A 72,089-nucleotide genomic window follows, 5' to 3' on the forward strand; every position below is an offset into this window, starting at 1 on the left:
GAATATCCAATGAAGCATTTAGATGGTCTAGCAGTTAATCCAGTCTTTCGCTGACGAGTAAACAGTTCAGATAGTACCTTCATATGTTGTTCCCAGGTATCTGTGAAAACCATGATGTCATCGATAAAGTTATCAACATTATGCATACCATGCAAAAGCTTTCTCATTAATCTGTTGAACTTTGCCGGCGCATTCACTAATTCAAACGGCATAGTTGTGAACTGGAATAATCCACTTGGTGTTGTGAATGCTGTAAGTTGTTTACCCTCTTTCTCCATTGGTACTTCCCAGTATCCCTTACTAAGGTCGATCTTGGACACAAATTTCTTCCCTGACATTTTTGCAAAGATACTTTCTGAGTTTGGCATTGGTTCTGAATCAATACTATAACGTTATTTAGCCTTATTAAGTCCACACAGAACCTGTTTGATCCATCCGTCTTCTGTACTATTACTACAGGTGCGCAATAAGGTGATGATGATGGTTCTTTGACTTTAAGCTGAAGCATCTTCTCGACTTCTTGTCTTCTCTGTATGGAATGGAAGAGGATATTGCTTCACCCGAACTGGTTCTTTTGTTGTTAGATCATTTTGTGTTCTACCAAATTTGTAGTGCCAGGTATATCAGTTAAAACATCCTGGAATGATTCACATAGATTATGTACTGTCAACTGTTGATCTGGCTTAATTCTGTCTGAGAAGTTGATACACTTGTGAGTTTCTGTTTATACTGAAAGAGGTAATGGAATTGACATTTCGTTGTTATTCATGTTTTCCTCATCCAACTCAATGAAACAGAGCAAAGTGATAAAACTCCACGGTGTTCGTTATCTCTGTCAATGTACTTCTTAAACAGGTTTACGTGTAGGGTTTTAATCTTTCCTTCAACGTCAACTTTGTAGTCCACCTCTCCCAACTTCTCTGCAATCTTATAGGATCCCTTCCACTGCATAAGGAGTTTATTTGCCTTGGTTGATAAAAGTATCAATACTTTGTCTCCAAACTGTTCATGAACTATCTTACAAGTATCTTTCAATCTGTCTCTAAGGTCAATCACATACTCGTAGGTTGATTTCACATCTTCATCTGGGATATCTTTTGTCCACAATTCTTTCAGTATTTCCATTGGTCCTCGTACTTTGTGTCCATATAAAAGTTCAAAAGGTGAAAAACCCAAACTCTCTTGTGGTACCTCTCTGTATGCGAATAACAAATCATTCAAATATTTATCCCAATCTTTGGGTCTTTCGTACACATCCTCTTTAGCATCTGCTTTAGAGTGCCATTGAATTTCTCCACAAGCCCCCAAATCAGACTAAAACTTTAGTACGAGTAGCGTTTTGAAAGTATTTCACAGAAATTTCTATTTTTTACGACCATGGCAACACTCTTCATCAAAATCAAAAACTCGTAAACAGAATCTTTTAATGCTTAAATATTGAAATCAGACCAAAACGGTAGGTGGAGTAGTGTTTTGAAAGCATTTCACAGAAATTTCTATTTTAAGTAACCATGGCAATACCGTTCATTGAAATCAAAAACCAAGAATTATGTTTCTTAGTGTAGTTTACTTGCGTGAATGAAATATGAAGATAACGAACAGTATTCAGTCTCGAAAGTCCAATTAAACGTTACTAATTTGGTGTAGAGCAAACACGACCTCAAAATTTTGAGGTGCGATCAGATGCCATGGAGGAGTGAGCATCCCCTGCCGCCCGGTCACACCCGCCGTGTGCTCCTTGTCATAATCGGAAAAAAATCCGTAGACTGTTAGTGTATAAGTAATGGCCTAACAATTAGTATGAAAAACATCAGTCAGTATTTGACTTAATGATAGGTTGTATGTGCTGACAGGGTTATTGTTTCGACCATAAAACTTGCGAAATGATGACTTCAAACGAGACTGTTGATATCCTTTTTTCATCAAATTGTTTGTCAATAGTTTTCCTCGTTTTAGAAATTGTTCATATGTAGAGCATGCTCTTGCGTATCGAATCAACTGAGAGACATAAACCCCATATGCAGCTGCAGGTGATAAGGGTATATTGATACATAAGTAAGGGAAGTTGAAGATTGAAAAGTTGAAGTCATCAGGTTTATCATAAAGCTTTGATGTTAAGTTACCATTAACGTCTTTTTCCTTTTACAAAAATAGGTTTGCTAATAAGGGGGCGCAATTGGTACCCACGGAAATTCTAACAGATTGTTGGGAGACCTGATCTCCAAAAACTACATAGATATTGTCAATCAGAAACTTAAGCCTCTTTTTAATATCAACTTAGAGTACTTGTGTGTACAATCAGAATGCTTTTTAACAAAATAATATTGCAAATGACGAATGACAAGGTAAGTATATTTACGAGTTGCATTTTTATTGAAAAGGCAGCTGTCTATGATGTCAAAAAGTCTGGACTTCAATTTATCGTGGGAAATGGTAGCATAAAGTGTTGAAAAGTCGTACGTTTTGATGTTATTGATTTTAGTAAAATTTTGTGATTTCAAATTTTCTTAGAGTTCTTTGGAGTTTTTAAGTATCCATATCTGATTTACACCACTTCTCGAATATACTGTTATACGGTACTCCTGAAGTTTCTCCTTCATTACAGTAAATATTTTAGTGAGGAGTAAAGAAAGAGGCTTGGTGGAGCATTTACTGGAACCTGCTATGTATCTTTGTTTGTAAGGATTTTTATGAAGTTTAGGAATCCAGTAAAGGTATGGTAATTCAAATTCATTTTGATTGTTGGGAATGTTAAAAATATAACTTGCGTGCCAAGTTATATTGAAATCCCAAACTGTAGGAAAAGAAGCATTTTCAAAAAAATGTTTACAGACAGACGGACACCTTCTAGTCTTTGACTAGTATAACTATACTGAAACGCAAAAGAAACGCAGCATCTTATTTTAGGGGTGAATATTAAATATAGAATATAATTTTGTATCTCAAAAGTAAGGACACCTTCAACTTTGTAAATATCGGTAATTTAACGGTTGAACGATTTTCATACGATTACCGGAAGTTAAGTTTATGTCCGCTTACCAGAAACCAAAAAATTGCATGTTTAACAAAACATTTGGCAATACTATGGGGTTTTAAGGATTTGTATGTGTTCATCATAAGTGATGCAGCAATGTTTCGAAAAATAAATTCTCCTTTCTTTTCCGTAAGCGATGCCAAGGATTCCTAAGATGACTTAAGTACGTATTTCCATTGCTCTAGCTGGAAAATCTCAAAATAAAGGTGATGGAGAGTGCAGATGCAAATATGCACCACAGCACGCCTCAATAGGCTCTTACGTATCACTAGCATAAATGGCAGTCCTTGGATCGGAAGTCCAAGGGTTACTACACTGCGCTTGGCTAGAGAAAATTCGACCTCATCATCTGAAAAAGAGGCATTTAAAAATGGCAAAGAATATTTCTTTCGCTCAGATCTCGAGACTGATGAACCTATTGCATCGTAGAAATCAAGCTGCAACTGTTGCACATGGCAGTCTTGCACGCTGTAATTGAATGGCCCGGGTGGGTGTGTTTTAACATTCATGTGTTACTTTATAAAGTTAAAAAGATAATCATTTAACATTTTTATCAAATCTCTGATGTTTTAAAATCGAGTTTTACCTTACTAAATTCATTTTTGAAAATCATTAGATAAAAAATTCAAATATTTGTAGATTACTGCTTGTTGCGTTTCTTTTGCGTTTCAGTATAAATAACGGCAAACTACCTTGTGCTTTTTGAAAAATTGTAACTGGAGCATACATAGTGTCAAGTGGGACACGTTTACGTTTTAGTAAGACTCAAAAGAACGCTGAGAGAAATGAAGAGGGAGAGTAATTTTGACTAACTCTGATGACGGGTTGTTTTAGACGTTATAATGTTGTTAAGAGTGCTTTGTTGTGTCAAAACATGTTGATTTTAAAATTAAGTAGCATGTGATCTATTTAATGAAATGAAATGAAACATCACATATCGACAAAATAATTTATTACATCTGAAAATGTGTTCATCTTAAATCTTGTAAAAAGGATATGATGAAGAGCGGCATTTCCTACGTAGAGATAAGATACTCTTTATTTCCTCCAAATTAATGAAGAGTCTGTATAACAAATAATTAACTCATGTAGTAACAAAACACAAAAAAGAAACATATTTTTATATATGTACATTTTTCTAGTAAAAACTTAAAGGTTTCGAAAATCAATTGCAAATAGACCTTTGTTTTTATACACTGTTTTTGCAACGATTACCAAGTTTTAATTTAGTAAAAGTTGTTTTCAAAACTTGTGCCATGAACACAACCCATTAGAGATAAAAAGTGAAATTGAGCATCCTGATCTTTAAACAAAACATACTCATTGACCTCAAGTACATCTAAAATGTTCTCAAACACGTTTTCTCTGTCATCTAGCAATTTAAAACAACTTGAGATCAGGTGCATATTATAATTAGTTATTACCTTATTACATAATTGACAAGATTTACAAACAATTTTCATCGATGAAACCTGTATCAAAAATTAGTTTACAGTCATTTTGACAGATCCTCTCTAACAATCTGCCACACTTTATTTGGCTTCTACTTAGTATCATGTATTTTACTGAAAAACGACATATTAGGACCTCCAGACATTGTTTTTTCTCTGCTGTTCATATTGTTTTGATTACTATTTTTGAAAACTCCTTTATACTGAATACTATACTACAATTGTTTTCAAACACATCTAAAAGCTGATATTTTTTGGCAGTTTGTGGCATGTTATTGGTTGCAAAATCTTCTACCGGGTTGAGTAAACATTGTAAGGACCTTGGAGAATTGCTCATTAGAGCAGTATTATCTGTTAATAGAATACCTCGTATGTGTAGATCACCCAATACAAAACCATTATTATTTTTGCATATTTCATATTATAAGTCGTTAATATACACAAGAAACTCAGCACTCTTCCTTGTCCTACACCTTGAGATATTTTGAACAAATTGGAGTTTACACCACAAAATGATACAAAACACTTGCTGTCGTTATACCAGTACTTAACAAATTTGCCAAAATCTCGAGACAATATCAAGATGTTACAACTTAAATAAGAAACCATTGTGCCAAATTCTGTCAAAGGCTTTTTCATTATCTAAAAATGCACAGAAAACTAGAGAACCTCTATCTACATAGTAGCTAATAGCTTCTTTTAAAACATGACATGCTGGAATGGCACCGTAATCATTTCTAAACCCAAATTGTAGATTTACCACTGTTAACTAAACTTTCTTCAATTTTTGACAGATTTCTGACTACAGATGTCAATAGGATACCCCTGTAATTAGTAGGGCTACACTTATCTTTGTTTTTACCTTTATAGATATAATTATACCCCCCGCTCCGAAGGAGAAGGAGGTATACTGTTTTACCCTTGTGTATCTGTCTGTGTGTCTGTCCGTCCGTCTAGCTGTCTGTGTGTCTGTCCGTAACAAATTTTGGTCACAGTTTTCTCAGCTACTACTCATCGCAGATGCTTGAAATTTTAGCACACTCTTTGTTTAGGCATGCCATATGTTTGGATTCATTTTTGTACGAATCCGATGTCAACTTCCTGTTTATCCGTGCGTCTGTCCGTACCATACATAACAAATTTTGGTCGCAGTTTTCTCAGCAACTACTCATCACAGATGCTTGAAATTTTAGCACACCCTTTGTTTAAGCATGCCATATGTTGGGATTCATTTTTGTATCCAATGTCCACTTCCTCATTATCACTGTGTCTCTCTATAACTGAACTTGTATATTCACATCAGAGCGGGGGTATTAGTGAGCATTGGCTCACAGACTTCTTGTTCTTCCTACTTGGAACATTTCAGGAACGTGTTTTTCTCTAATGATAGCATTAAAAAAGTAAACCCAGTTGTTCAGCTACAATATGACCACTGTATATAAGGTGTTAATTTGTGAGAAGATCTGGTCCAGAAGCTTTTCCTTTGGTGAGTTCAATTTGGTGTTTGATCTCCTCAACGGTTATAACGTCTCCATCTGTGAATATCTCATTGCGGCTCTTTAAATCGTTATCGATATTCTGTACAATTTTATCTATATAATGTTTGAAATCTTCATCGAATTTATTTGGATGGTACTCTTCATTGGCAAGGTCAGAATGGTATTCTTGTCGTAAATTGCATAGGTCAGTGAGGTTCTCAGCGATGTTCTCTTTATATTTTAATTGGGAAGGAAAAGCTGTAGCTGATTCTTTTTTTTTTTACTTTTCCAAGCTGTTCTATAGAAAGTTTCTATGTCAATTTCAACAGTGTTGTATGATTTTAGTCCGTTTGTGCAAGTCTGTGCAGTTTCCTGAATTTACGTTTAGAGTAAGTTTTTACAGTTTTTTTTTCTACGATTCATTTTGTTTATCTCTGGGAGATCCATTTGATTTCCAAGTCCTTCTTGAGCATCTCATGTCAAAATAGGCCTTGTGTAGATTGGATTTTTCCAGTACGGTTTTAGATGAGGATTGAATTTTCCATATGGTACATGTTGATCAGCAGATGCTAAAAGCGAAGCTGTAATATGAACGAGGAACATATTAATATTATCCTAATGTAGAGTTGTTGTATCTGTTGGGTTGAAAAGGATAATAAAGGTATTTTTGAACGCTTCCAAGATTTTAATGTCAGCCACTTTCCTTTTTGAGATGTTTCTTGAATAATCTGTAGGTAAGTTGGATAAAACACTAGATATGTCAATTTCACAAAGCAGTGGGAAATGGTCGGAAATTTCATAGGGAAAATGTTGATAATAATGTTTCCTTGTATTTCACTTCTTGAGAAAGCCATTCCGAAACAGAGATAAAGTCAAGAAGGGTCCTAAATGCTTATCTTTTGTTTGGAACGTATATTGTTTTTCAGACGAAAATAAAGATTAAGGAGATAATCATTACGTTCGAACCCACTGTGTGACGTAAAGGCCGGTCCCTAGAAAGAGACCGTATAAACCGAGGTCCCCACACGAAAAAGAACCCTCATTGCTCAACAGCTGTAAGCGCCGAGTACAGGTCTTAATTAAGCCCTCCACCATATTTAATGCCATACATCAATTGAACACTGACCAGTACATTTAGCGTCTCCATATGAGTGAAAAATATTCGAGAGGGACGTTAAACAATAAACAAAAATCAAAACATGTACAATTAAGATATTCAGCAGATGTTGGTTTGTTTGTTTAACGTCCCCTAGGAAAATGTTCACTCACTTTTAGACGCCACATCTTGCTGGTGGAGGGCTGCAAATTAAAATAATTTCTTGACATATCATTTAACATTAAAGTTACGTTACGTAAGTTCTCCACAATTTGCGAAAATCTCACAAAAATTAAAATGAGTTGCCTATGAAGGAGCATACACACACGAATGAGGGAAAAAGGATAATTTTCTCAAATCATAAAACAGTTATTCCATATGATTGGGTCTTTGCTCCATTGTTTTTTGAAAGTTTATCCTCAAAGTTTGCATAAAAATATACATTTCTTGGTTTACAGAAATATGGAGCCAAGACCCACTATACCTTAAAAGTAACTTCTGAGACACAACATTCGTATCTTTCCGAGAAATACTTGAAAGTCCATTTAGTGAAGGGTCATATCAAAAACATGATTTAAATGTCACTATTTATCTGGAGTTGAGTAGCATAGTGGTTAGCGCGTTAGTCTCAAAGGAAAACGATACTGAGGATTTTTATTGCTAGGGATCGAAGAATATTACATGATGTTTTAGATATTGGAATCATTTTTGCCGAGAGAATTTCCCTAAAAAGTTGTTTGTCATAATTTCATAAATTTCAATAATTTTTATTATTGTTTAACGTTCCTCTCGAAAACTTTTAACTCATATGGAGTCGCCCGCGTGGCGCAGTGGTTAGAGCGTCTGCTCTAGAGTCGCGAAGTAAGGAGTTGATCCTTACGTCGCGGGTTCGAATCCCACTATGGGACGTGGAGACCGGTCCTTCGTATGAGGCCGTATAAACCGAGGTCCCGTGTCGTAGTAGGTGCTGGCACGAAAAAGATCCCTCACTGCTCAATGGCCGTAAGTGCCGAGTATAGGACAACATTTGCAGCTCTCCACCGGCAAGTGGTGGCGTCTCCATATGATTAATGATTGATTAATTGTTGTTTTACGTCCCATTCGAGAATTTTTCACTCATATAGAGACGTCACCATATACCGGTGAAGGACTTCAAATTTAGACCTTTACTCAGAACTTAGGGCCCTTGAGCAGTGAGGGATCATTATCGTGACACGGGGCCTCGGGTTTTAAGGTCTCATCCGAAGGACCCGCAACTTTCACTTCAAAATGCCGAGCGCATGGCGAAGGAACAGTTGCTACCCATTTTTATCGACTTAGGTCTGTCGCGGCCGAGATTCGAACTCACGACCTCCCGATCACGGATTTTCTTCTTTTCATCAAGGGCAGATAACTCTTCAAAAACGTTTAAGGTGCAAAACGACCGTCTTCTTACATGTTATTAGTCAAGTGAATTTAGTTCATTTCACTTTCATTGTTATATAGCAAGAAATATTTAACTAGTTTAAAATGATTCAAAATAGTTCAATACCCCTACATTATACATTGAATACCTTAAAACAATAGAAATCGGGAGCAGAGCGAACTCGGACCTCCAAAAACATCAGAGGTGGGATCAGAAGCTAAAGGCATTCTGCACACCTTACTCACCCAACTTTGTCCGCTGTGTGTCGTTTTAAATTTTCCAGAACCTCTCTGGATTTCGGAAAAGAGTAGGCTCACTGGGGGCCGCCAGAGAAACCAAAACCTTTCAAAAACTGCTATCAACTAAATCATCCGCCGAAATATCGTATAATGGGTTATTTTTACTGCTGAAAATTTTTACGAATTTTGGTTCAAAAAGAGTGATTTAAATTTTTACGTGTTAAATTTTTACGAATTGAGCATGTCTGTAAAAATTAAAATCATCGGAGGTAAAATTCCAGATCAATGATTGTTAGCACTTTGAATGCGTTTACATAAAAATTAATGTGTCTGGACAACCCGATGTAAGAATAAAGAAATTGTTCCCGTGATAACGATTCATTTAATTATAATATGTTTGTTCATTTACCTTTCTACACCATATACCCTTCATTTATTCCTGTTTTTTAATACACATTGCTAGGTACCTGTATCATTATTGTTGCGCACCACGTGCTCGTCTTGATTTACCGGAAACAAAGAGAGACAACTCAAACCATCATGATTTAATTGACAGTATTACAGTGTATTAAAAAGTCGAAGTTTTTATTCGAAGCACATAAAACAGAAGAAAGGGTCAAAGACTTAAAATTATAAATCTTAAAGCAATATGAGCTGCAACTTTGATGTCGGAATTTTTTTTTCTTATTGTACTTAACTATTTCAATGACAGAAAAAATATCGTTTATAAAGTTCTTTTGTTCATATTTGCGATGGAAGAACCATCTATAAGCTTTGATTGAAGCAAAATTACATTATTGTCGTCCTGTACAATATTGATTTTCATATGATACTATATATATTCCATTGTACAGAAATCTTTCTTCTGAAACAATTTAACGCTTTATTTTAGTCTTATTGATCATGAAGGTTTAAGTCACATACAGATTTACCATAACAGCACATTTTAACTAAAAATAAAATTTTCAAAAATGCGAAATAAAAAAAATCCGTATTAAAAACCATGCATGTAGACTACGCAAGTAAATTTTAATTTAGCACGTCATAAATTCCCGCTTCCCTGAAGCCGCTTGTAACAATCTCTGGGGGTCCTTTTGTACAAGCCATTTCAAAGGAAGAGGTTTTACCACAGATAAAAGTAGAGGAACCGGTTTGATTGCCCAAGTTGATTCGGAGCTTTGTTCTAAAATTAAATCCGTGTACCATGCTTGGAATTTTTTTTTTCTGAAATCTTTTGCGGGTTTTTTTGAATACATATATCCATGGGTTGAAGCTTGTCTGTGTAACTCGCCGGAACCATATAACTGGTACAATGGATTTCTCCTTCAACAAATCCATTAACTCCTCAGCGATCTGAGCTTTAAATACGTCGAATAAGCACAGTGTTTTTCTAATGGCAAGTCAAGATCATCTTTCACCTGTTCGATGTAAGGAAGGATGATCTTCTTTACACACCTAAATAAGGTAGAGAATAACTTGTTTTATTATATGATTGAATAATTCGTACCTCTCTGATTGGCTGAGATCCAACAATGTAGAATTCCCATGCACGTGACCTTCCAGGTGGATATAAGGATTTATTTTCTCTACATTGGTCTAAAAAAGAGCTGGAAAGTTCAAATTGATACAAAAAGTTTTGAAAAGCTATTTCACTTGCTACCGACTTCCACTCAGGAGAACATAACAATAGGAAATATATAATTTCGGGGGGGTCGGGGGGGGGGGGGGTGGGCTGCAAGTGACATCCCTCAAACTCTTTTTTTTCTGAACGTAAATGTTTACTTTTAATTTAGACTAAAAATATTCATTGAAATGCTGGTGAACCTTAATTGCCAACCTCTTATCCCACCCAAACCCCAAACAAAATTTTATGTAGAGAATTCTCTACTCGTGGGGACTAGTCAAAGATTTTTTTTTTTCAGTCTACATTTTTCCCCGATAATGCCCCCCTTTTAAAATTGATCCTATAAAAGAGCCTGATATTATTTCTTTTTTTTTTTCATAGCAACTAAAGTAGACTTTAAATAAAAATCCAAATAAATACGACTGGTAATTGTATTTAACCCTGCTTCTCTCATTGCTTTTTGCTAGGTCTTCAGCAAATGTAAAGATGGCATGAACTGCTTAATGAGTTTGTATCATTTAATCATTGAATCATATAATGAAACAATTATTGCTGTTTTGAGGTCAATACGATGATTTAGCCACCGTCGAAGTACGCATATTCACCTCGCCCTTTGGGTTCGGTGAATATTGTACTCCTCAGGTGGCTAAATCATCGAATTGACCTCAAAAACAGCAATTATAATTGTTTTATTATATGATTCAATAATGAACTCCGAGGGTAGGGTGGGATAACTTTGGGTGAACAAAGGTTTACATGGGAATACATAGGGAAAATTCTTTGAAATTGCCTTCTCAAGAACAGCAAAGCCATGATTAGTCATATTTATACGGAAGCATCCTCAGGTAGTAGAGATTCAATTTTGTTCAAATTATGAACCCGGGGTCAGGATGGAACTACAATGGGCAATCAAAGTTTTACATAAGAATAAATAGGAAAATCTTTGAAAAACTACTCAAGAACAGCAAAGCCATGATCAGTCATATATAAAAGGAAGCATCCTCAGGTAGTGTAGATTAAAATTTGTCCAAATCATGACCCCCGGGGTTGGGTGGGGACACTATGGGCGATCAGAATTTTACAAAGGAATATATAGGAGGCGTGTTATAAAACCTAGCCTGTAAGTTGGTCTGGCCTCTAATTTGGCTCCAAACCAAATTTTGGTCTGGCCTCAAATATGGCATCTGTAACTCGTTTTTGGCCTCACCCAAAAATGATTTCTTTTTCAGAATGTGATTGATTTTTTATTGGTTTCTGTTTTTCTAATTTTAAGCAGATAAATAATATATTTCTGTTGATTTGTAAATGTGCAAATTAAAATAAATACTGTAGAAGCACAAATTTTCTTTGGGATGAATTTTTGTTGTTATGTCATCTAAGAAGGTATCTTGGGCATTAAATTTCGTTGTTTCGAAAGTAACCCTATTCTATATATAGTGTCGTATAAACATTTCGAGTGGGATTTAATTTCGTTGATAATTGTTAGCTACGAAATAAACAAAATTAAATCCCAACGAATATTTCTGCTTTTACAGTATATAAGGTTTTTTAATGAAAGCCGTAAAGCTTTACGGAGGATTTTTGTGTTTTCTTTTCGGCATGCTTATAGATATATGTAATGGCCAGTTGTGTATATTAAAAAAATAGTGCCAAGATGTGCGCATGCGCCAGCTATGTACAGATTATAAAGAGTTTTTAACTGGCTATGGTATCTTTATTTGTGGTTCAATTTGAGCCAAACTTATACAAAGTATACACATATGAAAGAACATATTTCTTCTGTAGTGAAAGGGTACTATTCTGTAAGTATGCGCCAGTTATATACAGATAATAGGGATTTTTTAACTGTCTATAATATCTGTATTTGTGCTCCAATATGAGCCAAACTTAAAGAAAGCACACACATATAAAAGGATATATTTCTTCTGTAGTGAAAGGGTACCATTTAGTGCGCATGCGCCAGTTATATACAGATAATAGGGATTTTTTAACTGTCTATAATATCTTAATTTGTGCTCCAATATGAGCCAAACTTATAGAAAGCACACACATTTGAAGGGACATCAAGGCACCTGGTATTGCGCATGCGCCAGTTATATACAGATAATAGGGATTATTTAAATGTCAGTGGTATCTTTATTTGTGCTCCAATATGAGCCAAACCTATAGAAATCATACACATATTGAAAGGAAATATTTTTTTCTGTAGTGAAAAGGCAACTGACTTTGCGCATGTGCCAGTTATATACAGATAATAGGAATTTTTAAACTGTCAATGGTATCTTAATTGTGCTCCAATTTTAGCCAAACTTAAAGAAGCCATGCACATATGATAAGACATTATTTTTTGTAGTGAAAGGGCACTATCCAGTGTGCATGCGCTAGCTATACACAGATAAAAGGGATTTTTAAAATATAAATTGTACACTATCTTTTCATCTGACTTGACTCAATTTTACACAAGATCTGAATATAATGAGGATTACAATATAACAATAGTTAATTACCACTTAAAATGCGCATGCACCAATCAATTAAAACTGATTAATTCTTACAGAAGGAGCTAAAGAAGTAAATGATGGCTACGACAAGACGTGGTGATAGAGATGGAGAAGATGTAAGTTATGTACATTTTAAATGTATTTTTTATGGAATAATATAACTCAAATTTTAATTAAAAGCTATAATAATTTGCAAAGCACTAAGTGAGACTTATTAAATACATGCAATGATGCATCCTTTATAGGAGCTGATTAGATCAGAGGCTGATCTGAGTCAGGAAGAGTTAGGTACTTTTTTTGAAAAGGTGCCCTACAACCCAGACTTCAAGGTAACATATGCTTACATATTTCTTCATTCTGATACGGTTCAATTTTATTATATCTCTTTATAATGACGGAACCATGTAAATTTTGTATTTAGTTACCAGCAAGCGACCGCTTTGAGGTCAACACTCATAATCCGCAGCCTATGAGGATTCGAATGAAGAAAATGGGAGGACACTTTCCCCATGTTGTAAACTACCAACCTAAGAGGAAAATTAACATCAAGAAAAGGGTAAATACAAGTTTTTTTAATACACAAATGCTCATAGAAATTGAATCATCAAACAAAAAACTTTCTTTATCCCTTTGATACAGAAAGCAAAAGAGGAAGATGAGGAAGAAGATGAAGAATATGCAAGAGCGGTGGAAGATGCAGAAAGAGACGATGATCCAGATTATGTACCTGAAGAAGAGGATGACGGAGGTGTACTAGATGAGGAGTATGCAAGATTGCCAAAGTAAAAGTCTTGTCCATTCCTCTAGTCCGCTGTGACAAAGTAGCCAAAACAACAGAACAGGTTTATAATTTATAAACTGTAAAAATCTGAATTAACTATTTCTCACAACAATCCAGATGTAGTATTTTTGGGTGTTCAATGACACTGGAAGCATAAATCGATTTACAAAATATCCATTGTTGCTTTCTAGAAAAAAGCCTCCACACCATTGATTAATCCTAACCCTAACTCTGATCCTGTTCTCCAACCTTGACGGACTAACGCAGCTATGTTAAGGCTTCCCGAAGCTTTAAAATGCGCTCAAAACATGATATGTCATTGCGAGGTCGGTTTTGGTTTTAATTTATAAGTATTGAACTTTAGTACTTCCAATTTATATAAAGGGTTTCCTCGGCTATATATTAACATTTTGTTATGATATCACATGACTTTGTTGATCACGTGACGGTCATTTATAATTTTTTGAAGTGTTTCATATAAATCGCTTCGGCGCAGCTGATTAACACGATAATTATTAACATTTTGTTATATAAATAAACTCATCGTATCCTTGTGTATCCGAAATGTGCTTGGGAAAAGTCATGGTATTACTTGGGTACAAAATATTTCCTGAGAAATTCAACTTACCTATTCAGTTAGAGAACAACCTCTTCTTACAGATTTCCACAAAAATTCTCAGATTAATCCTCATTAATCACCTGCGCCAGACTCTTTTATACACATAAAATAAATTCTACCTCCACCAAGGGTATAAAACAGAGTACATTTCAAAAGTATATTTTTCATAAGCATTTTGAACATGCTGAATTTCAATCAAGGGTAGGTAAGCGGTGTATTTTTAAAATATTCGGACATATAAGACTTAAAAAACCTTTAGCGACCCGTGAATTTTGCAATAGCTATCTAGCATTTTACATGCAGTTTGAAATAAAGTGTAAAGTTCATAACACTCTCCCCGTCATAACACCTCAAGTTTGCAGTGATTTGACGTCATTTTCCATTATGACGTCATATTTTGGTAGTTAAGAGATGTGAAGGCACAGAGTGCACTGTAGTATTCTACGGGAAGCCTTAACCTACATATGTACCTGCGAAGGGTAAATATTTCTGTTGGGATTATTTTGTTTTCAGTATAAGTATGTTACAAGCATATTACCTTCTATAGAAAACAAGAAAAAAGTAACCAGCAGAAGACCGAGGAAGGGCCCACGAAAACAAATATCGAGAAAGAGGAAGGAATGTCCGCACTGGGAAATAGAGGTAGTACATCTGCCAAGACACCTCATTATTGCACACGGATCGACCGTTATGCAGCAAAGGCAAAAGTAAAAACCTGCAAAAGCAAGTAAGCAAATTACCACGATTCAAATGGCAAAATCCATATAATAACGTTGATTTTCAGCTGTTTACCTTTCTGCATTTCCTAATAAGATTATTCTGTCTATAAAGATTAAAACTCTGCCCACTGAAAGGATGCAATGCTGTGGTGAAAAGGCTTGATACCCATTTGGTATTCTTTCATAATAAAAAACGAGGAGAGGAATTTCATCAGCTGGTGATGTCAGCGAAAGGAGCGGAATTGAGGTTAGTTTTATCCCATCTTAAGGACATACGCAACATAGTTTGAACTTTATTGTCTTTTTCCCTGGAGTTGAAGAGTTCCAATGCTTAAAGGAACTGTGTGCTACATTTTAATGTCTAAATATGCCGTTGTACATTTCCTTTAAAACAAGTTTGGATAAACAAAACATCTAGAATGTATGTTTCATAATTTGTGTATATTTTTCTTTGAATTATGCAAGAATTTTGATTAATTAATATCTTTTCAAAACCCCTGGTAATGCATGCTGATTTTTTGTCTACGAACATCTGATGACACTATAATCTTAAATTAAGAATATTTTGAAAAATTATCAGTAGGTAAGGTACATGTACGTTGCGTATGTCCTTAATGTTTATAAATAAACTTTATTTCAAGAATACTAGAGCGGGCACGGGTATTATTGAACACTTAAAAACAAAATTTAAAATCTTTAATTAAAACATCATTTATAGAGAATCCTGTTAATTTTTGGTAACAGTGTTATTCAATAGTTATATTCAAATGAGTATATTCCTCTAAAAAAGAGAGGAAATGTTGATTTTATTGTGTTACTTTACAAATAAGTCAGAGGCAGTTATTGAACACGGAGGATATCAATGAACAAAGTGGAGTGTATTACTGAACACAATATTTAATGAAGTAAATGTTTGATAATTACACGATACAAATAACAAAAACAGTAAATAAACATTATAAGCATATATTCAACAATAGTCACATTCAAATTCAAGTGCTTCTAATGTTTCATTATCTAATAAGGTCAAATCCATGTAGGTAACACAAGTTTTGTGCATCCATCTTGGACATTTTGTGCATCCTATCCAGTTCTCCGCGTCATTGTTTTCCTTTCCAAGGCATTTTGCACAGCTGGTGTAATCTGTCGACATTTCTTCATCATCACTGTCTGCTAGTGGAGGTTCGAATTCCTCATCACTCTCAGAAATTTCGCCATTTCCTCGTTTTTTCCCACCTTTCTTGCCACTTTTTTTCTGCTTTTGTTTTTTTAACATTTTTTTCGTCTCTCGTTCCTTCTGTTTCCTGACTTTTTCTTCCTCTTTAGCTTTCTTCTTTTCCTCTCTCTGTTTCTTCCTTGCCTCTTTCGCTTTTTGTTCATCGTCTTTTCTTTTCTGTCTCTCAATAAGAATTTCACGAAATTTTTCACTGGTTATTGCTTTAGGTAGAGGAGGCAAGGCCTTCTTTGTAGATTTTCCAGTCTTTACCACTGGAATTTGAAGGAGTTCATCAAAAGCTGGAGAAACGGAGGATGATGAAGAGGCAGTCATAGGGGTAGATAACATAGTGTTCATTGTTGAGCTGCAGAATGAAGCTTCATTTGATGTTACATGTAATACTGTAGATGTTTTCAGGTTACAGGCTGGAGACTTGTCCAGAGGTGCAGATGATTTGGAAGGCACTACAGCATTCTCGGATAAAGATTTGGTTAGAGGCAATTCTGAGGACACCATCATGTTGCCGGCCGAAGGTGACAGCAAAGCAGCAGACTGATCCGACATGTTGGAAGCTGAAGGCAGGGTATTAGAGCCCGTTAAGTTGAAATAAGAGGCAGAAGGCAATGCAGCAGATTCTGGCAATTTACTAGATGAAGCTGAAGGTAAAACAGCAGACTCAGTCATGTTGGAGGAAGAAACTGATGACAAGTTGCAAGAAGAATTCCCAGACGAATTTAAAGCACCATCTCGTTGGGGCAAGGCACTCGGTGATGATAAGGAAACTGTTGAACAAGAAGAAGTAGAAGACTGAAATATGTAACTTGGCTGCATTTTGACAGTGGAGAGGGGTTTACTTGGGTTAAATGGGAACAATCCACTCTCTTTAAATGCTTTTACAGCAACATCTGGGGTGGTGGATTTCATCCATGCGTTTCTAAATACACTAGCAAATTTTGTTTTTGTGACGTATTCACCAATATTTTGTAATTGGTAATCCCTAACTGCTTGTCGCCAAGAATCTTTCAGACAATTAAAGAGGCGCAGATCACATGGTTGAATAATATGGGAAGCATGAGCAAGAAAGCAGTAAAGTTCAACCCCATTTTCTCTGCATAGGTCACATACTTCTAGAGTGAGATGGGTTGAGTGACCATCAACAAGCAGAAGAGCAGGTTTCTTCACACCAGAAACATTGATATGAGGTATGAAAACATCTTTCATCCATGTGTAGAAAAGCTCCTTGTCCATCCAACCAGTAGCAGTCCTACCCATCACTGCCTCTGGAAAACCATCAAGGGGATTATAAGAAAACCTCTGGCCAGGAAATACAATAAGAGGCTTAAGAAAATGCCCACTAGCAGACATGCAAGCTAGCACAGTAACTTGAGACTTGTCAGAGGAAGTAAAATTATAGATACTTGGAACCCCTCTTGGTGCCAAGACTTTCCCGCTTTTAGGACACAGTGGAAATCCTGACTCGTCCGCGTTGAACCACCTTGACGGGTCAGTCCAAAGAGAAGGGTCCTTAATGTCAAGATCAATATAATTTTTGAGATCACTGAACCACAGTTCCACTTTTTGAGGAGTTATCACAGCTCTCTCCTTTGCAAGCTGTTGAGGCGTCCTTTCATTAATGACAGGATTTCTCTTTATAAAGGCATAATACCAATCCTTTCCTGGACGATTGTTCTTAAATGGGTTTGGTCGTTGATCTCGCTCTAAAATTTTTTGAACTGTATCCAAAAGCTCATTTCTTGTTCGCCCAAACCCGATTGCAGCCATTTTACATGCCCAGTCTGCAAGCTTTGCCTCCTCGTTTTCTGTAAGAACTGGACGAGGTCCACTTTTACAAATCAGTGGCAGCTTACCATTAACTTTATATGATAAAGTGGCTTTTGGTATCGAGTATATTTCTGAAGCCTTGTTCAAACTGATGTTTTTATTTTTAATGAGCATAACTGCTTCTTCCAACAATTTAGTATCATACTGCTTTCTTCGTTTAACTCCAATCTGACGACTCATTCTGTAATATTAAATATTTGAAAATTGACAAATTGTAGACCTCATTTGTTTATTTGTTTTGTTTTGTTATGTTTTGTTTTCTTTTTAAATCCAATTTTAATCAATTTAAAAAGAAAATATTTTAGTAGACTTTTAAAATTGTATGATATTTAAAGAGGAAAAGGAAATAGATCATCAGTCTCATTTGCACTTAAATAAAAAAAAAAATTTGAACTTATTCTGCTTTTCATAAGGTGTCTATCTAATATCTATTCTATTAAAATTTTCTGTGTTTTTTTAATTTGATTTTATCTTGAACTCATTTTTATTTAAAATGTTAAAGAAACTAATAAAATAACTTCTGTGTGTGTTTTTGTATATGCTATTTCAAATATGTTTGATTGTTCAATAAAATCCGTATTAAATAATATTGTAGGCAATTACTGAACACGTATTGCCTAGATAATCCCGTAAAGACACAATGAATTTGGTTTCGAATTTAGTTTTACACCACTAACTTCCGGTTATTACATTGCAGAATTGATCATTCACGGAAAAGGAAGCGAGTAATCATTCTATATTTATACACGTGTTATTCTATAAATTGTTGTACTACGTCATGGAAATACCGGAAGTAACCAGAAATAGCAACGTTTTCTTATTAAAGTCGATGTTCTCACTTACCTGGAGCGTGAAGTTTGTCGATCATTCAAAACCAAATCTTCTAGAAAAAATCGCACGTGCCGTTATCGATATGGTATCGAATTATTTAATTGGATGAAAAATGTTCAGTATCTCCCGACAGTTCAATAATACCCGAATCCGCTCTACCCTATATTGGTGTCATAATTTTTTTTACTAAGGAGCCTACAGAAACTATGGACACAGAAGAGGGAGAGTACTCTAACGAAGAATGGAGGAAGGGTAAAATTATTTTTAGAATTATCTAAGCTTTAAATATATGAGTCTTCCTTATACAAAATTTGGAATGTATTTATGAATTATTTCAGAGAAAATATTGAAGGATTTCAAACACTGGCAAATGAGCCTTGAGAAGAACAGGGGGAGAAGATTGCTGAGCAACATACAGATCTAGACTTATATATTTCCTTGACATCCTCTGTACAAATTTACAGGAAGGAATAAATCAATCAAACCCTGGAATATTTAACTGGACGATATATTTTGAAACTATGAATCTATTCTGTATTTGGTATTTCATGATTATAGCAAACCATATCAATAGAAAGGATACCGGTCCTTCGGATGAGACCGTATAAACCGAGGTCCCGTGTCGCAGTAGGTGTTGGCACGAAAAAGACCCCTCACTGCTCAATGGCCGTAAGTGCCGAGCATAGGACAAAATTTGCAGCTCTCCACCGGCAAGTGGTGGCGTCTCCATATGAGTGAAAAATTCTCGAGAGGGACGTTAAACAACATACAATCAATCAATCATTTTATACGATTTATGTTACAATTTACACCTTTGAATATTTATGTTACAAAAAGTGTAAATTTACGTGACAATTTACACCAAGCCGCGAACCCTAACCCTCCTTAGGTAATGTAGATGCAAGTTTGTTCAAATTATGACCCCCGGGGGAAGGGTGGGATTACAATGGGCGATCAATGTTTTACATAGGAATATATAGGAAAAAGAATCTGCTGATATTGAGGAACACGGGACATAGTTTCTCGGGTGAGCGTTGTGGTCCTTGAGACTTTTTTGGGTGGAGGGTATTTTATAAACCTTTTTTGAAATAAAAATATGTAGTTTTTCTACTTTGACAAGCTTGTTAGATCATTGGATTGTTCTTGTGAAATCACCCCGATTAAAATAATTTTTTGCGGTCTGTTTGATGCATTGCATAAAGCTCATTTTGTATATGTATTTTTAGTCTATATTCAATGGCATCTTGATAATTAATATAATATACCTTATGGCTATTTAACATTTTGTCTTTCATTTCATACTTGTTCAGCTTTCTAATCTGAAATATAATCCTTGTAACATTACAATCATCTTATACTTTTGTTAATACATTTTAAATTTCATGTAAATATCCCGGGGGAACCTCTTCTTTTCAAACTTAGTATCATTTAATTTGTAAATATCCTTCATTGAACCTCAATTCACTGGACCTTAAAGCCCGCCAGTTCGTGCAAGTTGTTATGACACGGCAGTCCAGAGAGGGGGACGCTTGTATCCAGCAGTAATAGTTACCGAGTATTACTTGCAGGGTGTGCTCTGGTTTTCCAGTTTTAAACAGTCTAATGGTCCAGCTTTTCTGAGGAAAGGTTCATATGTATAATTTTATTTAAGTTATTTTCTGTGAATATCATTCATTTGTCCTAAAACATCCTGTCACTGCGTTTCTCATCAGTGTTTTTAGCATGTGTGTTTTGTTTAATTTTATAACTATATATAGCAACACGTATTTAAATGGGTACATACCTCTAATTATTTTTAGAATCGGTAGGGAAGAAAGTAGTGCAGAAAAAATTACAAGTTCCTTAATTTGCAGACCTGAATAAAAAAAACTGTGATAATGTATTAAACTGAGCCTCATACTTGTTGATAAGGAGTATGTTCCAAGCTTGGCAGATGTAATTTATCAATAATAAGATCAGCAGAATTATTTTATGTATTATAACACCAGTGAGAAGTCTGGAATTCCCCTACTTTCACTTTCATTTTCAGAGGTTAAAGCAGACAGACGCATTTTGCCGGAAAACGAATCTGACATGCTACCTCGAGATTTTAACCAAGGAAAGACAACTTGATGTGCTTTGATTTGAGGGGTCACTCACTGCTGAACGAAAATTAGGGACATTGCTATGTGAAGAAACGTTAACATTGCCGCCTATGGGAAAACAATTAGTGGACTGTACCCAAATAGTTCAAAGTATGGTGTACAATATCCGTCATAATGATTTGTCCGTAAAGTATCAATTTGCAATATTGCATTTGTGTATGAGATGTACGTACACTTTAAAAAAAGCGTGTGTGTAATCGAGTCTTATCTAAGACGTGTTCATTATCCATAAATTTGATAATGATATATTGTGTATTTGTATTAAGCCACAAGAGCTTGTTCATAAAACTTTTGTATATGTATGTTGGAATAAGTTCCAGCCATCCATAGTTTATAGTTTATGTAGAGACTGTGTAGAGAGACCTACCAGTGCCTTGAGTGAGTCCGTCCAATCATGATGTGTGAAAGATTGGCCGCCCTTGGGCCCTAAGAGTTCTTCCTTTTACATGAGAAGAAGAAAACACTTGCTGTTGCCTTCAATTCGACATTTCGATATATTGACGACGTATTGAAATAAAAGGTACCACAGATTCTGACACATCTGTTTCATATTTAGATATTACTAGAAAAAGACGTTAATAGTAATGTAACAACAAAGCTTTATGATAAACGTGATGACTCCAACTTTTCAATCGTCAACTTCCCTTACTTATGTAGCAATATACCCTTATCACCTGCATATGGGGTTTATGTCTCTCAGCTGATTCGATATGCTCTACTTATGAACAATTTCTAAAACGTTATTGATAAACAAGTTGACGAAATAAGGATATCAACAGTCTCGTTTGAAGTCATCTTTTCGCAAGTTTTTCGGTCGATACAAAGACCTTGTCAGCACATACAACCTGTCATTGAGTCAAATGCTGACTGACTTTTTCATACTGAATGATAGGCCATTATTTATACACTGAACTGTCTACGGATATTTCCGGTTTTCGTTTCCCTATCATGACAAGGAGCACACGGCGGGCGTGACCGGTCGGCAGGGGATGCTCACTCCTCCATGGCACCTGATCCCACCTCTACATTTTGAGGTCGTGTTTGCTCTGCTCCAAATTCGTATCGTTTCATTGGACTTTCGAGATTGAATACTGTTCGTTATCTTCATATTTCATTCCTCACGCCTTTGGAGTGTAAGGACTAAAAACCATTAGGACAAACAACAACGAATCTTGAATATTTGTATATTTATTGTAATTAAATGTGTAAATTATCTGGATAAAGTTTTTGAGTTATATTAATATTTGAACTTCGTAAATTTAGTACAGTAATAAATTCGCTCGACTATCTGTGACAATCCTACTGCAGGGGAATATTAGTAATAGTTTAAACAATTCATATTTTCTTTTTCTAAAAGTATAAAGTAAACTGTGATCACTGTTTTAATTCCTATTATTTCCTATCGGTAAAACCGGGGGGACTATAGGTTTCCTCTGCGTCTGTCCGTCTGTCTAGCTGCCCTCTGTCTGTCAGTCCCACTTGGTTTTCCTCACTTTTTTCCTAAACGGTTGCAGATATTCAGCTGATTTTTGGTATGTGAGTGTATCTTAATGAGTTACAGATCAAGTTTGCATTTCGTTCCGCTTCAATGATTTTTGTTGGAATTACGACCTTTTCAATTTTTAAGGGTTTTCTGTAGTTTTCTTCTAAATGCTTGCAAATAGTGCGCTGATTTTTGGTATGTGAATTAACCTTGATTAGCAATAGTTCAAGTTTGCATTTCGTTCCGCTTCATTGATTTTTGACGGAATTATGGTATTTTCAATTCTTAACGGGAATCACATTACACTTGCCGGTAGGGGACTAGTATTGCTAATGCAATACTCTCAGAATGCTTGTTTAATCAGTACCGTGTGATTTTCTTGCTTTAATTAAAATGTTGTAGAAATGTTGTACAATAAAATGATGCTCATTCATGAAAACTCATTAAGCATATTCCTTTAATTTGTTTACATCTACAAGGGCAGATCCTTCAGCATTTACAACAAATACTTTAAGGATACCCCTTTTGTTGATTAATGGATTTGGGAAGCAAAGAAAATTTCTGTCTATTCTTTTCATGTCAGCGCGAATTAAGTTTTGATTACTCCGCATTGTTTTGGAGAATGTGTAGTTGCAAAGCTTCTATTAGAATACTTCTTGCTAGACTGACATGAATTTTTCTGTAAAGTGATATATTGATAAGGTTGAGGTCAGATATATATTTGTTGTAGGTTATGCACTTTTATAGTGAAACATAAAGCAAAATTTGTCAAGACGTGTAAGGAATTTAGTGCTTCTCAAATTGAAAATTGATAGAAAGCTTGAAAAATTTAAAACAAAGTGACGTATTACTGGCCTGATTTTCATTTTTTTCCCTTTAAGACGAACCAGTTACCAATAAAGAAATGAAATACACTGAACCTGCGTTATTCCTAATATATCACATATGTAGCCCGTGATTTCCAATTAACGCATCTTCCGAAAAAATTCTATTTGGTATTCCGTTCATTTTATAATATATAAAATTAAATACATGATAAGATCAGTCGCCATGGTAATATTTATTAATTTTGTTGAGCGCACTCCCTCTTATATTTCTCCTTTTCTGTGAATTACCATATATTTTTCAAAGATACTTTCAGATCTAGCTTTTGAAGGTCAATTCCCTAAAACAAGCCACGCGGATTTGTATTGTCACGGGTAAATGCCCCTAGTAAACCTGCTAGCTCGCTTTTGAAACCAGAGGCCTGTTCAACAGAGCGAGCGCTCGCGAACATTTCTGTTGGACAGGCCTCAGTACTCAGTTTTATATCGGTAAGCATGGACATGCTTGGTTCATCTTGTTAAAGCGTTTTATTGCTAATTGCAAAGTTTTGTAAATAGAAAATTGTATTTGTAGTTGATTGTGAATCTTGAACATATAATTCATGCAAGAAAAATATCAAGAATATTTCTTTCTGTTTACGCCTCCTTCTTGAGCCATAGCTTTTTTTTACATTAAAATTCCTTTGTTTTTGTCCTTGAATAGCCGTCACGGCAGCTCAATCGGTAGAGCGCTCGCTCCGTGATCGGAAGGCCGTGAGTTCGAATCGCGACTGACCTAAGTCGATAAAAAATAGGAAGCAACTGTTCCTTCGCCGTGCTCGGCACTTTGAAGTGAAAGTTGCGGGTCCTTCGGATGAGACCTTAAAAATCGAGGCCCCGTGTCACGGTAGGCACGATAAAGATCCCTCACTGCTCAATGGCCCTGAGTGCCGAGTAAAGGTCTAAATTTGAAGCCCTTCACCGTTATATGGTGACGTCTCTATATGAGTGAAAAATTCTCGAATGGGACGTAAAACAACATACAATCAATCTGTCGAGTATCTTCTTTTTATAGTATCCAATTTAAATGTCTCCGCCCATTGCCATGTAATAGAGAAAGCGCAGTCTGCTCAGGGGAAAATGTTCCGGAATTTTTAAGTGCGATAAGTGTTAAAAATTGGCTTGTATTTTTTGATATGTCTAATTTTTTATTATAAATACACTATGCTTTACTTAGAAATACTTGTTACACACCATGAAAACAAACTAAATACCGTATGTTAATATTTAAGTGGTAAAATAAGAGCGTAAAAAAGGGACCACGCTACTATACTTAAGAAGAAAACTCTTGAATTCATCTTCCTGTTCTAACCTTCATACAAACACCAACAACCTTTACCAACACCAAAATTTGCATGTAAACTTCTTATAAACATAAAAAGTGACTAATAGATTATGAACTTGGTTAAAGGTTGTTATGACATTAAAGAAAAGCGAATTACTCACAATGAAGGCTATCACCTCATGGTGATTATTTGATATTAAAAACTTTCAGTTAGAGTACATGTTTCTGTTGATTTAACAAGAATTAATTTAAGCCATGCATTTGTACTTCAAATACGTCATCCTTTTACTAAAAAAAATATCAAAGAACTGGAAATACTGGATGTTATGAGATTGCATATGACGACATGTCTCATTGAACTGTCTAGATCTGCTAGAAATAAAGAAAATATACTTCCTTCTATACAATACAGTGTGCACATAGGTTATTTATTATAATTTTTGTTTTTTATAATTGAAGTTTTGTTCATCTTTGCTACTTCTTTGTATTTATTCCTTCTAATAGGAGTACCTTATATCTGTCAGTAATAGAAATGATAAAAGCTGTCCATGTTCATGCGCGGATCTAGAGGGGGGTTCTGGACCCCCCCCCCCTTTGGAATTTACAGTTATTAAAATAATATAGTGAAGCAAATAAAAAATGACTTTGGACACCCTGGAAAACGTGGACCCCATCATCACCACCACGAATTAGGTGTTTTCCACGTTTGGGAAATGGATTTTACCTTTTTTTTGTTTTTTGCTTGTCAGGAAATTTTCTGGGTTTAATACGTTTAAGAAGGGAATTTATTTTTTTTGTTTTTGTTTTTTTATTTGTTTGTCAAGACATTTTTGGGTTAGAATTTTTTTTGACTGGGAGGGACCCCCCCCCCCTGGAAAAAATTCCTGGATCCGCGCCTGATGTTGTAGTGGAAAGTTACATTTGATATTTGTGTTATTAACTTATTTTTCTATAAGTACACGTGTAACTTTTATAGATAGGGAATTACGGTCTTTTATGGGATGGTTCCATAATGGGAATTCTCACCTTAACCTTTCAGAAGGACCCTCATATTTCTCCGTATGAGTGACATGGGATCCAAGCATTTTAAGTTACCTGGGTGTTAAGAGGACTCAGTCTATTGAGATTTCAGGATTCAACACACATCTTTCCATCGTTAGCTACGAGAACAGCAGTTCTGTCTAATTAAAAAAATTAAATGCGGGGGGGGGGGGGGAGGGGGATTCCCAGATCACATGTGATTGATAATTGAATGTTGCTTTATTTTCATCCAGATAAAGAGATTATCCGCTTTAGATGAAGTGTCACAATTTTGATTTATGCTTGGTGTTTCATTATTAACCAACGCCTATCGAGGCACGGAACCTCTTTTTTATGGTAATATCCAAAAGACCCACGAGTTTTACTTTTAATGCTGGGAACTTAGCAAAGGAACAGTCATTACCCTCGTTATACACCTTAGTTTTTGACAAATCACTGGGAGAGAACCCTGGGGTCTCAAGAGTTCAAAGCGAGCGTTGAACCCTTAGGACCCCATTTGTACCTGAAATGTTGTAGAAATCTGATAGTCCATGGATATACATAAACTTTTGATATGCATACATCTTTTTTGTAGAGTGCTGTTAAAAAAGGAGACTCGGAGTTAACTTTTATTTGTACTTTTGTGTATTGTAGTTAAGATTGCATTTTTAATCGAATATATTGTTTTACATGTACAAATATTGTACATGTGTAATTAAATGAAATCAAAGCAATTCTTACGATGTTCTTACATTTTACCTACCAGTATTTATTTTTAATAAAACCAATCTGAGTTTTATATAGACTACTCATATGATTAGTCAACATGTACTTGCATTCATATTTTCATCCTGTACTCTAATGGATTCTTTATTTGTTGTTACATAAACTCAGAATTTATAATATTAATTAGGGCCCCGCTCTGCGGGCGCCCTATAGTGATCAGTCTGTCCGTCCGAGATCTCTTGTCCGGAGCATACCTTCTCTCTCCATGGCCAAAACAGGCTCATACTTCACCCACAGAGTGCCTTTGGGTAAAGGATGTGCAGTGACCTTGAACCATGTTTCTAGGTCTAAGGTTAAAGGTGCTTAGACACAGATTTGAACTTAATATTTTCTCAAATTTTCTGTATAATATCACGACTTATATATTGCAATAGCATTTCACATGAAAATATAATCAAAAACTTATTTTATCTGGAAATTATTGAAACTACGAAATCTGGGACGCGTTTGATTAACACATCTTTGCACTTGCACAAATTTTAACTTTATCCTTAATATTTAAGAAAATAAGCGATTTTGTTATGTATTAATGAAAAATATTACATCTATAATCCAGAAAATTCAGAGTAGAAATGTTCGAAAGCAAAACCAACTCACCAGTATTTTCAGTCAGTGCTCTGTGATGTGTACAGAGTTTAGCAAATTGAACACACCCGTGAAAGGTAAACTGTTTTTGTAAACAGGGCACGAGCTCTGTTATTGTTAATGTTTACGATTCACCGGGTGTGTTCAATTGTTAAACTCTCCACATACCACTGAGCACGGACTTACAATACTGTGAGTGGGTTTTGCTTCCGAACATTTCTACTCTGAATTTTCTGGGTCATAGTTTTAATATTTTTCATTGATACACAACAAAATTGCCACTTTTCTTAAGTATTAAGAATAAAATTAAAATATGTGAAAGCGCAAGGATGTGTCAATCCAACGCGTCCAGAAATTGATAAGATTTTTATTATATTTTAGTATGAAATGCTGTAGCAACATACAAGTCATGAAATTATACAGAAAATTTGAGAAAATATTAACTTCAAATCTGTGCCCAAGCACCTTTAATGTCATAGCAGAACTATATGAAAAATCCTTGTCCGGAGCATAATTATATCTTCTCTCCTCTTGATTCAATGTGGCTCATACTTCACTCGCAGAGTGCCACTGGTAAATGGATGTGCAGTGACCTTGAACGAAGTTTCTAAGTCAAGGTCAAAAATGGCCTCTCTGTTTAAATTCTTGTCCGGAGCATATTTTCTCTCTCCTTGGCCCAATCTGGCTCATACTTCACCCACAGAGTGCCCTTGGGTAAAGGGTGTGCAGTAACATTGAACCATGTTTCTCAGGTTAAGGTCATAGCAGAATTATATGAAAATTCTTGTCCGGAGCATATCTTCTTTCCGCTTGGTCCAATGTGGCTCATACTGCCACTGGTCAACTGATGTGCAGTGACCTTGTAAGAAAGTTTCTAGGTCAAGGTCAAAAATAGCTTCTCTGTTAAAAATCTTTGTTAGGTGCATAATTTCTTTCCCTGAAGTCCAGTCAGCCTCAAACTTTATCAACTGACTTAGGGTACGGAACATTTGTGATTTTCCTTCCATATTTTGATAGAGGACATGCAACAATTTTCATACAAGATATGCAACATTCGTGATTTTTGTTCCGTTATTTTTTTTTTTTTTTTTTTTTGGATAGAGGGTATTGAGCACTCGTGATTTTCGTGCCATTTTTTTTTTGATAACAAGGATGACATAGAAGCCCTTTAGACTCAAACAACACATCCCTTAATAGTACACATATGTTCCTCTTCAAAATAAACCCTTTCCAGCTACCTTACATCATTATGTTCGTTGGTGAAAGCGGGGCCCTTTGAGATGGCCATATCTCAATATCTAGTTAAACTTAATTTTTATTCAGTCACAAACAAAATACGGTCAATATTTTCAACGTTTGATGCATAGCTTTGACAGTTCAACAGAGAATTCGAAACTACATGGGCATTTTATGCATAAACAAGATGTGTTTGTGAATCACTGATGCCCTCGTATGGCAACTCATATCAAAGGTTAAACTTTCTCAAATACAAATCAAATATGTTGGTACCCAAAGTAAGGCCTTGTCTCAAAGAATATACCCTTGAAATATGAAAACCCTACAAGCAAGCATTGAATAGATATGGAAAAAGTTAAAAGTTTTTCGAAAGTAAGTCAAACATCAAGGTCAAGTTCAAATGGTCAAAATAAATAAAGTCTTTCAAAAGTAGGTCAAACTCCAAGGTGAAAGGGTCAAAGTTGTTGGTATCCAAAGGAAGGTCTTGTCACAACGATTTCATATGTGAAGTCTGAAAGCCCTAGCACCAACCGTTCAAAAGTTATGGCCAAGGTTAAAGTTTTGCAAAAGTAGGTCAAACTCCAAGGTCAAGGTCAAAGGGTCAATAAACATTGTTGGTATCCAGATGAAGGTCTTGTCACAATGATTACATATGTGAAGTCTGAAAGCCATAGCACCAACCGTTCAAAAGTTATGGCCAGGGTTAAAGTTTTGCAAAAGTAGGTCAAACTCCAAGGTCAAAGGGTCAATTAAAGTTGTTGGTATCCAAAGGAAGACCTTGTCACAAGGATAACATATGTGAAGGATGACAGTCCTAGCCCTAACCGTTTAAAAGTTATGGCCAAGGTTAAAGTTTTTCAAAAAAGGGTCAACTCCAAGGTCAAAGGGTCAAAGTTGGTATCCAAAGAAAGACCTTGTCACAAGGATTACATATGTGAAGGATGAAAGCCCTAGCCCTAACCGTGTAAAAGTTATGTCCAAAGTTAGTTTTTCAAAACAGGGTCAAACTCCAAGGTCAAAGTTTTGTGGTACTCAAAGGAAGGTCTTGTCGCATGTGAAATATGAAAGCCCTAGCAGCGAAGGTTCAAAGGTTATGGCCAAGGTTAACGTTTTTTCAAAAGTAGGTCAAACTCCAAGGTTAAAGGGTCAAAGTTGTTGGTATCTGAAGGAAGGACCTGTCACAAGGTATACATATGTAACTTTTGAAAGCCCTAGCACCAACAATTCAAAAGTTATGGCCAAGGTTTAAGTCTGAAAAAATATTGCAAAAGTGGGCCAAACTTCAAGGTCAAAAGGTCAATTTCATGGTACCCAAAGAAAGGACTTGTCACAAGGAATACACATGTAAAATATGAAAGCCATAGCTCCAATCAATCAAAAGTTATGGGCAAGGTTAAAGTTTTTGCGGACAAACAGACAGATAGGGCAAAAACTATATGCCCCCGAATCTTCAATTACGGGGGCATAAAAATGTAGCACATCTATAAAAGCAATATACATATTGTAAACTTATATGAAATAATGCTTTAAATTAAATGGTGATTGAACATTTTTCAATATTATACGGCGTGCATTTTGAAAAGATTTGCATTCAAATTGTGAATGCATCAAAATTCACGTCATAAAAATTATCTTATTCCTTAAAAGAAAAATCTTTGTATTTATTACTAAGTTTGATATGTTTTCGATATAAATATGCCATTTTTGATCAATTACGTTTAGAAACATGCATAGAAACTTGATGTTAATAAACCTACCCTCAATTTTTATATTTGACCGTACCGTTCACGGTAGCTCAGTCGGTAGAGCGCTCGCTTCGTGATCGGAAGGCCGTGAGTTCGAATCTCGGCTGCGACTGACCTAAGTCGATAAAAAATAGGTAGCAACTGTTCCTTCGCCATGCGCTCGGCACTTTGAAGTGAATGTTGCGGGTCCTTCGGATGAGTCCTTAAAAACCGAGGCCCCGTGTCACGGTAGGCGTTGGCACGATAAAGATCCCTCACTGCTCAATGGCCCTGAGTGCCGAGTAAAGGTCAAAATTTGAAGCCCTTCACCGTTATATGGTGACGTCTATGTATGAGTGAAAAATTCTCGAATGGGACGTAAAACAACATACAATCAATCAATCATATATTTGACCGCCATTTGTGCTCTCTATATCACGTAAATTAGGTGACCGATGTTGAAAAACAAAGATCAATATCATAAAATAGAATGATGAAAGTTACATAAAATTATATTTTCAAGTGATTTTATTGTAGGCCGGACAATGACCTCATAGGGATTGATCAGTGTGTTAGTTGCATCAAATCAGGTAAAACTACAGTCTCGAGAGTAACCCCGATAATAAATTGTATAATTCTTTTCATTCAACTTCTCGGTTGGTTGAGCGCGAAGGTACGACAATTTCCATGAGATTTGCGAGACATCATGGCAACACGGAATGCTAAATTGAAGTTCATTTTTTATTTCCTTTTTCGTTGTTATGTATTATCATAAAATATCCAAACAGTTTCAAAATACCGTTCGCATTAACATAACTAACCTTTTTTAACACAAAAAAGAATCAATGGTTTTCGAAATAAGAGGTTCTGCTTATTGTTCGAAACTACCTCATACATCCTGCGCATTTTGACTCAATTTTGGAAGAGGTTAGAGCCAATGTGAATCAATTCAGCTCTGATATTCAAGAGATGTATCATCAGGAAAACGAGAAAAGGCTACTTCAGCGAATAAGAGAAAAGTTTCATAGAATGAAAGATAACATTCACACATTAAAAGACTCAGATATCAGGTACCTTAAATGATCAGCACCCCTAAGCCAATTAAAAACTTTTAATTCTTAATTCATTTAAAGAATGTTTGCATCGTCACTTTTATATGTATTTATCAAAGGTTTGAATAACACTTGTTCGTATTTATTTATATCTGTAATCTATTGGCTGTAATTCTGGTCACCTTGTCAGGTGACATTTAAATATTCATTGCACGGGTTTTAACTGACCGCTGTTAGCGCCGAATGTTCTATAGCCATTTGAAGGCTCTTTTCAATGCAGATAACATGTCTTTTTCCTATCTCTATTTCCACGTAATATGGGCGATTCGGGCGATGACTTTAGATACAGATAAATCACCAAAAGACAGCACAGGAGTGACTTCTTCATTAGAAATCTCGGACATCGTTAAACTCTTCACGGGAGTAATACAGTCTCAATTCAAAACTTTCTCAGGGCAGTTAAAAGCGGAACAGTCCAAGTTTATTTCGAAGAAACTCAAAAGAAAATTTTCTACACAAGATAAAGTCCGAAGGTAACCGAATTCAGTTCCAATTTAATGCCGAATTGTTAGAGGACTTAGAGAAGCTGGAGTCAAGAGCCTCTGACTTGAAGGATTCTGAATCATTGAAGATTATTTCCGACTTAAGTAAAAAATTAAAAATGCGTCAGAAGTATAAACGGATAGCTGATTCATCTCTGGCCGGGTGGAAACCCGTCAACGAATACCAGAGTAACGAGATCGCAGACAACTCTGATGACGAAAAGAAGATTCGCAGCGCCGAAAACAGGGCCCTCGGACATCAGAAGCAAAACAAGAGATTTCAGCCCTATGGGACACAAAAAACACCACCAGCGGGATCTCCAGCTCAACTGGCTTTTCCTGGGATTTCTAGTACTTTTCAGCCCTTTCCTGTATTTCAACAGCAGCAACAAAAGCCATTTCTCTACGGCCAGGGCAGAAACAGGTAGTCAAGGAGACAGCCTATGCCGTACGATGTTTGTTTCAACTGTTTTGCAACAGGGCACCACCCGCAACGGGTGAACACGTGACTCTATATATAATCTCTATCGCTAAAGATTGAAAATCATCAAACAAATTCAATTAGCTACACATTCCATAAGCTGGGTCCATCAGCTAGCAGGACTAAAAGATCCATGTGAATCTGCTTTAGTGAAATTAAGAAAGGAGGGTGCAATAAGAGAGATTTCCAAGCCTGTTGTGAAAAAGGAACCAATCACACCAGATCATTTGAAATTATTGGTTCAGAGATACAAATCGAATAATTTATATAATATGCGTACATTATGTTTGTGTTTGTTAGGTTTCGCAGGGTTCCTCAGATTTTCGGAGCTCGCAAATATTAGACTTAATGATATATCATTTGATGATGTGTGTATGAAAATTAACATTGTCAAAAGTAAAACGGATATTTATAAAGAAGGTCACGAGTTGTGTATTGCTAGAACTCATGGTGATACTTGTCCTGTACATACGTTAGAAGAATATATAAAATTGTTGGATGATGAAGTTGATTCATCAGAATATTTATTCAGATCTTTGACGTTCTGTAAAAATACAAATACATATAAAGTTAGAAGAGATAATCGGCCTTTGTCTAATACTAGAACACGAGAAATTGTTTTAGATGCTTTTGGAGAAATAGGGTTAGATAAGAGTAAATTTGGTCTTCATAGCCTACGGTCAGGCGGGGCAACTTCCGCTGCAGCGGCTGGTATTAGTGACAGATTGTTTAAAAAGTATGGGCGGTGGAGGTCAGAAAAAGCTAAAGACGTGAAAGGAAATATTCAGGAAAAATTATTTGTAACCCAAAACTTACGTATTTAAAGTTTATATAGAAGTCATTCCCTTTATCGCTAGCTCTTCTTTGTCTTTCGAAAAAAGTAAACTGCACTATCAGAGTGCTTCACATCCTAATATACGTGTTTGTGTTTATCTTATAAATTATTTATGTTCGTTTATGGTGACATTTAAATATTCATTGCACGGGTTTTAACTAACCGCTGTTAACGCCGAAAGTTCTATAGCCATTCGAAGGCTCTTTTCAGTGCAGATAACTGAATCCCCCACCCCACCCGCCCTTGCTTTAAATGTTTAATAAGACTTTATATTAAAAATACTGTTTTGTTTTGTAGAAAGAAGACAAAGAAGAAATGTATATGACATTTGTACATATGTGTAAAAAGTAAACTGCACTATCAGAGCGCTTCACATCCTAATATACGTGTTTGAGTTTATTTTATAAATTATTTATTTTCGTTTGAGTGGCACCAGTAAGAAAATAATGAAATACATGTACTTCAAAATTTATAAATAATATATGTAGTTGAATCTGATTAAATACATCACAACTGTTTATTTTTTTTTTAACGATGTGTATTGTTTATAGATAGTGTCTCGAGGAAATTGACAATATGGAGAAAAGATATCATAGCTCTAATTCCTTTGTGAACTCCCCTTCTTGCGTCAGTTCCCCCTCGACAGAAACCACATATATCCGCCGCTCTCTGAAAAGTTCTCGCCAACTCACAGGCTTCAGGAACCCCCGCACCCGGGAATTGACCCGTGTCTATCGTCTCGGAGAGCAGTATAGCTTCATTTAGTTGTTCATGTAGTAATAACGTCCTAAAAGACTTTAAATGACTACAAGAAGAATAAAGAAAAATAATAAACAAATATCACTAGATCTTTAGTTTACAAGTGAAATGGGAGTTATCTATGATTGATTGATTATTATTGTTTAACGCCGAGTCGGCAATATTTCAGCCATATCTCGGCGATCAAATTAAGTGTATATGCCCATTTATGAAGTTTTAGGTTTCTCTGGCGGCCCCCAGTGAGCCTACTCTTTTTCGAAAACCAGAGAAACGATCTTTTACGTGCCAAGGGGGTTGTTATCCTTGACACGGGGCACCATTTAACGTCCCATCCAACGGACTCAAAATTTAAAAATATGTAAACAGTTAAAATATATATACAAAATTCTTAAGTTATATCATTTTAAATTTTGCAGTAAAAATCAGTTTCATGTAAAAATTCTAAGATTGTATTAACATTTATATTTGTAAAAAGTTCATGTATCGTTTGCACATTTTTAAAAAGTCTACTTCGAGTAGGAGAAAAATCGGTACATTCCAAAAGAATATGACTGATAGTTAACGGACATTCGCATGATATACATTCTGGTTGCAATTCTCTAGTAAGTAAATATTCAAGTGTTATTTTGAATGACCAATACGTATTCTGGAAATAATCACTTCGTCTTGACGTTTCAAGCCGAAATCAGATGATTTGTTGACTTTGTTTTCTATAGCATAAAGCTTACTTGTATCACAAAATTCCCAATAAATTTGCCAGAGTGAATTTACATAAAGTTTAACAAAATATTTCATATCAGTGTATGGTAATTTGAAAAAAGTAACGTCATACTGAAGTGCTGTTTTTGCAGCACTATCAGCTTTGGTGTTTCCAGGGATGCCAATGTGACTTGGAATCCAACAAAACTCCACTACTTTACCTTGATGAGTAAAATGATAATATTGAATTAATATATCTAAAATGTATGGTTGTTCGATGTTCATAAAGCAGACGCATTTTGATCGAGTTCCCGGGAACATAAAGAAAAATAATATACAAATATCACTAGATCTTTAGTTAACAAGTGAAATGGGAGTTTTCTAAGCGGACACATTTTGATCGAGTCCCCGGTTAGAACAAAGCATACGGACAAACAGCTACTGGCAATAACGAAAAACACTGTCATTGTCGACCGTCGATATAAGATTGCCTATTTTGTTGAATGATAGTGAGAGTACTGTCCAAAACTTACTAATAAATCTTCAGAAGGTCCCTTGTGTATGATAGATTGGTTCCTCGACTGTTATGGAGGAATAAAGGGAAACTCGAGTGTGTGTATCAATGAAATTCCAAAATTCCAACGCAGCTAGGTTAAGGACTCCCATATCTCTACGTCAGTCTATGCAGAAGTTCAGGAAAGCTATTATGACGTCACATTAAAACAATTCAAATGAATATCGATGAATAAATACTATGTTCTTTTTAAAATACACTAAAATACTTTCGTTTCTCATAAATATTATAAAGGTAAATGAATGTGCAACTTATCTTGCCAAAATAGCACTTAGAGTACGTAGAATGAAAGCCAGCTTGATCTCGCTGTACTTACTGAGATGACGTCATTGCTTAGTTTGATACTCAGTTTCTCTGTACTTGAGATCAAGCTATTATCGTAGCTTGTAAAAATAAAAATAAATACGAAACAAGCTTAATTGGACCAAGATAAGACATATTCTAAAATATATTAATCAACATTTGATTGTCAAACTAAATTGATAATGTGTAGACCTTATATGTAGCCGTAGGGAGCACATTTGTACAGTAATGTGCTAGAGTGAAGGGTCCAGTCCCTCAAAAATATCAAAAGTTCAACGATATCCGCTTCAATATAAATTTTGAATTTTTAAACACGTTTAGCTATTATTCCTACTATTCTAAAAAGTGCTGGGAGCTGGTTGTGCATTGTTTATATATTCCGTAATGTAACATTATTCCAGAGTGTATTACATCTATGTCTGGAGTTTATAGAAATACGGCTAAATTTTACAAATTCCCGAGCATGAGGAAGTTGCTTCCAGAACTTTCCATGTTTAGAAATTTGTCTTTAACAAAACAGAATCAATTTTAAAGCGGAAAGATACCCGTATGTCGTTGAACTTTTACGATCTTTGTAGTAGTACATGTATGTTCTAATTTTAAACCTGTCTGACAAACAGCTGATGTAAGCGATGTCGCTTTGGCCGAACTCGGCAGAGACCCGATATATAAAGGGCACCGCACCATACTCATCAAAACTAATGATGTTAAATAAAATTTAAAATTGTATTCATTTTCTCTTAAGTACAGGTCCACGTAAGAATCAGGCAATCGGTGATAAGTCGAATATTTCATATTCGGCCAATATTTTTTTATATTATTACTTGATACAGTTGTAATTAAAATAAATCATGATTTTTCCAAAAAGGCACATCCAGGCTGTGATATGTTACTATAAATAGATTCGGGCATTTAAGGGCCAAAATGTCAACCAAAGAAGAGGAATTTCAGTACAGAAGTAACAAGTGTTGTTGTTTTTCATAAATTATCTAACCTTATTTTATTTTGAAAGGAGTCTGTAGCCTTCTTGTATTAGTTGTCATGGAGTTGATATCTAGGTCGTATCCAAAGTAACCATTGTAATTATATGTCAAGACATTTCGGATGTCACAAACATTGTGAATTTAAAACAATATTATTAAAAACAGCAAACACATTATGTAGCTTATTACACATGGAAAAATAAAACAACTGCTCATTATTAGTTTTCCACTTTAAAAAGTGTGGAAAAATAAATTAGCAGTTTTTAATGAAAAGGAAAACTATCGAGAAATTTTGATAAATTGCTTGAAGTTTTACAAGATTTTGTCCTAAATCTAAGTGCACTGTGTGTAAAATTTAACTTTTATTGAATTGTTTCTTAATTACATTTATCACATTATTATGAATTTTTCTATTCAATGTACCAAGTTTACTCTGGGATTAATTTTATATCTCTAAAATAGTTTTGGAGAGAATTATGATCGGGATCGAAATTCTGTATATTAAGTACCCAACTTTGATGATTCCAGATTTTTTGCTGCTTTTATTTTAAACAGCTGTTAAAACTAAGCAGGTGCATCCAGTTTTCTTGTATTACTTTTTTCATATAGTAAACATGATGACCAATCACTATCTATTTGGGTGATTCTTCTTATATAAGCATTTATTTTTTTTCATTTAGTTTTTCAGCTTTTACTGTTTTTCAAATGCTAACTTATATATAACAACAGAGAATACATTATGCCACATGAAGTCATAATTATTATGTATAAACAAGGCAGAGTATGTTGGTCTCTGCTAGCAATGTCCTAAAACTCTCAACTTTTATAGATAAAATTATAAATTCATTAAGTTCTTTGACTCCTTCTAAATCAAATTACATGTATATGAAAGGAATGTAAAGGATTTTGTTCAACTGCAGAAAATGATGCAGCTGCAACATTTGAATTACTGTACAATTATATGAGCAGTAATATGATATTTTTAAATTGCATATTTAATAAATATGTCATATTGTTCAACATACTAAACTAAATGTTTTAATATGAAAATTTCCAAGTTTATTCTTAAGAAATCAACAATGACCAATTTGCAAAAAGGTTTAACATGTTTATTAAATGTTAACAATTTATAAATTACATTGTACATTATACAAAGATGAAATTTGTAGAAGAAAAGTTATTACAATATCAGTTCTTTATAATCATCATTCCATCCCATGATATTAAAAAAAATGCTTTTTAAACTACAGTACTTTTCAAGCAGACATGCACATTCAAAATTCTGAACTTGATCAATTTAATATATGGACTTGTGGTGCATCTACTTTTGGATGGTTTCCGTTGTTTTCTCATATAGTACTTGCCACTCTAAATCTCAACTGGTATGCTAGTCCCTTTGTTTACATAAGTTAATGAGCAATGTAGGACTAAAGTTCTACCTACACTACTGTCACTAGCTTTTATGATGGTTAAACACAACAGAAGGCACCAGATTCACTGCTCGATGTGATTTTAGAAAATTCTTTCATTCATAAAGTTTGTTTCCTCATTTTTCACTTAATTTTGAAGTTTGGACAGGAGAAGAAAAACCTCGACTGTTTGAGAAGACCAAGAACTCTTCTGCAACTTGAACTTGTCTGAAAAATTAAATGCAGTGGCATATTACCCAGTATTTTAAACTCTGAATAAGCATAAAATTTAATACTATGAAACAATTTAATAACTTATCTCTAAAAAAACATTTTTAAAGTCTTCAGCAAGATATTTTTTTTCAATTGGTAGTTTAAAATAAAATAAATATCTATACCCATTTTATAAAATGGGGTTCTCCTAATTCATAGGAAGGATTTCCAAGAAGAAGAAAAATTACACCCAACTTTAAAATAATTTTGAAAAAGACCAAAAATTAAGGCACTTAAAGCTTAATGGAAAAAAAGGTTGCTTATTATTTTTGGTTGACATCAAAAGGGTTTTCCTCACTGTTAGCTTAAAAAACTACTTACTTGCACATGTTGCATCACATGAACTCCTTTTTTTGTGAGAAGATAATTTCCATATTTCAGCAGGATTTCGGGAAATAAATCCATAAATGTTAGCTATATAACTGTGTCTTGAAATAACCACAATCAAGTGTTACATAGGCTATGTTGTTGTTCTCAAATCGAGAGTCGCATGACTCGAATAAGTCCGCATTTCCTCGCCAACATGACTTTATGATTGAGAGTTTCAATAAAACTGCTGTTTGGCAACGATTATTTAAAGTGCGTTGTGTAACGCGAAGACCAATTTTCTTTGAAGTCTGTTATAAACTCTTGTGCATCTTTGATAACGCAGTCAAACTGTAAAACTATAATAATCCTGCCCAAAATCCGCATATGACAACAGACAAGTTTCGAGCAACCTGAACCCGATCAAATTTGACACCCACTGTATCGCTAGATTTCAAGGAAAAAGAAGTTTAGTTTGAAGTTAGACATTCCTTAATTTTCAGTAGATTAATTAAACCAAAATAAAATGCCAAATTCGATGTTTAATCAATTTGATTCTGTTTTTTCGGCATCAGCGTACTTAACAACGGAGCGCCCTCAAGCGACAAATTAAGTCATAAATCAAGAACGATAACTGAAATTCACTAATATTGGAAGTAATTATCGGGGTAGTAAACGCTAGACTTGCAATTTTCCAAACTTTTTAAAATTTAAAATTATAATTTTTAAATAGCTGTTTCGTTGTTCATTATCACTTTCTCTCATAGCGTTTGCTGTTTTAATTTTTTAAGGTTTCAATATCCATACCATTGTATAGATTTGTACTACTCATGTTCATAATATTTTCTCAATATATTGCCTATTAAATTAGAACAAGCCTGAATATTTCCAAATCATTGAACATATGTAATATATATGTCCTGATGCATAACCATGTGAAGTTTCAAGTCAATTCTCAAACACTGACTTATCACGAAAATTTGATTTTGCCTGATTCTTACGTGGACCTGTACTTAAATATACTTAGGCGTATATTTTATGGGCGTCCTTAAAGCTATCGTGCAAGAATATAAAGCGTTATGCTTATTACATGCGATACGGTGTCGGCACTATTTCTCTTCTCTACTAATGTTTCAATTCCATATATAAGACGTTTGGTCATCGTCACAGGCTGATGCACACTGACCTAAAAGGCCTCGTGTATACATTGATATGTATGTTAAACCTGTACTGTCTATGGAGATTTCTATTTCATTCAAGTAATACAAAATGTAACACTAATCGTAAATCAGAAATGAATAAAAATAATTATTACTTAAAAAAATAAATAAAAACATGAATGAATAAATAATATTTTGAAACATACTAATAACTTACACGTTATTACAATCGAACTGCAGTGAGAGACACACATCGAACACTACAAAAGTGGACAATTTCTGGAGACAGTACAAGTTTGATGGATCCAACGGTAAGTAGAAATAAGCATAAAAACGATCAGAATAAAGTATCCAAATTCTTTTACGAAATACACCCAGAGCACATTCACGCCCTTCCGACATGTTGACAAGTCACTTGACAATCCAGTTTTGCTAAAAATAGATAACATCATTTCCATTTTCGTGCGCATGCTGCTTAAAAGGGTTATCATTTTTTTATTCGATGAATATATTCAATAATTCAATTACATCCTCCTGCTAATTATTTAAAGGTTTTGCAAGAAATATCTAAAACAAAGAGAAAATGGTATGTCTGTCCGTTATGTTTTACACATTTTTACTAGTCTGTATGATATTCTGCAGAACTCGGGGGGGGGGGGGGGGGCAGAATTACATAAATTACACGAATGTGAAGGTGCATGTTTTCAGATGAATTCTTGCCTTTTTTTCATTCTTCATTTGGGTTAATAGGCAAAATATAAGCCGGTGTATTTGAGGCAATTTCAACTACTAATGAAGATATAGATATATATATATATATACATAAAAGCGTACAATTAAAACGTACAAAAATCAGATGTCGAAATAAAGTATAGATTTGGACACCTGAATTTGTGTAGAATTTTAATCACTTTTATTTATAAAGGTTTCTGGGAACATGATGGAATCTGAGGTAGAGGCTACAGATACAGAGGTGATAATTTAATTTTTTATTTATTTATTTTTTTTTTGTTTGCCTTCTGAAAAAGGATCTCTGTCAGAGTTTCAAGTTCAGTAAAAAAAATTTAAAAAATTAAAAAAAAAAAAAAAGGCCACCAACCCTGAACCCCTTTGAAAAGATGTAAACTGATATAACTTTGTAGACATTGTGTGTAGAAAAAAAAAAACAAAACAGAACAAAGAACAAACAAAAATCATCATGCATCTGATTGATTACAGTGTATGAATTCATTTGTATTATAATCATTTCTTCGCCCTTTTCATGTACTATGATTTTTTTAAAAATCAATTTCTAAAAAAAAAGTAGCTTCTGTACTATCATTATTATATGAAGGGGAAAGTGGATTAAATACTTTTTGGAACAATCCATGCACTTTATGCCTTATAAAGAATTTGTGTGAAATAAAAATATTCATATGTACATGTATGCATGTAGTCATTTTTTAAGGAATTGAAGGTGCAATATCTCTCAAATTATATTCTTTCATCGTTAATAACTCTATTATTCTCAATAAAAATATGCATGTAGGAATGTGAAAGTACAGTGGAAAAATTACTGCGAGAAATATTTGGTGACGATGATGCAAACGAGACCATGGATCCAGAAGATGTAGATACAGTGGGAGAAAACGACACAGATGAAGCTATGTGGCACAAGTATGAGGCCCCCTCCCCCACTCTCTCTGTCTCTCTCTGCGCCACATAATCAGAAGCTTATAAAACCTTTATCTATATTTGTATATGCTACATTACCCATTTATGTTTGAAGGAGAAACGAGCAAGACGATGAAATCCATCTTGTAAAGGACAGGAGGTTTATCGTCGGCGAAAGGGAAATTCTCTACCTTATAGAAAGATCAACGTGTTCAGAGTGTGGAGAGCGCATTGATAATTCTACCATACAAGAGGGGGAGAAGATTGTTGCTGGTATAAAATACCAGTACCTATGCGTCGTGTGTATACAAAAAAGAAAAAAAAAATCCAGGTTTCCAATCATCTTTGTGTGATATTTCCATTAATCAAAACATTTATATACGAGAGGTGTCTGACATCAATTAGAAACGAAATAGTTCACTGACTAACCTTATTCTGTAAAAAAGAAAAAAACAAATGAAAATAAAATGCAATAGAATGAAATTTTTAAAATGAAAATTGATTATTAGACATAACTACGTTTTACATTGACCAATTTAAGATCCGGACATATTATAAAAGAATTTAAAGTGTATAAGATGATTATAAAAAAATACATGTACACTTTAAAAAGAAATAATCATGGTCTATTTTACAAAGGATAAACAAAAGTAGAACAGAAGGGTTCATAAAAATAGCATTAGGTGCAGGAAAGTAAATGGAAGAATTTCTTTTATTCTTCTTTTATTGCATGAATATACAAGACGGGAAAAGGGGTGGGGTATAAACTGACACTTATCTGATGAAATTTGATTTTATACATTTTTGAAAAATAGAATTCCCACAAAAACAAATGGATTTCGACCCCTTTTTATGGTGGATAGAGTCTGGTGGTGCTGCTAATACAACTGATGGTGCTGTGCGTCTTGGAATAAGTTTGCCACAGGAGCGAAGTTTATAAACTTAGTAACAGGGTGTTCCCGTGCATTTTACCATCATCAACTTCTGTATACATTTGGAATGAAAAAGGATATTCAAAGTAGATAAACTAGATATTACTCTCTTTGCAGGAGGCAATAAACAGTTTTTTTTGAAAAACATCTGACTAATGTGCATAAAAAATTAGCAGGCAAGCCATTGAGCCTAGCAGTTGACGTCCGATATGACTCACCAGGTACAGGAGATATTTACTCTAACAGCTAAATGAATGTCAGGTTTTAGCTATACTGAATAAACAGTAATCTCTTATTTAAAAAAAAAATACTGATATTTTTATACTTCTGAAGTATGTTGCAGCTTTTTCAAATGGTAGGGGGGGGGGGGGTTGAGAAAAAACTGAAAAATTTTGACAATAGAGAAATGAAAGAAAAATGAAGGGAACAGTCCCCACCAAACTTCTGGTACTACTAGGATCATGCGCGGATCCAGGAATTTTTTCCAGCGGGGGGGTGGGGGGGGTTCCACCCCAGTCAAAAAAATCCAACCCAGTAATTTCGTTGACAAGCCAAAAAAAAAAAAAGTAAACTCGCAGCAAACGTGAAAAACCTATATTTTTGGGGGGGGGGGGGGTTAAAATTAGTCGTTGACTTCTTACATTTGACTTTTCATACCAACTTGACACAGGTTTTCGAGGGGTGGGGTCTGCGTTTTCTAAGGGGGGTCCAAGTTAACTTTTTACTTGGTTTAGTATATAAATTTAATAACTCTGCAAATTCAAGGACCCCCCCCCCCTTCTAGATCCGCGCATGAGGATATGTCTGTCATGACAGCAGTAAAAGCCGTGAATTGTCTTGCAGGATTTTCCGCTGACAAAGTAACTTCAGTTTTTATGGACTGCGAAAGTCGGTGGATTGTGCACTTAGATGTTGCAGACCCCAGGGAAGTACAAAGATACAGTCCAAAAATGGAAAAGTTGTTGGTTGAGAGGGGACTGGAGAAGGTTATATACCATTATTCATTGGTGATTTGGGAAATCGTTTCTGATGCCAGCAGAACGATCATTGCTTTGCTAAGTAATAATACATAATACTTTACTGGAATTATCTGGTATATATTATCTATTCATAATCAGACAAAAGTATACATGTTCCAATAAAATTTGATTGTCATTTTAGAATCGGATAGGTTTAAACACATACGCCACAGTTTGGATATTTGGCATAAAGCTAAGAAGCTTGCATATATGTTAGGGGATGCTGCAAAGAAAGCTGCCCATCGGAGTCTATTACCATGGATCCGCCCTACTGTAAATCACTTCTGTTATTGCTGTAGTTCGTGCGGTGGGGATGTCCAAAAACTGGTTAAAAATTGGTTTAAAATACTGCACCATGTTACAAACGAGCATGAATGGTCTGGTGGCAGGTAATCATACATTATGAAAACATATCCAATAAAACTATTTTGAACTGTTTTAAAACAATTGCGATTTTATCTATTTAATTGTAAACTCATAGATGTAATCATGCTAAAGACACAAATACAAGTATGGAAAAGTGGCTTACTAAGAATTCATATACTTACACAGAATTTCGGTACGTATTTATTATTTAGAGCATGCTCTACGTATGTACAATTTCTAAAACGAGGTAAATTATTGACAAACAAGTTGATGAAACAAGAATATCAGCTGTCTCGTTTAAAGTCATCATTTCGTAAGTTCTATGGTCGATACATTGTACAATGACCTTGTCAGCAAATACAATTTATCATTGAGTCAAATGCTGACTGACGTTTTTCATACAAATTGTTAGGCCATTATTTACACACTGAATTGTCGACGGATTTTTCCGTTATTTCCCTATCATGACAAGGAGCACACGGCGGGTGTGACCGGTCGGCAGGGGATGCTCAATCCATGCTCCATGGCACCTGATCCCACCTCTGATGTTTGGAGGTCCGTGTTTGCTCTGCTCCTATTTTGTTAGTTTGATGGACTTATGAGCCTGAATACTATTCGTTATCTTCATATATTTCATTATTGAAGTTAGTAAACAGACGTACGCTCTTTTTACTATCTATACAAACAATTACAGTACAGATCATTAGAAATCATGAAATCTTTTTCTTATTATTTCTATATATAGAAAAATCGTTGTACATGTAAGTAAGGAGTTTACTGGGAACTTCAATTATTACACTACCTGTAGACAAACGTGGGCAATTGAAAATTTCTACTCCCACACTCTCCTGCACTACTGTCCAAAACAAGTGTCATTTGGATTTGACTCCTACGTCATCAGGAACCAACTTGCTGCCATTGACTATAATCACCATCTGGACAGAGAGATTCAGCAAGCAAAGGATGGAACCAGTGTCCCTGTCGTACAATTTTCTCGTAAAACGAAGCAATGGGTTGCTTATGATAGACGAGTAGCTAAAAGTTATACTTATATTCCTGGTACGTAAATAAGATATTTGTTCATATTTTATGTTAAAAAGTAGGTGGGGAGGGGGGGGGGGTAATGAAATAAATAAAGTATGCATTGCCTTATAAACATTCCGTATTCTTTCTGAATTTGTTTATACATACAGGTTGTATTTATTCCCCCCCTTTTTTTGGGGGGGGGGAGGGGGGTAAAAATCTATCACTGTAAAGATATGACTAAATTATTAAGTACAATTTTTTTTAGATCTCATTGCAAGTTGTACAATTTTTTTTAGATCTCATTGCAAGTTGTTTGAGACAAACATATGGCGCCCGAAGAGAAGTATATACGAAAAGTTTACAAGCAAAAACATTGGATCAAACCGCTACTAATCTCTCTGGAGAAATTACACCGTCATCTAAGGAACTTTTTAAACAGCAGAAAAAAAAGAAAAACTTGTGGTAAGTAGAATTTCTCTTTTAATCTGAATCAGAGTATAAAGACTCATAGCCATTATAGTCCAAATGAATTGACTTCTGGAAATCTTAGTCGTATCTGACGACAGACACAGGATGGCACTACAACTCGCCTTCCAGCTCCTAACCGCCCATGCTGCCAGAGTACAATACGGTATGCCTGGTTCCTGAAAGTACTGGCTCTGAAACTAGGATCAAGATTTGTTCGGAAACTCCAGTTCAGAATGTTCGCAATCTCAATAACATCATGTCTGAGACATAGGTTGCGAAATTTTGGCCTCGTGGTGATGCAGTGGGGATGGCCACAGCAGATGTTCATCCGTGGGTCAGAGAAAACGGTACACTTCCAACAACACCATGAGGCAACACTGAAGTTACCCGAACAAAATCCACTTGTTTCCAAGAGGTATGGGGCCAGTACGTCAGGAAGCAGTGTCGCCGCAACTGATACTCTTGCACGCAACTCCGCCTCTGGCATTGGAGGTAATGGCGTTCTGCAATAATGAGGAATTTTCATGTTTAAAATAATAACGAGACAGATGCAAGTGTGGAATTTAGTTCTGTGTCCGTTGATTCTTGTATAATTTTTGGTATAACTGCAAACTAACTGCCTGACCCTGGTTTCTGTTATTTTCAGGTCTAGCTCTATCTTCCAGTAATTGATTAAGAGAAGGGACATCATCTCCTCCTTTTGAATTCCTTCTGCTGTTGTTGGCATAAGGGTGAAACCTGGATTGTGGTGGATTTCCTTCTGCTTCCCTGAATTGGCAATTAGCATTTCTACAGTTGGTGCAGCCCCTTCTCCTGCATACACAACTTTTGCACTGTCCTCTATTTTGGCATGCACAACAATTTATCTATGAAAGCAGATAAAATACATTATCAATAAGCTTGGAAGAGAGAGAGAGAGAGAGATGGTATCAAACAGCTTATTTTGTAAAAACTGATTTCTATTAAATACACGTATATATAAATATTTATATATCAGGTCATGCATTAACCATTTAAATTATTATCAATTTTTTTTTGTATGAAGAAAAACGGTATGTACATGTTTTGTGCTGTAGGTTTCTGTCAAACATTAGTTATTATGGATTTTGTATGGCGTTATTTTCGTACATATATGGAAGAAATATTTTACATGTGTAAGAACAGTTACTGTACTAGTTGTACATATTTGTTGGAAACTTTTTGATATTTGTACTATCTAATTTTTTAATGAAGAACAATTTTATTTTGATCAAGAAAAATACAACTTCAGTATACGTGTACATATGTGTTTTGTCCTTTTTCATATTAGTTAGGAAAAGAGGAGGGCTACAAATATTTTTATATAACATCCAATATTTTTTTTTTACTCAATTTTTCTTCAAATCTGTAGCTAACAGGAAATTGCAATCGAACCAAGGATCTTGGTGAAAATCGATTACAACTACATAAGTAACATTTAAAACCACACCTTCCAATGCGGTGAATACCCGCTCTTATATTATATTACTTTTTTTCAAAGATAAATGCAATCATCAGAAAAATGGTCAATAATAACCGATCCCATTGAGAAGCATGCGCACGAAAATGGAAATGATGTTATCTATTTTTATCAGAACTAGATTGTCAATTGACTTGTCAACATGTCGGAAGGGCGTGAATGTGCTCTGGGTGTATTTCGTAAAAGAATTTGGATACTTTATTCTGATCGTTTTTATGCTTATTTCTACTTACCGTTGGATCCATCAAACTTGTACTGTCTCCAGAAATTGTCCACTTTTGTAGTGTTCGATGTGTGTCTCTCACTGCAGTTCGATTGTAATAACGTGTAAGTTATGTGTCAAAACATTATTTATTCATTCATGTTTTTATTTATTTTTTTTTTTTTTACTAATTATTATTTTCATTCATTTCTGATTTTCGATTAGTGTTACATTTTGTTTTACTTGAATGAAATAGAAATCCCCATAGACAGTACAGGTTTAACATACATATCAATGTATACACTAGGCCTTTTAGGTCAGTGTGCATCAGCCCGTGACGATGACCAAACGTCTTATATATGGAATTGAGACATTAGTAGAGAAGAGAAATAGTGCCGACACCGTATCGCATGTAATACGCATAACGCTTTATATTCTTGCGCGATAGTTTTAACCTAGCTGCGGACTTTTTTTTTTGGCAAAAAAGAAACTTGACTCTTCTTTAGGCACTTTGGCGTTATCATCCGTGCGCCGTAAGGCGATACAGAATATAAAATCTCATATTTTGATTATTTGAGCATTCATCTATTTAAAATTTGCTAGGTATATTGATGAAAAATGTACTAAAGAGTAGTGAAAATTTTAGAACGCAGTGTTGATTATTTTTCACTCTTGACAACTTGTCCACGTCCGGACAACCCTCGTTTATGACTTTAAATATTCAAGACTCTATCAGTAACACCTACATTTGTTAAAAAATGGAAAGAATTAAAAATTCAATATTTCAAAACTACTTCCGGTGGAACGAAAGTGATGCTTGAAAAATGTCACATCAAGAAGTTAAGATCTTTTACCACTGAAAGTTTCATTACTGAATCTTTAACTGTTTTGAGAAAACGCCTGGACAAATTTGCATTTTAAAATCAGTAAATCGGCCATAACTCGTGACCAGAAATGACGTCGGCAAAATGACCAAAAATGATTCAAGTGCAATAGAGTTGTTCCCGAGAAATCGTCTGCAAAAAATCGGTATTAAAATTAATAATAATAATTGAAAAAGAAAACAAAAGAATAATAAGGTCTTCCGCATCTTCGCTACCCAAGGGTTTCTGATCCGCTACTCTCCTCACAAACCCTTGGCATACGGTGCAGTCAAAAGTTGGATTTTTTTTTTCTCGAATTGTGATTGGAGTTGATCGACATCGTTCGACCAATCAGCAATTGCTTTTGTAAATGATGATATTTGCCTTCGGGATGTATCTTAATTTTTTAGACCCGGAATGAAAAACACAAGTAAACAACGATTCGTAAGATAACACGCCACTCTGTAAATAGATATGGTATCATCCAATCATCAGGAATCTTATTGAAGATGTAGATTTGCACGATAAATAACAAATAAACATTGCTCGATATCTTCTTGTTAATTATTTTTTAAGAACTAAAATTTTCAAATACGCCTTTTATTTTTGTCGATGACGCAATTTGTGCGTATGTTGGAAAATTCGAGATCACGTGTCGTAAACAATCCCAACTTTTGACTGCACCATATGCCAAGGGTTTGTGAGGAGAGTAGCCGATCAGAAACCCTTGGCTAGCGAAGATGGGTCTTCCGTTGATGACGGAAAACCTTAAATATAGAATGTACTATATTATCGATTTAAATAGATTAGATTAAAAGTGTACGAACTACAGGCAGCTCCATCTACTGATACGCAGTGCACAAACGCCGTTGATTTATCCAGAGAAATCTTCGAATTCAGGTAAAAATTTTAAAGAATTAAAGTTCATGATCACAGGTACATGTATTCTAATTTAAGTTAATTTTTTTTAGCTATTTATTTGTATGATTTTATTTAAACAGGAAAACGATACGTAGCAGCCGATGCCTTGCCTCTAGCACGCTTGTCAGTGTTGGCGGAGTCCGTCTGCATGGAGCGCTCGTTTATTTCTCCAGAAGATGCCAAGAGAACATGCTAGCATTCTTAGAAACTTCTGGGAATGACCTACAGTCCAGACGGAAATTCAGACCATTATTTGTTCTTCGTGAGGAGAGGGAAAACACCAAGTACTGGACGACCAGACTAGGACTATCATTTGGCACGTTGAAGAAGTCTTGGACAGTATGAGCCTTACTCTAGTTTTGTCTTATAGACAGAGATGGAAGACTATAAAAGGGAAATCCAAATCAGCAATTATTCATTTCCTGGAAGAACTCATAGAGCTGGACAAGTAAAAAGGTAAATTAAGCAAGTTAGATATTAATTTACTTCATCCCTCCAGTGTGGAGGACAAAACCATTCAATCTTGCCAAGAGCTCTTTATGTAAAAACAGAAGACATGCACCCAATAATTACACTTGGGTTGGGGACACCCAACCCAAAGTGCCCTAGTCTCCACTCCCCCTCCCCCATATTTATTACACACGTAATATAAATGTACAGTCGTAAATTATTCTGAATAGATTTTTATTGTTTTATGAACATTTGTCTTATTACAAACCTTGGAAAACAAGATGTTTTCCTCCTGCTGAGGGTCTTGGTGATGAAAAACTGCTTCTGCAGTTTTACTTGTACTTGTATCACTGTCTAAAAGTTGCACGTGTATATTAAACCTTGATATTTTTGTATATACAAAGTATATTTAACTTCATATTTTACACATACTCTGAAGAACAGAGAAATTTTGGTCGATAAAATCGATCTACATGTACTTCCCCACTTTAAAAGTAAATTAAACGTGATTTTTGTCCGTTGATTGAATTTACAATTTAAAAAAAGGAAACTTTAGAATAGTAAAATACTTTAGGGGGATGCCTTTAAATTCTTCAACAATGAAATGATTACCGTAACGATGTTTGACTCACAGTGCCAACATAATTCTAGAGACGTGGTTCTGAAGACATATATTTATAATAAATTTTTGATTTTTAAATAATATTTAAAAAATGCAGCTAGCAGTTATACGGTTGCATGGAAGTTAGAAAACAAATTATTTGTCTTTGTTCCTTCATGCGTAAAGTCCAGCGAGGGTTTAGGAGATAATTGATTATGCAAAGTGAAGCAAGGCAATGTGCCCTAATTAAGTGGTCTGCCTTAAAAATTGAAAGACGTAAGATTTGTTTGATTAAAGTTTCACTTAGAGGAAATTTTTGTTCTGATCTTCTGATCATCACAGATCTTACTGTGTCGCAAAATTTTTACTGTGTCGCACGCATAAAATTTGAATCGTTACTGTGTCGGGGAAAACAGCTCATGGAGAACGTTGAAAATCATATCCGTATATATTGAATACCTTACACAATAGGCAAGTGTCCATTGTATTTGTATATTTGGCATTCATTATCATCTTTGTAAAACTTGGGAAAACCAACGATTCCAAGGAGATCACTCGGGTCTAGCGGGCTACAATAAGCAAGGGTATATTTACCAGATTTTTGAAATTCTTGGGCAACATTGCTTCGTCTATCAGTTAATTTTGTTTTATACTTCCATGGATCCTGTACAGTGTTGTATTATACTCAGGTGACTGTTAAGGCCCTTGGGCCTCTTGTTGTGATTTATGGTCTTTAAACACTCTTCTTATTTGAATAGTTGCTAATTACTACTAATTAGACATCATTATATAAATGTTATAAATAATTATAGTCAGATATATGTGTTCAACTTATGACATTTGCTGCATCGTGCGAATATCTTCAATTGAAACACCAGCGTCGGAACAAATGAAATGCACTGGGAAAAACGCTTTAGAGCGACTTTATTATGACCATAAAAAGAAATATTCCTCATTTCAGAATTCCAGAGACAATCGCGATATCGAGGGATGAATCCCAACCAGAAAAACAGATATTCGTGATGCTTTAATGACCCTTTTGTCAGTGCTTGACCTGCCCACTTCAAGTACATTTTCCTGCGGGAACCTTTTGTTTTTGATGAGTTAGACCCGATAAGATGTAGAAGGGGGAAGGGTGTTTTCTAAAATTTATCTCGGAACAGACGTCTGTTCTTTGACGGAACTGGCGAGACTCCAGAACTGTGTGATCAGTGTTGTCATATGTTGGGTCCTTACCGATAAAGATACTGTCTGAACAACAGAAATAAGATTTTGTTGACACTACTTTGGTTGAATACCTTTCCTACATGTACAAGTCTGTCATAATTTTTTTCAATGTCTGTATCATCCGCTCGTTGTATAGTAAATTTAGTGTGGCCAATTTTGCATGCTTTTTAAAGAAAAAAACAAATCATGGCCATCGAATAGAAAATAACATCGCCGACGGGAAGTGTGGAGGCAGTTGCCTCAAGCAGTAGGAGCGATTGATGGCACCTCTCATCGCATATATATGCCCTAAAACAAGCCTCAAAGGCTTTGTTTAGTAGACACCATGAATCTGTTATGTAGAACCGGGATTTCAAGCCATAATAACGACGCCCAAACAATTCGAATGATAATATCCTTGGGGGTTGGTATGACACTGGATTCTCCAAGAAGCACGATAAAGAATCTTCACTGCTCAATGGCCCTAAGTGCCGAGTAAAGGTCTTCTGATCAAGTAACTGTTATAATAATATATATATATCTCTGTGTGCAAGTCTCTTTATTGTATTGACAATTGTATTTTAGAGGAACTTGCATCCTTACAAACAAATATAAACTAGACAAAGTTGCTAACGGACCACCAAAGAAAAGAAGATGGACGAACAAGGCTAGCGAAGTGCCTATCGTGCGACAAACATATAGGTAAAAATTAAATCTCAATTATAACAAAATTTTCTTTTAAATTTTATCTAAAATTAAAGTATACCTTATGTAAAATCTCCAAAATTTGCAAAGATTGAAATTATTTGCCTATGATGTAAAATCTCCAAAATTTACGAAGATCTTACAAAGATTGAAATAAGAAATAGCATAACACACTAAAGAGAGCAAAAAGGATCATTTTCTCATACTATTACACAATTTTTCGATATGAATGGTCTTCGCTCCATTTTTTTTTTTTTTTTGAAAGTTTATCCCCAAAGTTTGCTTTAAAATATACATTTTTTGATTAACAAAAACATGGAGCATAGACCCACTTTACCTTAAAAATACACTTGTGACGCAACATTCGCATCTACCGAGAAATTCTTGGAAGTTTATTTAGTCGAGGGTCATATCAAAAACATGATTTAAATGCCACTTATCATTGAGCTGTGTAGCGTCATGGTTAGCGCATTAGTCTCAAAGGAAAATGATACTCAGCATTTTATTGCTAGAGTTCGAACCCCACGAATACCACATTATTTTTTTAAATAAAATAATTTTGCTAAGAAAATTTTCCTCAGAAAAGTTTCATCATAATTTCATAAATTTCATTAAAGATAACATTACTCTAAATACTAAACTCACAAATTTAACATTATTTATATATTTCTGAAGCTATAAGCATTCTGCACGCTTGTTCACCCATCTCCTTTAATTTACTTTTTAAAACTTGTTTATGATGTATTGATATAATAATAATGGTACTATAATCTTAAGGGGAAAAAAATTGGCATTTGAATGTGTAAACTGATTAATAACTACAGTGTTAACTGAAGCGCAGTCATTTCATAGAAAAAATGAAAATCGTGCTAATACCTTTTTGAAGAATTGTGGTCCCCCGCTTTCGGTGTCTTAGTGGATGGGATGCCATTATTTATGGCATATTGTAATTGTCTCAGTCAAACTTCAAGGTCAAGGTGAAGGGGTAAAAAATCATAGCATATTTGGAAAGCCTGCCACAGATAATGTTCATGTCAAATATGAAAGCCCTATCCCTTCTAAATTAAAAGTTATAAGCAAACATTAAATTTTTGAAAAGTAGCTTAAGGTGTAATGTCCATCTGATAAGAGAGATAACTATCCAAGGAAATTATTCAAATGTCTCACCAGAGTTTACTAATGAGGACCATTGTGTAGTCAATTCAATCAAATCTGAACTATGTTACAAATATTGATTTCTGTTTTCTGTTGCCAATATTTTTATTAATTACTTATAATAGCTTACCTAAAACATTTATATGAGCTTCTGTAAACTGTTTAAATTGAGATAGTTCTATCTCTTATCATAAAATTCTCTTAACTGTTACAGGAATTTTTGATGCAGAATTTTTATAAGCAATTAATTAATATTTTTCTCTTTAAAAATATTATGAAGAAAGATAATCCTGTAGATGGACATCCTCAAACTGTCAAGGTTTTGTGATTTCGGAACTCCACACAAACCCTCGACATAAGTCGTTATTTAAAAGTTGGGTTAGAAAACTACTATTTCATTTGTTCCTGGTATGGGACTGGAACCAGTCAGAAAACAGCTTTTATTATAAGTAAGTTTAGTAAACAAATATGACTCGTCTTAAAAATGGCGAGTGTCAATATTGTAGGATTTGTGACTAGTTACTTTAAATAAAACATCGGGGATTAATTTGTTGAAGATCGTCCTCCTTACAATCATAAAAGTTGCGCTCTGGAGTTGGTCAATTTGATAACTACGGATTTGAAGAATAGATTCTCATTGGTTAGTTTATAATTACCCACTACTTTATGTGTAACCACACGCCCAACTTTTAAATAACGACTTATGTCAAGGGTTTGTGTGGAGTTCCGAAATCACAAAACCTTGACATTGTGAGGATGGTAGATGGAATGATAACTAATATTCATTTCTGAAAAGAAAGTGACGTTTCATACTTCAAACTATTTTACATTTGAATCTTATGCTATTTTTGATGAAAGTCAATGTTGGGAATAAAAAAAAATGGTAAAATTAAATTAAGAGCAGAGGGATATTTCACCTTAAATTTAAGGTCTACGTTTCGAAAATTTAATCTCTGCTTATAAAGTAGTTTAAACTTCAAGGGCGTTGCCCGCGTGGCGCAGTGGTTAGAGCGTCTGCTCTAGAGTCGCAGAGTGAGGAGTTGATCATTACGTCGCGGGTTCGAATTCCACTGTATGACGTGGAGACCGGTCCTTCGATGCGGGTGAGACTGTATAAACCGAGGTCCCGTGTCGCAGTAGGTGCTGGTAAGAAAAGGATCCCTCACTGCTCAGTGGCCCTGAGTGTCGAGTATAGGTCAAAATTTGCAGCTCTCCATCGCCAAGTTGTGGCGTCTCCATATAAGTGAAAATTCTCGAGAAAAACATAAAACAACAACAGGGGGGCTCTTTTGAATCACAGGAGTTCGCGTACCTATCAATTTAACCGAAATTTTCAGTAAATAAAAAAAATAGGTAATACCTTTAATAATAACACTAGGAGTGCAACGCATTCCAGGTCACCGGGGAACCCCTCCGTTAATATCGAGGCTGCCGCGCAATCAATTTTCAATCGAAAATTATAAAACACAAACCATTCTTTTCGGAAGGAACCATTTTTTATGTCTGTTAATGCATACGATTTGAAATGCCTGTTTAACAACAGTAGCAGTGACATTTCTCAACGACTTCGCTCGAACGTTGGTTGTCCGCGACGCCATTACGTGACGTAATATGGGCGCGTCGCTTTACCCAAAAGGAACATATAATGCCTGAAATGAACAATCATACACAATATGATACCAGAGTAAGCTTTTAACTTGTAATAGAGTACTTGTTTGTCTACTGTGAAATATATATAAAATATATGAAACATTTTACTTAATAAGTTAGCAGTGGTATTTAAAAGATTTGTGGGGCATTAGGCGAGGGGGGGATCAATACACAACTTACGGTTAATAAATCTAAATTTTTATGTATAGATGGGAAAATATGTGAATAATTTGGGGGGCTGACATCATCTTCATTTTTATTCTAAAATACTAAGAAAAAAATTGCCCGTGAATCTTTATAATTGATTATGAACTTAAGTACTCCTTGTTGTCTTGACCTTTTAAACATTGAACGGGTATATGTTTTCCAATCCTTATTGAATTTATTCAATGTAGTATGTTAAAAATTAAGCATATATTAATACTAGATTACGTTTAAGGTGTTAAAAAAACTTGAAAGCAGGAAGTAGAAGGGGGGGGGGTCCAATCCAAGTTAATGTGTCTTCAATTTTGGCGAGGAAATCTTTGACAAGTAAAAAAAGGAAGAACGAAAAGATTATTCAACAATCGTATACTTTGAGAATTTAATCAGTACTATCGCGGAAGATGGCGTACCCATCAATTGTAACGAAATTTTCAGTACATAAAAAACCTATTAAATACTTATTTAAAAAAAATGTAACATTATGTATAATTTGTGCTCATGCTCATCTGAGCAGAAGGCTCAAGTAAGCTTTTCTGATCATTATTTTTCTGTTTTTTTAACAAGAAAAAAGAGGCCATTTTATAAGTATCTATATATGTGGGATGTATTTACTATGTTGACGTACAAGTTGTCGGGGGGGGGGGGGGGTATTCAAGGGTTGTTCAATCGCTGGACGTGCGCTTCCATTTTACTTTTATTTATTGGGGGGAATATATGATTTTTTTATTGAACTTTATCACTCACAATTTTGTTCACATGCATGCAGTGTTACATTATTAAATAATTCATTTTACACATACATGTACAGACCCTCACACACTTCATGCAAGAATATCAAAAAGTCCAAAGCATTTTTTGAAATGATGTTTCAAATGTCAAAAGGAAATGACAATTATCTTTTAGGAGAAAAACACTGCTCAAAACATTTCCCTGTTACGTTCAAATCATTTGTCTACTGGAAGTACATGTAATTCATTTTGATTTCTTATATGTATCATTTTGTACGTTGTATTCTTCACATTATTTACACCTGTATGTAAAAACGGAGAACTGTTGAAATGGTTTGTAGAAGATTCATATCGTAGATGACCTTAAATTATCTAAATTTCCATATTATTATTCATCTCTGGCATTTTTTTTTCTTTTTGGGTAAATCAACGCACCCATTATAACGTCACGTAATGGCGTCGCGGACAACCAACGTTTGAGCGAAGTCGATGAGAAATGTCACTGCTACAGTTGTTAAACAGGCATTTCAAATCATATGCATTAACAGACATAAAGAATGGTTCCTTCCGAAAAGAATGGTTTGTGTTTTATAATTTTCGATTGAAAATTGATTGCGCGGCAGCCTCGATATTAACGGAGGGGTTCCCCGGTGACCTGGAATGCGTTGCACTCCTTGTGTTATTATTTTTAGGTATTACGTATTTTTTTTATTTACTGAAAATTTCGGTTAAATTGATAGGTACGCGAAGTCCTGTGTTTGAATATATAATGAAAGTGCATTATTTCTTTGAAATCTTCTTTCCTCCTAGGTATTTAGCAGATAAACCAAGTATAAAGTTATGGTGAGCAAGGGCGCCTCTTCTCTTGGCCCTTGGGTCAGGGGTTCTGGTGTTAGGGCGGGGCTATAATGATCATATAGTGAAAATGCATAATTTTTAAAAAAATCTTCTTCACTCTCAATGTATATAAAGCAGATAAAGTAAGTGCATGGTTATGATGGTCAAGGGTGTGTCTTCCAAAATTGTGAAGTTTGTGGCCCCAGGATAAGGGGTTCAGGAGTGGGGGGCTCTATGGAAATGCATTATTTCTCTGCTCCTAGGTATTTAGCCGATAAACCAAGTATATAGTTATGGTGAGCAAGGGCACCTCTTCCAAAATTGTGAATATCATGGCCCCTGGGTCAGGGGTTCTGGTGTAAGGGCGGGGCTCTAGTGATCATATAGTGAAAATGCATAAATTCCTTTAAATCCCCCTGTATATAAAACAGATAAACTAGGTGCATGGTTATGATGGACATGGATGCCTCTTCCAGAAATTTGAGATTTGTGGCCACGGGTTGAGGGGTTCTGCAGGAAAGGGGCTCTAATGATTATGTATTTAAAGTGCATATTTCTTTGAAAATCTTCTTCTCTGCTCCTGAGTATTAAGAGTATACAGTTATAATGAGAAAGGGCGCCTCCTCCAAAATTGTGATTATCTTGGCCCCTGGGTCAAGGGTTCTGGTGTTAGGTTGGGGCTCTATTGATTATATAGTGAAATTGCATTTATTCTTTGAAAAACTTCTCTGCCCTGGGTTTTTAGCAGATAAACTAGATGCATGGTTATGATGATCAAGGATGCTTCTTCCAGGGTCGGGTTCATTAGGGGGTGGGTGGAGGTCCATTGAATATAAAGTGGAAATGCATTATTTCCTTTTTTGAAAATCTCTGTCCTTGGGTATTTAACAGAAAAGCTAATTGCATGGTTATGATTAGCAAGGATGTTTTTTGTTTGTTGTTTCTCAAGAATTTTTCACTCATTTGGAGACGCCACCACTTGCCGGCGGAGGGCTGCAAATTTATACATATACTCGCCACCCATGCAGGGTCATTGAGCAGTGACGGATCTTTTTTGTGCCAACACCTACTGCGACACGGGACCTCGGTTTATACGGTCTCATCCGAAGGACAGGTCTCCACGTCCCGCAGTGGATTCGAACCCGTGACGTAAGGATCAGCTCCTTACTCCGCTACTCTCTAACCACTGCACCACGTGGGCGACAGGAAGTCTTTTCAAAAAGTTTGAAATTCTTAACCCCGGGGTCAGGGATTTTGGTGTTAGGTCGAGGCTCTTTAAAAAAATATAGTAGAGATGCATTACTTCTTTGAAAAATCTTCGTCTCTGCCCATTGTTCTTTGGAAACATACTTAAGTATATGGTTATGATAAGCAATGGTGCCTCATCCAAAATTGTGAATATCTTGTACCCTGGAACAGGGGGCTCTGGTATTAAGGTTGGCTATATTGAATCTACGCTTTGATGTGGTTGCAGCATCCCTCTGGAACTCTCTACCTTCATATCTGCTTTCATGTCCATCTGTTCACACCCATAAAAACATCTTAAAACCCATCTTTTTAGGGAGGCATTTGGTTGATTTTTTTTAAATCTTTGGTGGGTTGAGAGAGAAATTTCTTAAAATGGCAATTTATGTAAAATAATATCTGTGACTCTTAAATTGATTATTTTATTATAATATTTTTTTCTGATCGACTGTTTTTATATTTTGTCTTTTTTTCACATTCTAAATTTTTAAAAATGTTATAAATACTCAATTTTTATCTCTTATGCTATTCAACATCACTTTTATTCCTGATAATGTCTCTATATTTTTATAAATGTATTTTTACTTTGTTTTACAGTCGCCCACGTGGTGCAGTGGTTAGAGCGTCTGCTCTAGAGTCGCGAAGTAAGGAGTTGGAGACCTGTCCTTCGGATGAGACCGTATAAACCGAGGTCCCGTGTCGCAGTAAGTGTTGGCACGAAAAAGAACCCTCACTGCTCAATGGTCATGAGTGCCAAGCATAGGTTAAAATTTACAGCCTCCACCGGCAAGTAGTGAGGTCTCCATACGAGTGAAAAATTCCCGAGAGGGACGTTAAACAATATACAAACTTGGGTTGTACAGCGCTTAAGAGTGAGTTTTATTATATCAGGCGCTTTATAAATATTGTATAATAATAATAATAATAATAATATAATATAATAATAGTGAATTATTAATGGATAAATTTCTCTGCTTCTGGGCATCTAGGAGGCAAACAAAGTAAATAAAGTTGTAATAAGCAACGATGTTTTTACCAAATTTGAAATTCTGTACCCTTTGTTTATTAATTTCTACTGAAAGAATTTATTCCTCTTTGCTATTCACCTATGACAGTTAATCACTGTAAATAATGTAACTTAAAAAGTCAATTGAATAACAGAATTATACAAGGATTTTTTTTATTTCATGCTTAAAGTACATTTATAGTTTTTTAATGGCCAGGGTAGACGTTTAAATAATTGATAAATGAAGATGGGGCAAAAATACTGTATCTTTGCACATTAAATAATCTTCAGACTAAGAGAGGCTATTATGAGGGGGAATAAATGTGTTCACTTATAGTGCTCTAGAACTATTGTTTTGTTTAGTCTGCATGGGGATAGTGACAAATGGGGGGAAATACAGACAAATAAATAGATCAACTTTAAGGTTTGTTACTGAGTACTAAATGAATATTTTGCTGATCCCTGATTATCCTTGCTTTTGGACAACATAGCTACATTTTGTTTTAATCTATGGATCGCTACATTATACTCAGGTGACCGTTAATTAGACCCTTGGACCTCTTGTTAAAGATTATTTTCTATGTTTCCTATGTAAAATGTTGATCCCCCATAGTGGCCCCACCCTACCCCGAGGGCCATGATGCAAACAGACTTAAATCTGCACTATCTGCTTCCATATCCAAATGACTATTCATGGCATTATTGTTCTTGAGAAGAAGTTTTAATGATTTATTCGTATATATTCCTATGTAAAACGTTGATCCCTTATTGTGCCCCCATCCATCCGCCGAGGGTCATGATTTGAAGAAACTTGAATCTACATTATCTGAGGATGCTCCCCTATCAATATGACTAAACATGACTTTGCTGTTCTTAAGAAGAAGATTTTTTTCCTTAAACATTCCAAACTTAAAATTTGATTTCCAATTGTTGCCCTACTCTACCCCCAGGGATCATGATTTTACCAAACTTAAATACACTATGTAAAGGTTTCACATAAGTGTCAACTTTTTTGGCCCACTGGTTCTTAAGAAGTAGATTTTAGAAAGATACCACTAAATTTTTAACTAATTTTTAATTATATCCCCTTAAAGCAGGCGATGCCTTTCATTTGAACAAACTTGAATTCCATTCCCTTCACCAAAGGATGCTTAGTGGCAAGTTTGGTTGAATTCGACTCAGTGGTTCTGGAGAAGAAGTCGAAAATGTAATAAGCTTACAGACGGACGGACAAACAGGCAGACGGACTAATGTTAAATGTGATCAGAAAAGCTCACTTGAGCTTTCAGCTAAGGTGAGCTAATAAAACCATCTAAAATCAAAATGCCAATTCCATTGTTATGGCTGTGGCTTATATTTTGTACCTTATTTTCAAATTTTGCTATATATTCACGCCAAAAATGCACACAACTTTTGAGTTTTATTTTCAAACGAACTTTTGAGAGGTTTCCTTTTGGGATCTTGTAAAGTGGTTCTTTATAATCATTTTAGTGTCAAAAACACATAGCTATCAGCAAAGCAAGCAAGTTTGTTTCGGTCGAAGTCGATAAGTGCTTGTATCAACTGTAGGGCTAAATCACCCCCTCCTTAAATACAGTATACAAAAATTCAGCAAGCACTATTTTAATGAATTTGACAAATAGAGGAAGTTTTCATATTATAAAACAGTTCCAGTCTCGCACAGAAATGCCCTAATTAGGAGGGGAGATTTAAATATTATTTTGCGTCAGATCAACCAAGATACTGTAAATCACTTTCTCTTCGCGTAATTACGCGAGACTGATTGCTCATGCAAATTTCATTCTTGCGAATATAAGTATTATTAAAGATTACATAGAGCAATGACCGAAATACGTGAAAATATTGTCTCATCTATAAAGACAAAATAACAATCTCATGAAAATTAGGTGTCGCGAAAATTAAGTGCTGCTATGATGCCTCTATTGCAGATGACACGGATTATAAGCGTTTCTTTTCAAAATTCACATCCGAGCGAAAATAACAGTTAATGTAACATCGAGCTTCTGAAGACTGAACTTAATTGAATCTGACAAAGAGCACAGTTATCAAAGGATGTTACAATGATAGGGAAAAGATGAAAATATTTTTATTTAATTAAAAAGGGGAAGGCAGGTAGCCAGTAACGGTGGCAAATAATCAAATGAATCCAGTTTACTGTACGCTTGAGGTTTGCTTCTGGACATTCATTCTTGGTTCTGTTTTGTGTGAAAGGTTTTATGTATCATGGTCGACGAATATCGGTAGGAAAAGGCAGCATCAATTACATTTAGCGAGGAAATTGTACTTTTTAATGAAATTAATTACATCTATTTGGGTCACTTGTACAACATAAAATCTTTTTGACCCTATTAGCAGACACCAGACTGTTCATCAACTACAGAGCCGCTCTAGACAAATTGACTTATATGGATACGAATATTTCCCGTGAAACTTGTTAATAATAATATTATTCTAAACTGTAATGACATGAACCAATGCCTGATTTTTATAGATTACCTTAGATTGCAACCTTTTAATCTGGGTAAATGTTAACCTTCAACGTTTGTGGCTTAATGTTTATTTGTGTCAAATTGTAGGCAAAGACAAGTCTTTTTTGAAAGTCTTATTGATTGAAATAAAACCATAACAAACATGAACAAGAAAATTTAAAGAACTGTGGTCCCCGCTTTCGGTGTTTTGGTGGATGGGATGCCATTATTTATGAACATTGTAACTGTCTTGTTTGTGTGTCCTTTCTTGTTTTTGCATTATACAAAAAGACATAAATAATAGTTATGGAAAAGATTATAGCTTCTCTAAACTACATCAATCTTCAAGGTTATGAGGTCAAATATCATAATACAATCCGAAATGTCTTGTCACAAGTATTGCAGATGTGAAAAAAATAAAAAACCATGTATACAATCGCAAAGGTCTTCAAACAGGTAATGCACAATGTCAAATGTCAAAGGTAAAAGACATATCTTCTCTCAATTGATAGTTATCAGCAATGTTTAAATATTTGAAAATTATATCAAACTTCAAGGTCAATGTCATGGGGTTAATATCATAATACATTTGGAAATGCTTGTCACAGGTAATGCACGTGTCAAATATGAATGCCCTATCTTCACTCCTTCAAAGTTCAACACTGATGAAATGTTTGAAAATTAGGTCAAACTTGAATGATATCATCACAACTATTGTCCATGTTCGAATTACTTATCCTGACTTAAAGGATTTGAAAATTGAGAAAGGCACACCTACACTCTGTGTCCTGTTGTGTCTGCAAAGTTTGACGAAATTCTGTGCAGCGGTTTAAGAGGAGTTGCGCTGACATACTGTTCATCTCTTTATTCAAGATAGGGCCGAAAATCTAAGTTAAAAGGTGTCGAAATTCCAAGAAAAATAATGGAATCGGAATTTCCTTGCAAATGGCACATCTACACACTGTGTCCTAAATATCTGCCAAGTTTGACGAAATTCTGTGCAGCGATTTAAGAAAGAGTTGCGCTGACAAACGGTTCATTTCCATATTCAAGATATCACCAAAAATCCTAGTTGAAAAATGCCGAAATTCCAAGACAAATATCGGAATCGGAATTTCCTGGCATTCACATTTACACACTCTGCAAAGTTTGACGAAATTCTTGCAGCAGTTTTAGAGGAGTTGCCCTGACAAACTGTTCATTTCTAAATTCGACATATGGCCAAAAATCTTAGTTAAATAGTGCCAAAATTCACAGAAAATAATGGAATCAGAATTTCCTGGCAATATGCACTTCTACACACTGTCCTAAATATCTGCAAAGTTTGACGAAATTTTGTGCAACGGCTTTAAGAGGAGTTGCGCTGACAAAAAAAAAAGACTGAGGCTTTAAGAGGAGTTGCGCTGACAAAAAAAAAAGATTGACTAACTGACGGACGGGTGAAAAACATTATACCGAAAACAAAATCACCGCAAAGAGGAGCATACCCTTTTAAAGGAATTACTACTTGCGTAACTTCTGTTTCGCACTCACTTACCTCCACTCCCACACACAAGCGCGTTACTCTATCCCTCCAACTTCGTTGCTAGGAGATACAATTTTGTTTGCAAGGGAAACACAATTTTAGTTTTATTTTTTTCCCTTGAGAATACTTTATAATTCTAATTAAATACAAAATTGCCACTAGGTTTTGAATAACATGCTAGGTTTTGATATGTTCCATGTCGAGAGGTATGTGAACTGCAATTGAAGACTCTGCTACAGTTTCATTTATTAACTAGTGCTAATTGTAACGGGAACCGTTACAGATGTTCCCCAAACGGCTCCCCAATCCCTTATGATGCCCCATTCCCTACAAGCTTCAATAAATTAGACAATACTTTTGTAATATAGATGGACACTTTATTTTTAAGGGTATTTCATTGGAAAACTACTCCGATATAGCCATATGGGTATTAGCCAATCAAATTTCAGCGCGTGTGCTTGCACATGTTTTCTTCATTTTTCACATTAATTATCTTATAGTGTCTCACAATACATACATTTGTTTTAAATATTAAAGAATTTCATTGAAAAATAAGAGAGATGTACCCTTTAAGTATTAGCCAATCAAAATTCAGCATACGCGCATGCATGGCCTTGCATTCAATTTTGAGAGTATCATAATGTAGGAGCTCTATGTGCCTATCCATGTCATAAATTTCATCCTGTTTTGTTGAAAACCAAGGGAGTTATAGACATTTAAAGTTTCAACCAATCAGATTGCAGCACACCTGCATGCGCGTGTTTTCAAGAAATTTCCTATATAACGTGTTGTAGCACCTTATAATATATACTTATATTCTAATTTTCAAAGTATTTTGTCAAAAAACAAGGAAATTATTGAGATTTTTGTATCAGCCAATCAGAGAAGAGCGCACGTGCATGCGCGTGAGTTCACGCTAATTTGACCATGTTATCTTGTCTAGACTATTAATATATCTTTATATTTTGAGTTTCAAAGCAATTCATCAAGAAATATAAAAGTTACGGCTTCATCAAGTATATCAGTCATTTCACTCATTGCACGCGCGCGCACGTGCATGCATGTGCGCGCAAAATGACCTTCGTTCCGAACACCTACACAACATGCCTGTTAACCCTAAAAAGGTTTCATGTCAATCGGATGAGTGGTTCTATGAGAACACTCCCGGACAAAAAAGTACCGGAGAAGAAAGTAGAAAAAAAGAATAATAATAATAATAACTAGACTCTTGTTGCCATGGCAACAAAAAAGTCTTCCGTTCTTCTAAATCTGTAAGAATTTGCTTCTTTCTGTGTAAAAAACATCCATATCATATTTACTGTGAAAGAAAAAAATAACTGGAAAAAAGTCCTTTCAGTACTTAAGGTACTTTGATTTTCATTATCAATCTTGTATAATACATTTGGCACCTATAAGAGATATACGTATATCATTAGCAATTTTAAAAAAAAAATGTTTGCAATCATTTCTAAGACAAACAAACAGACGAACGAACACCGTACTATCATAAACTTCACTGTGTGTATGTTTTGGCATAATTGTGATGGTGTTATAAAAAAATATAATGAATTAAGTTAGTATCACATTAAACGTAAAGTCACTGAGTTTTGTAAAGTTATAATATCAAGATTTGACAACATACCTATAAGACAGATTATTCAATTACAGTAATTCTTCAGCAATCGATTGATTGATTGATTGATTGATTGATTGATTATACGTATGTTGTTTAACGTCCCTCTCCAGAATTTTTCACTCACATGGAGACGCCACCACTCGCCGGTGGAGACTGCAAATTTTTGTCCTATACTTTGGCATTTATCGCAATTGAGCAGTGGGGAATCTTTTTTATGCCAGCATCTTCTGCGACAAGGGACCTCGATTTATACGATCTCATCCAAAGGACCGGTCTCTACGTCCCACAATCGAAGTTCATAATACCGAGATATTTTATTTTTTATTTTATTCTATTTTTTTCACAAGTTTGTTGCAGCAGATTTACTTCAAGATCATACTTCAAGATCATTTCGAACTCAGGCTACTTAATTGCAGTGCATACAGCGTCAAGTGATTTTGATTGACAGGTCAACACACGTGCACTTCGTGTGATACTTTTTAAGCTGAAAAAAATACAGGATGTGACCATGACTGACTATGAAATCAGAAAACATTTAATAAAGAATGGGTGTGACCGATAAAGAACTAATTTTTGGTCTGGATCGGGATTAAGAGGGAATCTCTCCTCTCTCTCTCAGACATGTAAATTGAACATTTCATAATTATAAAATATGAAATTCTGTATACATGTAAATGGTAATGTTATTCACATGTTCCAGATTTAAATCTAAAACGAATATATAATTCAAATTCAAGACTGGGGGGGGGGGGGGCTTCAAAGGAATTAGATAATTTTTATGAATTACAAGGAAAAGTACGGACGTCAGTTGCATGTACATGATTATATATCATTGCATAAAATTGTGTTCATTCAGATATACTTATCCAACATATCAACAGACTTGTACAATTTTTTTATCATGTTTTTTTTTTCAAAAGAAACATATAGCGTACCATTATTTCACACACTCTTTAACTCTTTGAGTATTTCACAAGAATCCAAGAATCGCCTTTTCACATCTTTTATAATTCCTTGGGTATATAGAGTATAGATCATGTGTCATGAATAATTTAACCTTTTATCAAATATATATGTAATAACCAAATCTCATCTATAGATTGATTTTCTTTCTTTTCAGTGGCAGATATCAATTTATTTATAAAGGCTTTAAAACAGTACTGTATTACAATTTTCTATCGCTTAATTCCTTTTTTTGAGTGTATGTAATATTTTTTAATATCGAAAGTAAAACTCGGAAATCGGGATAATTTCGCATTCAGATCATAGAGAATAATAAATCGTCTGCATTATAGAAGGCTTATAACTATCGTATTCTGAACTTAATATACGAAATAGATAAAACTGCATGCCTGTCCATCACTATAAATGTATATTCAGTGCTTATAATATATTTACTTGAATTAGCTACCTAGCATATATATATATTAATTTTTTTTAGATATATTCATGTGTAAATTAACTAACTGTCAATACAGACTTACACTACACTGGCAACTTCAAACTTTACATGCACTGGAAGCGGTAACCAACGTCCTCTTAAATTTTGAAGAGTGAATATAGAACGCCTAAATATTTTGATATGGAGAGTGTATATGTCTCTAACGTCATCGATACTATTTCCGCCTTTATCTCGAAAGTTCTATTCTCACTTACAAGTCAGAGTTATCTTTCTTTGCCCATTGTCTACACACTAGGTAAATAGGGAAAATGAGGTTACCGAAAATCTGCAAAATGTGGAATCTGATTTCAAAACAAATTATATATTTAGTATTTGTAGAGTAACCTCTGTTATACGTAATAATATCTTGAAAAAATATTAAAAAACAAAAAAGTTGAAAATTGACCAAACACAAGTTCACTTCCGGTTCGGACAGGAAGTACCGGAAACACACGAAAACAACTTCGAAACAAAGAGAATGTCATGATCTAATACCCCTGTAAATTTCACATCTTTACTCCAAACCGTTTCCGAGAAAAATTCCGGACAAAAGTCCATTTAAAAATTGGAAATTCGGCCGTAACTTCGGACCGGAAGTGAATTTTTCAAAAAACGGAATTTTATATAAACTTCATATATCAGCCTACTATCATGTGAAAAATTGTGAAAATCTATCCAACCATCTCTGAGTAATCGCGCTCACAAAATTTGGGAGGAATAATAATAATAATAATAACTAGACTCTTGTTGCCATGGCAACAAAAAGGTCTTCCGTTTTTCTATATAATCTGTAAGAATTCGCTTTTTTCTATGTAGAAAAGAAAACAACACATACAATATTTAACTGGAAAAATACCCTTTCAGTACTTAAGGTACTTTGATTTTGATGACCAATTAGCACCTATGGATAGAATTGGAGGGCTCGGTTGTAACACGTGGCAACATTTCGTATGTATCGAAAGTTGGTCACATTAAGCTGCCGAAGATCTTTTCCAGATAGTAAATGAACAGAATTACTTCCAAGAAGAAAAAGAAATATCTCGTCATCTGTCCTTGCACAAATTTCTGCAGAGAGGTGGACATCAAAATTATTGGAAATATCATCCCACCAGCCATTACGTAAATCCGATGTCAGCGAGCAAGAACAGGTGATGTGCATAAATATATCTAGAAAGATTTTGCCACAAAATCTGCAGATGTCTGGAATCTGTTCAGGAGGACTTGCTATGAGTTTCAAATAAATTTACGTAACAGGATTTCATACGAGTTCGAAGGAACTGACCATACGAAACAGGGGTTCTGATTTAGACAGGAAACGGTGAAAATCACTATCGTTTAACATTCTATTGTTTATCATTTATATATCAGATACTCAAAACTTCGTATAAATTAGCAAACATTGAATGATTACATCCTCTTTTGTTAAAAATACATAAGAACACAAAATAAATAAATAACACTTTTCGGAGTAAATAATTATAAATTATTGCTATTAGACTTTATGTTAACTGTTATTAAAATAACCCTTATTTAATATAGGTCTATATCGGCAAATTAATTAAAACCATGTAAATTATGATAGTCTTAATCCTGTATGAGGCATATTCGCCGGGGGGTGTGGTGGAGGTTCATAGCCGATTAAAAGTGAGAAAAACAATATCCGACTAAAAAAGCAACAAATAACAGTGACTTCTTAAAAATGTAGTCATGTATTGAATGAAATACTATATACTACACATGTAAATACTATAAATTAAATTTGTTTTTACTCGTCTTGCGTAATCACGGCGGAACCAGACAATCTGTTTTGCTTTCTTTAATACATGATTTTAATAGCGAGAAAAAATAACGCCAGGTGAATTTTGTTTTTTAGAATGTTAGAATTATTTCACCCTATTCTTTGTTCAATAAAATTTATCCGAGAATTATTTTTTGTTTTACACAGAAAAACCGATGATCCGAAAGTTCATGTACCATAAACGCAGTATTTTTAAAAAGTTTTTTAAAGACTAAATTATACAAACAAAATATAAACATTATACAAATGATATAAATCAACGGGTGTAGTTTATGGACATCATTTCATTAAATTCGTTTATATAAATTTTGATTTATAATTTAAGCCTAGAATTTTAAAAAAAAATCCATAAATTGTACAATTATCTCATTTTCTTAGGATAACATCTTTATTTTCTATTAAGTGTTGTTCATTCAAGTTATGAACAGAATCCCGAAAATAAGTACATTGTAGATGCATTTCATTGGAACCAGATGGTATTCAAGGTAAATACTTCACACCAGGTGCAAGAGCAGTGCAGGTATGTTGACGATATCTCGTATACAGTTTGAAAGTATTTCTCTTGAATTTATAGCCCGAATCAGAGCATAGGTTTACCCAGAAATATTTTCTATAATTTACATGTAGAAGCAGTTCCGTATTCTGTACATGTACATGTATTTCACAAAGTCAGTTTCCAATATTCAATACAGCATAATTATGCATCAAGTAAGTCTATTTATAGTAAAAGGTACTTTCCATTTAAATGGTAGTAGGCGAAATACTTTTATATAGAATACTGCAGTTCATACAGCGTCAAGTGATTTTGATTGACAGGCCAAACACTTCGTGTGATACTTTAAGCAGAAAAAACAGGTTGTGATCATGTCTGACTTTGAAATCAAAGAACATTTATTAAAGATATAGAACCTTTCTTTGCTCTATGTATATATGGATAGGAGGAGTGATTAAGAGGGAATCTCTCTCTCTCTCTCGACATCTAAATTTAACATTTCAGTATCATAATTTCATATTATGAGAAAAAATCTACCATTATAGAATATGAAGAAACTATAACCACATGTATAACTTAAATACCGCCTATTTGCGCCACCTTCTCCAAATATAAATCAAGACAGGGGTGGGGCGCTTCAAAGGAAGTACAATGTAGATAGTTTAATACTTATCCGACCTATCAATTGACCTGTGCATTTTTTTATCACTGTAATAATTCTTTTTCAGAAGAAACATCTAGCAGAGCCATAATTCACACACAATCGCCTTTTCACATAATATTTTATTAACTCTTTGAGTATTTCACAAGAATCGCCTTTTCGCCTAATTTTAAGTGACGGGTTTCAGTTTATATCAAAAAGCTTTAAAGCTGTATTACGATTACATTCCATCACTATAAATGTATACTGTCTATAATATATATTTACTTGAATGTGCTAGCTGCCATATATCAGTTTATTTTAGATATATATACATGTGTAATTACATATGCATTCTTCAATAACTGTCAATATGTACAGTCTTACACTGCAGTGGCAACTTTATACACTGAATGTGGAAAGCAAGGTACTCTTACATGTAGAAGAGAGTGAATATGAAACGTCTAAATAGAATGCAGACATCGACAACGTCATCGATACTATTTCAGCCTTTATCTCGAAAGTTCTATTCTCACTTACAAGTCAGAGTTATCTTTCTTTGCCCATTACGTAAATAGGGAAAATGACGGTACCGAAAATCTACAAAATGTGGAATCTGATTTCAAAACAAATTATATATTTAGTATTTGTAGACTAATCTCTGTTATACTTAAAAATATCTTGAAAAAATATTAAAAAACAAAAAAGTTTAAAATTGACCATACACAAGTTCACTTCCGGTTCGGACAGGAAGTACCGGAAACACACGAAAACAACTTCGAAACAAAGAGAATGTCATGATCTAATACTCCTGTAAATTTCACATCTTTACCTCAAACCGTTTCCGAGAAAAATTCCGGACAAAAGTCCATTTAAAAATTGGAAATTCGGCCGTAACTTCGGACCGGAAGTGAATTTTTCAAAAAACGGAATTTTATATAAACTTCATATATCAGCCTACTATCATGTGAAAAATTGTGAAAATCTATCCAACCATCTCTGCGTAATCGCGCTCACAAAATTTGGGAGGAATAATAATAATAATAACTAGACTCTTGTTGCCATGGCAACAAAAAAGTCTTCCGTTCTTCTAAATCTGTAAGAATTTGCTTCTTTCTGTGTAAAAAACATACATATCATATTTACTGTGAAAGAAAAAAATAACTGGAAAAAAGTCCTTTCAGTACTTAAGGTACTTTGATTTTCATTATCAATCTTGTATAATACATTTGGCACCTATAAGAGATATACGTATATCATTAGCAATTTAAAAAAAAATGTTTGCAATCATTTCTAAGACAAACAAACAGACGAACGAACACCGTACTATCATAAACTTCACTGTGTGTATGTTTTGGCATAATTGTGATGGTGTTATAAAAAAATATAATGAATTAAGTTAGTATCACATTAAACGTAAAGTCACTGAGTTTTGTAAAGTTATAATATCAAGATTTGACAACATACCTATAAGACAGATTATTCAATTACAGTAATTCTTCAGCAATCGATTGATTGATTGATTGATTGATTATACGTATGTTGTTTAACGTCCCTCTCCAGAATTTTTCACTCACATGGAGACGCCACCACTCGCCGGTGGAGACTGTAAATTTTTGTCCTATACTTTGGCATTTATCGCAATTGAGCAGTGGGGAATCTTTTTTATGCCAGCATCTTCTGCGACAAGGGACCTCGATTTATACGATCTCATCCAAAGGACCGGTCTCTACGTCCCACAGTCGAAGTTCATAATACCGAGATATTTTATTTTTTATTTTATTCTATTTTTTTCACAAGTTTGTTGCAGCAGATTTACTTCAAGATCATACTTCAAGATCATTTCGAACTCAGGCTACTTAATTGCAGTGCATACAGCGTCAAGTGATTTTGATTGACAGGTCAACACACGTGCACTTCGTGTGATACTTTTTAAGCTGAAAAATATACAGGATGTGACCATGACTGACTATGAAATCAGAAAACATCTAATAAAGAATGGGTGTGACCGATAAAGAACTAATTTTTGGTCTGGATCGGGATTAAGAGGGAATCTCTCCTCTCTCTCTCAGACATGTAAATTGAACATTTCATAATTATAAAATATGAAATTCTGTATACATGTAAATGGTAATGTTATTCACATGTTCCAGATTTAAATCTAAAACGAATATATAATTCAAATTCAAGACTGGGGGGGGGGGGGGGCTTCAAAGGAATTAGATAATTTTTATGAATTACAAGGAAAAGTACGGACGTCAGTTGCATGTACATGATTATATATCATTGCATAAAATTGTGTTCATTCAGATATACTTATCCAACATATCAACAGACTTGTACAATTTTTTTATCATGTTTTTTTTTTCAAAAGAAACATATAGCGTACCATTATTTCACACACTCTTTAACTCTTTGAGTATTTCACAAGAATCCAAGAATCGCCTTTTCACATCTTTTATAATTCCTTGGGTATATAGAGTATAGATCATGTGTCATAAATAATTTAACCTTTTATCAAATATATATGTAATAACCAAATCTAATCTATAGATTGATTTTCTTTCTTTTCAGTGGCAGATATCAATTTATTTATAAAGGCTTTAAAACAGTACTGTATTACAATTTTCTATCGCTTAATTCCTTTTTTGAGTGTATGTAATATTTTTTAATATCGAAAGTAAAACTCGGAAATCGGGATAATTTCGCATTCAGATCATAGAGAATAATAAATCGTCTGCATTATAGAAGGCTTATAACTATCGTATTCTGAACTTAATATACGAAATAGATAAAACTGCATGCCTTTCCATCACTATAAATGTATATTCAGTGCTTATAATATATTTACTTGAATTAGCTACCTAGCATATATATATATTAATTTTTTTATAGATATATTCATGTGTAAATTAACTAATTGTCAATACAGACTTACACTACACTGGCAACTTCAAACTTTACATGCACTGGAAGCGGTAACCAACGTCCTCTTAAATTTTGAAGAGTGAATATAGAACGTCTAAATATTTTTATATGGAGAGTGTATATGTCTCTAACGTCATCGATACTATTTCCGCCTTTATCTCGAAAGTTCTATTCTCACTTACAAGTCAGAGTTATCTTTCTTTGCCCATTGTCTACACACTAGGTAAATAAGGAAAATGAGGGTACCTAAGATCTAGAAAATGCGCAATCCAATTTTAAAACAAATTATATATTTGGTATTTGTAGACTAATCTCTGTTATGCCTAACAATATCTTGAAAAAATATTAAAAAACAAAAAAGTTGAAAATTGAACAAACACAAGTTCACTTCCGGTTCGGACAGGAAGTACCGGAAACACACGAAAACAACTTCGAAACAAAGAGAATGTCATGATCTAATACCCCTGTAAATTTCACATCTTTACCTCAAACCGTTTCCGAGAAAAATTCCGGACAAAAGTCCATTTAAAAATTGGAAATTCGGCCGTAACTTCGGACCGGAAGTGAATTTTTCAAAAAACGGAATTTTATATAAACTTCATATATCAGCCTACTATCATGTGGAAAATTGTGAAAATCTATCCAACCATCTCTGAGTAATCGCGCTCACAAAATTTGGGAGGAATAATAATAATAATAACTAGACTCTTGTTGCCATGGCAACAAAAAAGTCTTCCGTTCTTCTAAATCTGTAAGAATTTGCTTTTTTCTGTGTAAAAAACATACATGTCATATTTACTGTGAAAGAAAAAAAATAACTGGAAAAAAGTCCTTTCAGTACTTAAGGTACTTTGATTTTCATTATCAATCTTGTATAATACATTTGGCACCTATAAGAGATATACGTATATCATTAGCAATTTAAAAAAAAATGTTTGCAATCATTTCTAAGACAAACAAACAGACGAACGAACACCGTACTATCATAAACTTCACTGTGTGTATGTTTTGGCATAATTGTGATGGTGTTATAGAAAAATATAATGAATTAAGTTAGTATCACATT

The 72,089-nt window shown here is 34.7% G+C and overlaps 1 protein-coding gene and 1 pseudogene across 1 annotated transcript; both read left to right on the forward strand.

The window, feature by feature from the left end:
• The first annotated feature begins 12,905 nt into the window (after positions 1 to 12,905).
• Positions 12,906 to 14,959, forward strand: LOC133196120 (nucleoplasmin-like protein ANO39). The gene is made up of 5 exons (XM_061332057.1): positions 12,906 to 12,944; positions 13,074 to 13,157; positions 13,250 to 13,384; positions 13,468 to 13,610; positions 14,776 to 14,959. Exons 1-5 carry the CDS (start codon positions 12,906 to 12,908, stop codon positions 14,957 to 14,959), a joined length of 585 nt encoding a protein of 194 aa, XP_061188041.1.
• A 25,316-nt stretch (positions 14,960 to 40,275) lies between these two features.
• LOC133196121 (uncharacterized) lies at positions 40,276 to 48,482 on the forward strand (annotated as a pseudogene).
• The last annotated feature ends 23,607 nt before the right edge of the window (positions 48,483 to 72,089 follow it).

Source organism: Saccostrea echinata, unplaced genomic scaffold, assembly GCF_033153115.1.
Source record: "Saccostrea echinata isolate AGI-Se365-2 ecotype Australia unplaced genomic scaffold, CSIRO_AGI_Sech_v1 ptg000030l, whole genome shotgun sequence".
Classification (NCBI taxonomy): domain Eukaryota; kingdom Metazoa; phylum Mollusca; class Bivalvia; order Ostreida; family Ostreidae; genus Saccostrea; species Saccostrea echinata.

Bases quoted from the DNA above. Each gene is read 5' to 3' on its own strand.
- LOC133196120 (XM_061332057.1), top strand. From the start codon at position 12,906: ATGGCTACGACAAGACGTGGTGATAGAGATGGAGAAGAT. The intron at 13,385-13,467 runs GTAAATACAAGT...CCTTTGATACAG, and splicing joins AAATTAACATCAAGAAAAGG to AAAGCAAAAGAGGAAGATGA. The intron at 13,611-14,775 runs GTAAAAGTCTTG...TACCTTCTATAG, and splicing joins GAGTATGCAAGATTGCCAAA to AAAACAAGAAAAAAGTAACC.